Raw genomic sequence first — 70212 nt, 5'->3', positions numbered from 1 at the left:
TTTCAAAACACTTTAACGTCTAACGTTTCATTTTAAGATAAAATATATTCTAACTTAATGTAAACAATTAGTTAACAAACTATCAACATTCTTCGTTGTCATGATCCTCATGAACTACCAAAACACGCGTCGATAAGTTCGCGATATCATTCTTTTTTTTCACAATTAATATGTTCGTTGTGTTTTGCGTCTTTAATTCAGGAAATGAAGCTTTTGGCTGAGGCGGACCAACCAGGCAGCCAGATTGACAGCTATGTTACCAAGCTGAGTTTCGTGCTTTCACGCAAGGCCGCCAGTCTGGTGAGCCTTCAAGCTCGCCTCGCCAGGTTCCAGCATCGACTGAAAGAGGAGGAGATACTGAATCCGAAGAGAGTTCCTCGTTAACGCACTGCCGCTTTCATTGCCGCATCCGCCACTCTAGTAAGCCTTCAAGTGTCTGAGGGACGAACGCATGATTTTATGTAAGATGATACAATTCTAAAATTTTAAGAAATGATGGACTTATAAAATTTCGAGGGCGAAAACAGATTTTCAATATTAAATATATAAAAAATTTAAAATATATGATAATTTTAAATTTTCAGAACTATTCCCACCCGTCCCTCTTCGATCCATCCCTAGTCCCCCAGTCACCATTTACATTAAATATTTGTACAAACAGATAAATTCTCTTACACGAATCTACTCGGTTCTGGCAGTCTGATGCATGGGAGCTGTTTTAGGGGTCTCCAAGACGGAACTCGGCAATTAAAAAAATCTCTGGTCGTTCATGCCGGCGTCGATGTTGCTTGTTCGCATGTTTCCGGCGTATTTAGCGGCAATGAGGCAGATTCAGGTACTACATCTCCGACGAATCAGATAGTGTAATTCTTTTAAACCTTTTCATTCCTTATTTGGATTTATAACCTCAAAAGCACATTCATTGTTCATGCCATGTAATATTCTATATGGTTTTAAGAAATAAATATGTGTATAATTGTATACTTTTACCAATGATCAAAACTTCCCATTTTGAGTAACCTTACAGTCAATGGAAATGGCGCACGTTTGCAATTCTCTCTCGGCGTACATTAGCAGGTCTAATGGAAACTGAAGATCTGCAACTGCGTTCTCAGAGATTCGATTGTTCCTTCAATGTTCTTCGTTCTTCATCATCGTTTCCTTTTCCTTATCAGTTTTCATAGGTTGTCTTGGGTTCCTGATGGACTGGCGAAAACTCTTCTCATGCTCTGCTGGAAATCAACTTCGGTATTTTCCTCCAAATTTGTGCGATGGAACCCCGACTGTTCACCCACCCTCAGAAGTTTTTGAAGATGGAATTGCTGAATGGAGACTCTCACTTGTTGGGCACTTCCTCGGACCATCACCAAAATTTTCAGCGTTGCAACAGATTGTTCAAAATCTGTGGAAAAAAACCCTTACAGGGTGCTTCGGTGCAGACAAGTTACGCAGGTAACAACCTTTACCTTTTCACTTTTAATTCCGAGCAAGCTAGGAATTGGGTTATGGAAAATGGACCTTGGCATATCTTCAACAAACCCTTGATTCTTAGGATTTGGGAGCCAAACATGTCTAAGCTAGATTTTGACCTCTCTAAAATCCCTTTGTGGGTACATTTATATAATGTTCCCCTTGAATTGTTCTCGAACGAGGGTCTGAGCTATATAGCTAGTGCAATTGGCTTTCCTCTTTCTATGGATTCTGTCACAGCATCCAAATCTAGGCTCAAATTCGCTAAAGTATGTATAGAGATTGGGGCAAATGATACCATTCCTAGGTATATTGATGTCATTCTGAATAATGGTCAAACAACTAAAATTGTTGTTGAAGTACCGTGGATTCCTCCTTGTTGTAAGAACTGTAATGTGTTTGGTCACAGTACAAAAGGTTGTAATCAAATTCCTAGTTCTTCTCAAGCTGCCTCACTTGTTTGGAGGAGAAAAGAATATGTTATTTCTGCATCCCTTGATCCTGAAGTTAATACGGTTGATATTCAAAATTTAACTTCCTCTGAACTTGTTCAGCTTGTTGTTATTCCTAGTAAGGATAATGAAGGAGGACTTGTACTAGGCTCTGATTCGCACAATCAAGTTACTGATATGGTTGTTTCTAGTAATCTTAATCTTCCCACAGATTCTTCTCTCGCTGCAATAGACCCAGGAACTGCTCCTGAATTAAGAGAAGAAGTAAATATTAAGCCTTCTAAGTTTCACAAGGAAACCGTTTCTTCTTCTAATTCCCCGAAACAAGCTAAGAGGGGTAGGGGTAGGCCACCTTTAGCAAAAAAAGGTTTTACAGGATCTTCCAATAGATTTGAGTTACTCAGTTCGATTGATGAGGTTCAGCCTTCTTTTGAAAATCAAGTTAAAAAAACTCGAGCTTCTGCATCTGGGGTTGCTGAACTGATTAAAGATCTCAAATTAAAGAAAAAGTCTCACTTGGATAAACGCAAATCATCTACAGTATGTAGTAAGGGAGAAGACATGTGCTCCTCGTCACAGGGGACATGAATTTAGCATTCTGGAATGTAAGAGGGTTAAATAACCCTCTTAAGCAAGGCAGTGTCCTTAAAAGGGCTGTCAAAAATAATATTACAATTCTCTGTTTGATGAAAACTCGCGTGAAACTGGATAAATCTGCAAACATTCTTGCTACTACTTTTGAAAATTGGAATTGCATTACCAACTACGATTTTGCTGTGAATGGAAGATTATGGTTACTGTGGCGAAAAGATATTGATATCTCTTTATACTAATGTTTCGGCTCAAACCATCATTGTTAAAGGAATATTTCAGGATGTTCCTTACATTATTACTGCTATCTATGGTGGAAACAATGGAATTTTTAGAAGACATCTTTGGTATGATCTTAGTCATATTGAATCTAATTTTAGTAACCTCCCCTGGATCTTGGGAGGTGATTTCAATGTGATTCTGCATAATTATGAGAGTTCTGACAATGAACTTACGGGTATGATCACCTCTTCTGAAACGTTAGATTTTCAAGAAACAACTCAAGAACTCCAGTTGCAAGATCATCCTTATTTTGGTCCTACATTTTCATGGAGCAACAAGCAAAGAGATAATTTCTTGGCTCGGAAATTAGACAGAGTTTGAATCAATCCTTTATGGTTTGAATATTTTCCCCTTTCTTATGTGGAGTTCATGGCTCCGGGTACTTCTGATCACTGCATGGCTTTGGTGAATTTAAGTAAAGAGATCCATGTGAATAGACCAAAACCTTTTAAATTTTTTAATTGTTGGACACTCCACCCAAACTTTCTTGATACTGTGAGTCAATCCTGGAATTTGGAGATTGAAGGCAACCCAATGAAGATCTTATTCACAAAGCTTAAACGCCTCAAAACTAGTCTTAAACTTCTTAACAATGACTGTTTTAGCGACATTATTGCTAGAGTCATTCAAAAGAGAGATGAATTTGAATTGCAACAACTCCATACCTTAAACGGTGATAAACCTTTGGAGAAAGAACTTGAACTGCAGAGAGATTTTATCTTGTTAGAAGAAGTTGAATCGATGTTTTTGAAACAAAAAGCTAAGGTTCATTGGATTAAAGAAGGTGACCGTTGTACAAAATTTTTTCATTCCGTCATTGCTTCCAAGAACAAAAGACAGACAATAAGAGTCTTAGTCAATCATCAGGGGGATAGACTTGATTCTTTTGAAGATATGTCAGTGGAACTTATTGATTATTTCACAAAATTATTAGGTACTCAAGATCCTAATACTCGAGTTTGTCCACCTTCTATTCTTAAAGATTTGGTGCACCCAATTTCTTCCTTGGAAGATAAGGAAATGCTTGCTAAAGAAGTTACCAACGAGGAGATTAAAAAAGCTATATTCAGTCAAGGCAATGATAAGGCTCTAGGCCCCGATGGTTATTCCGCCTTGTTCTTCAAAAAAGCTTGGTCGGTGGTTGGAAATGATGTTCTTAAAGCTGTCAAATATTTCTTCCAGGAATCTTTTATTTATCCAGCCTTTAACTCATCCACTATTGCATTAATTCCTAAATGCCAAATCCAAGCAAAGTTTCTTATTTCCATCCTATACCTTGCTGTTCAGTGATTTACAAAACAATTACTAAGATCCTTATTAATAAGATAACTCCTCTACTTCCAGGGATTATAGCTCCAAATCAATCTGCATTTGTCAAGGGAAGAAGTATAGTTTATAATACTCTTCTTGCACAAGAGATTGTCAAAGGGTATGGGAGGAAATCTTTATCTCCACGATGTGCTTTAAAAATTGATCTTCAAAAAGCCTTTGACTCCATAAATTGGGATTTCATTTCAGCCGTTCTAAATTCTATGGAATTTCCATCTAAAGTGATTGACTGGATTATTGCTTGCTATTCGAATGCTAGGTACTCTATTGCATTCAATGGAACTTTGATCGGTTATTTCAATGGTGCTAAGGGAATAAGACAAGGCGGTCCTATTTCCCCCATTTTATTTGTTCTGATTATGAATGTCCTGTCCAATCTTCTCAACACTGCTGCTTCTAAAGGGATGTTTTCTTTTCATCCAAAATGCAAGAATATTGGACTCACTCACTTGTCTTTTGCTGATGACTTACTAATTTTCTGCAAAGGTAAGCTTGAATTTGTTTTGGGTGTCATTACAGTCTTGGACTGCTTCTATGAATTTTCTGTATTGAAGCTTAATGCTGGAAAATATGAACTCTTCACGGCTGGTATGTCTCATCACATCATTGAATCTATCATAAGTTTTACTGGCTTTAAACAAGGAAGACTTCTTGTACGTTACTTGGGTGTTTCTTTGGTCACCAAGAAACTTACTGAAAAGGATTGTCAAGCTCTTATAGATAATATCAAAAACAGAATTCACCAATGGTCTAGCAAAAATATAAGTTATGCAGGAAGGGTGGAGCTCATCAAGACTGTTCTTTATAGCGTTGCAAACTATTGGTGTCGACAACTTGTTTTGTCTCCTTCTATTATCAAGAAAATTGAACAATTGTTCTCAGATTCTTTTGGAAGGGCTCAGATTCAAAAGCTGTAGGAGCAAAGGTGAGCTGGAGGAAAATCTATAACCCAAAGTCTGAAGGCGGTTTAGGACTTAAGGATATTAAAACCTGGAATTGTGCGAGCTTGATTCAACTCACCAGAAAACTTTTTGCTGGTGAAGGTTCTCTTTGGGTAGCATGGACTCACAATAATATCATCAAGAACCAGGATTTCTGGACCATGTCTGAACCGCATAATGCAAGCTGAATTTTTAAGCGTATTTTTAAATTAAGAACCATAACCAGAACGTTAATGATTTCTTCTGCAACTAACACCGTGCAAATCTGGGAAGATATTCGGCCTAAAAATAGCAAAGTCTCTTGGCATAAGCTGATCTGGTTTTCTCTCCATGTCCTGAAACATAGTATTATTTCTTGGATGATCATTTTGGATCGTCTCCCAACCAAGGACAGATTGCAACGATTCAAAATTATTTCTAATGCTGATTGTATATTCTACCATGATGAAATTGAAACTAGAGACCACCTATTTGCTACGTGCAGGTTTTCAGCTTCCATTTGGAGTTCTCTGCTCCAACTGTCCGGGTTAAATTCTGCTTTCTCCTCATGGTCTGATCTGCTGGAATGGGCAGCATCTTCTTGGAAGGGTAAGTCCTTGATTTCGACTATTTTGAGACTCTCTTGGTGCGGTTTTAATTACACCATTTGGGAGGAACGAAATCGAAGGTTTTTACAGGGAAAAGCCGAAGTAATGAGGAAATCGTCAATAACGTTAAGATGATTGTAGGGATTGTTTTAAGTGATAGGTTCATCAATATAAACGATAGCATCAATTTATATCTATGTCGTAATTGGGGTATTGCTTAATTTTGTTTGTAAATAGGTTCCCCATTCTTTTGACATCCTGATGTATTGTTTTGTAGCAGGGATCTGTTATTTTGGGTAATAAAGCTTAATTATCCAAAAACAAAACTTCCTATTTTATCGAATATATGGAAGAGAGGTGCTCATAAATTGGGCTATTTCTTTTTCTTTGTTGAAGTCTGGATTGCTGTTTACCTCGTCTCAAATGTTTATTTTGTTATCTAAAATAATTTCATTAAGTTTGAGTAAGTTTTGTTGAAAATCAATCCTACAAGAAAGATGAGTGAAATGTGAATGTTTTGATATTGATCTTGTCATGAATGATGACGATAATGATCGACGATTCACAACCACTGACGATAAAAAAAGTGTAGTGCCTAAAAGTGAACAGTTTAAAAGTTTAATAGCACAAGTGATGCATCCTAAAATTTAGTACCTTAAACGATATTATTCTAGGCATCAACAACACCATCAAAATAATCGTGGATTGAATTTTAACAACCTATTAGTAGAATTGAAGTCAAAACCAAAGTTACCAACAACTAGTTGGTCTAATAGGATGAGACACTAGATTTTTTAAATAATATTAGGGGTTCGATCCTTGGTATTTGCAAATGGATTTAATTGAATTAGGAGGGTTGTTTCAAAAATGAACATTTGCAAAACACAATCTGAATTAACCGAGCAATATGGTGTTATTTTATTGAGTATCTTGACTATTAAAAGTTACAAAACGATCTATTGATTATAGGACGTTGTTTTATTGAGCCCATCGACTATTAAAAGTTATAAAATGGTCATCTAACTATTCATTGTGTTTCAAACTCGTATTTTTTTGTTAAAAAATTGATGAAAGTTTGATCTAAACATTAACATACTAACTAAAATATAATAATTGTTTGAGATTCTAAGATCAGATTGTATCATATCTCATTTAAACATGTTAACGTCCAGCTCAAACTGTCATCATATTTTTAATGGGAAATGATGAGTTTGGAGCACAGTGAATAGTCAAGTGAATGTTTTGTAACTTTTAATATTAGGAGGACTCAACAAAGCAATGTTCTACAGTTAGATGACCATTTTGTATCTTTGAATAGTGGAGAGACTCAACAAAGTAGCATTCTATAGTTGAGGAATCATTTGTGTACTTTACCCTATTTAATAATATAAACATAAATACATTAATGTTTAAAATGAAAAAAATACTAATTCAATACTATATTGATTGAAAATCCATGCTGATGTAAGAGACAAACGCTTTAATCGACCGTTAGTACATGGAGTCTAACGTCTCCTTTACGTACTTTCTTCAAAATTTGAATTTTCGAAACGCTCTTTAACCCTTTCCGCCCTTTTCCCCGAATCAGAAAGCAAATTCAATTTCTCAAACCCTTTTAAAATTCAAATTCTGCCTCAAAATCCTTTCTCATAGCTTTGAATCAATTTATTTCTAGATCATAGATTTACTCTCGTTTTCTTCTCAAAAGTAATGGCTTTGCGACCCATAGATAACGCACTGCCCATCTCACCGGACAATCCCAGACTCAAGAAACATGCCAAAGTGTCGATTCAAACCCAGAAAAGAGCTCCCGAGGTTGGCCTAAATGACGAGAACAAAGCTCCTTTGTCGCAACCGGTTGATGCTTCTGTCGATTACAGTGCTTCCGAGAATCTCAAACCCTTTGAAGACCCAGAATCAAACATCCAGGTAATCCAATTATACTTGAAAAAGTAAGCCCTTTTCAAGGTTTCATGATTCTGATCGTTTTGTTTGTTTATTTTGAAAATTTTAGAGGTTGGTTGAAGGGTTAGATTCAAAGGATTGGGTAACGGTTTGCGAGTTATTGAATTTTGTTAGGCGTTTCGCTATATATCACTCCGGTTTACTGCTTCCAATCCTGTAAGTTTCCCTTTCTTTTAGTGTATGCCAAACCCATGTATATTAAACCGATAAAGTGTTTGTGAAAATGCCAGAGAGAAGGTGATGTTGGTGATTGTAAAGGCAATGAAGAACCCGAGAAGTGCTCTTTGCAAGACTTCGATTATGGCTGCTTTGGATATCTTCGATGCCTTTGGTGAAAAGCTGCTCGATTCTACTGATTCTAGTGCATTTGATCAGTTGGTGGGTAACCCAAATTGACCCTGATTATCATCTCTCTTTTCAGCTTTTCGAATTTTCGTATTCATGTGTTGGAAATGATTTTAATCTTGCGGTGTGGATTTACAGTTACTGCAGTTGTTATTGAAAGCTTCTCAAGACAAGAAGTTCGTGTGCGAAGAAGCCGATAAATCGCTGACGGTGCTGGTTAACTCCATTGCTCCTTTACCTCTTCTTCACCGGCTTCACGGATTTGTTAACCATGGCAACCTCAGAGTCCGAGCCAAAGCTGCAGTTTCCATTTCCAATTCCGTTTCAAAGATGGTAAAGCTAATGTTTTGCATTTGTAAAATGTTTGAACATCATCTAACGCATCGGATATTGCAGGGATCCGAAGAAATCGGAGAGTTCGGGTTGGTTTTGTTGCTGCAAATGGCTTCCGACCTGTTGAATGACAGATTACCAGAGGCCAGAGAAGCAGCGAGAAGCATTGTGTTTTCTGTATACAAAGCATTTACGGAGAACGAAAAATCGAATCCTGGGGAGGCTTGGCAAAGCTTTTGCGAGAAGAATTTGTCAACCATTCAAGCTCAGTCCATGATCAAAGTTGTTTCTTCTTCTTCTTCACGATAGAATAATGCTATGAGCATTGAAATTGTCATGTAAATGATGTTTTTTTTACATGATTTCTGAGTAGGAATGTCGACTCTTGTTTCCTCCACTTCGTTTTTTAGTGATGGAATAATACATTTTCAGCTAATTATATATGTGCAAGAAGAAGCATGCGATCATTTTGGACGCATGACGTACATTAGGAGCGTATAAATGTTAGGTCAATATGTGTTCACCGCTAATTCAGTTCGAATACATTACAAGAACATCGATGGATTATTTTGATGAATTTGGAGTAACCGAGAAAGACCCCGAAAATTACCTCGGATTACCGGGGAGAAACAAGATGAATGCTTTTGGGTTTGTCAAGGACAAAACGATCAAGAGAATCCAAAGATGGACAAAAAATCTCCTCTCGTTCCGAGGCCGAGAAGTGTTCCTCAAGTCAGTCGCTCAAGCCCTCCCAACTTATGCGATGTCATGTTATTTGTTGTCAGATAGAGTGGTGGATGTGATTACTCAGCATATCCGGGCGTACTGATGGTCCGGTAAACATGACAAAAAAGATTGGGCTTTTGTTTCATGGGATATAATCTGTAGAGCAAAAAGGGGTGGCGGAATGGGTTTTAGGGATCTCAAATCCTTTAATTTTACTTTTCTGGAAAATCAAGTATGGAAGTTTGTCCAAGACCCAAACTCACTGTCATTTCATGTCTTCAAAGCAAAGTACTTTCCTATCTCGTGTTTTTTGGAAGCGAAGCTGGGAGAATGAGCCTCTTACGCATGGACAAGCCTTTATAAGGCGAAAGAAGTGTTGAAAGAAGGTCTGCTTTGGAGGGTTGGCTTCAAAGGAAAAGCCCGAATTTTTCTCGATCGTTGGGGAGGTGCCGGTTCAACTCTCCACTGGATATTCAGAGAATGTGGAGAACCCCATTAGTTGCATCAAGTTCATGAAGATTGATCAGCCCCGATGGGAGGAGTCAAAAGTTAGGGTTGTCCTTCCTCAAGAGGGTGCTGACAAAGTTCTCAACACCATGATTTCCCCAACACCAGAAGACATGCTCATTGGGAACATCATAATACATAGTGTTATTCAACTAAGTCGGGGTGCAACTAGATCCTGATGAAAAAAGACACCGTTCGGAAGCTGTTTCCAAAATTAGAATTTTTGGCTGGAGATGTTGCCACGATGCTCTACCCACTGGCGAGAAGCTCCTTGAAGCAACTTTGTCTAATGGTGTTTGTCCCCTCTATAATTCGGAATCGGAAACCTCCTTGCACGCACTTAAAAATTGCCCCCCAAGTCACGTTCCGTTCTATTGTTGTCTGGTCTTCAAGGATCAGTCATTGATTGGCAAGGTTCTTCATGTCTTGACTGGTTTGAGATGGTTGCTTCTGCTCTGGACCGAGAGAGCTTCATAAGATTGCTGATTCTTGTGTGGAATATCCGGAATCGTCGGAACAGATGGGAGCATGATGAGGACTGGGAAAAGGACAAACAAGTTGTTAACGCTGCTTGGATTATTACTGCTGAATTTGGAGAAATAAATTCCAAAATGAGAGATTTGGTGAGCACTTCCCAAAGAACACAGGTTCTAGGTTAGACTCGTCCACACTGATTTCATCAAAATCAACTGGATGGAGCGTTCCTAGCAAGCTCTAATGAGGCAGTCATGGGAGTCGTTGCTTGAGACCTACATGGTACGGATGTTTGTGGAGTAGCTCGTAAACTCGATCCCCCAAATACTCCAGAATCAACTGAAGCGGTGGCTTTTATCCACAGATTTAGATTAGCCATCGAAAATGGATGGCAGCAAGTAATCATCGAAGGAGATGTCATTTCCATTGTTAATCGCCTTGCCATCAGAAGAGAGGACATTTTTGTCATCGGCTTGTTAGTCAATGAGGCTCACACGGTCTTGGCCAACGACCCGAGCTTCAAGGTCTTGTATGTCAACTGCGGTGCCGACAGAGTAGCCCACTCTCCGGTGAATTGGACCTTGTCAAGGAGCAATCCTTTCTGGCCATTTGTTGTCTGAAATCTCTTTAGAAAAAGAAATTCAGTGCCACAAAAATCAATATGAAAAAATAAATACTAACAAGATTGATTCAAGTAGTAAACAGTTTGATATCATTTAAGTAAAATTTTAGGTTCGAATCTTTCGGTATGCATAAAATCTCCACTGAGAGATTCACTCACCATAACAAAATGTGCGACTAAATCAATCCAGATTAATCACAACAAATTTTAAAGCTGGAGTATAGCCAAAAAAAATATTAAATAATATAAATTACTGGTGCAATACAAATAATTAAAAGACTCGAAACAATCGGCTTAAGACGAGAAATAAAATTATCATTTAATTTAGTAAGAAACTGACATTTAATTTTGAATATATTTTTATTACAATTTTCATATTTCATAAGATTTTATAAATATATTTGATTTATTTTTATATAAAACAACATATTACAACTTTTATATATATGAGAACGCAGTTAACAAAATTTTAGGAAATATTTGAAAAAAAAATACACATAATTATTAATCAAATATAAGATACACTTAAACCCAATAAATCTTTTAATTAAAAGGATAACAATAAATCTAACGCCGACAGTGTGTAATTCTACTACAGCCGCGTGAGTAAGGATTAGCCTGAGCTCCCAGTCGGCAGTTGTAATATGACGCGCCACGTCGTTAGCAGAGCATCGTGTTCCTCCTCAGCGCACCATAGCTGATGTAACGAGTCGCCGCTAAAATGCGCCTGTTGATCTCGGAGTCCACGGCGAATTCGGCGTCAAATCCCGAAGATTCCTCCCCGGTTAGCATTAGGCACTCGGAGATGGATCCGCGGCACTCCGGTTTAACCGGAAGAAAATAGTTGCCTAGGAGATAGAGGGTGGGAGACGAGGAAGAAACCGCCACGTGTAAGGCCAGGATTGTGCAAATGGCGAGGAAGCGGGAGAAGAATCTAGAGCTTCCCATTTTTGAGGTCTTCTAGTTTTCAAATTTCGCCGAAGCAGCGAGGGGAAAGAAGGGCAAGATTTGGGATTATAACGGATTGTTAGTAAGAGAAAGACACTGATATTCATATATATTTGCGATTATGCCACTTCTCTTCACACTCTCATAGAGGAAACACTTTCACACCGAGTAGTTTATCAATTTTTTAAATCTACATTCGTCCACAAGAATACATTATCAAATATATCCTCACACACATTACTCAACTAAATATCCATCACCTATCTCATACCCGTTCATACCCACATGATAACAACCTTATAACTTACATAAGTAATAAAACATAAAAACAAACATGTTCAGCAAAACATACATAAAAATAGACGAAAAAAACTTACAAAAGAAGACTACGGCTAAAAGAAAAGCACGAACGAAGGCGACGCTCACTGGTCTAACAAAGAAAAATTGATTCTATAAATTGAAAATTGACTTTAAATTTTTTTTTTGGTTAAATTATAACTCATCCTATAAAATTTTAAGATTTATAAATTAGTCTCTCAATGTTAGATTTACTGTAAAACTTTTCTGTTAATCAATACAAATATTCTGTATTTTTCATTTCACAAGCATGTATTTATCATTTTTACAACCTCCATACTAGAAGAATCTATTTGTTATGCCAGCTCACCTATGCAGTTATAACCATTTTAACAACTTGGCTAATATTTGTTTTATTGGTTAACATTCTCCCTACTTTCTACGGCTTCAACATCACCTCCATAGACATGCATCCTTTCGCGAAACATAGAAAAATAAGCTCTTGACAAGGGTTTGGTTAAACCATCTGCACATTGATGTGAGGCAGGAACATAATTAACTGCAACATCACCAGCAGCAACCTTTTCCCGAATGAAATGTAAATCCAACTCAACATGTTTCGAACGTGAATGAAACACTGGGTTTGCGCTCATGGCAATAGCACTAGTATTGTCGCTCCAAATGACAGGCTGACTAGAGCACACTATACCCATATCTTTGAGCAAAGCTGTAAGCCACACAACATCAGTAACAGCTTCTGCAATCCCACGATACTCTGCTTCAGTGCTGGACCTTGAGACTGAGTGTTGTCGTTTAGACGACCAAGATACCAGATTTCCGCCAAAGAACACACAAAATCCAGAAATGGAACGACGATCATCAATGTTGCCTGCCCAGTCAGCATCGGCAAATGCTTCAAGTTGAATTCCAGTGTTATTTTTTATGGAATATTAATCCATAATCCAAAGTGCCACTGAGATAACGAAGGATACGCTTCACGGCTATCCAATGTTGTTCACACGGGGCATGCATATATTGAGCCACGCGATTTACACTAAAAACAATGTCCGGACGTGTATGATTGAGATATAATAGAGCCCCCACGACACTTCTATACATTTGAGCATCTGGTAATAGACTTCCACCATTCTTACTTAATTTTGGTGATAAAACCATTGGTGTTGGCACCGAATGAGCACCACGCATTCCAGCTTTGTCAAGCAACTCAAGAATGAACTTATTTTGTAGTAGAACTAACTTCTGATCATTTCGTGTAACTTCCAATCCCAAAAAGAAATTCAATTCCCCTAAATCTTTTAGAGAGAATTCATTACCTAATAGCATCACCACTTGTGCAACATCCTCATCATCATGACCCGTGATGATAATGTCATCAACGTATATAAGAACATATACCATCTTGTCACCAAGTCGACGAATAAACAATGAGGCATCAGCCTGAGTACCATTGAAACCAATTCGAATTAAGAAGGTTCGTAACTTTGCATACCAGCTGCGAGGAGCCTGTTTGAGACCATACAACGCTTTCTCCAACTTGCATACCAATTGAGAGCCATCGACTGTAGATTTTTCAAATCCCGGTGGTTGCATCATGTACACTTCTTCATTGAGTTCCCCATTGAGAAAAGCATTGTTGATGTTGACTTGTCGCAACTTCCACCCATGCATCACGGCTAATGATAAAACTACCTTAACTGTGGACGGTTTGATGACAGGACTAAAGGTGTCGTGGAAGTCCTGACCAGGAACTTGAGCAAAGCCTTTTGCTACAAGTCTGGCTTTATGTCGTGCAACTGACCCATCAACATTATTTTTAATTCAGAACAACCATTTACATCCGATAGCCGTCCGACCATGAGGTAACGAAACTAATCGCCAAGTGCCATTTTGAACCAGCGCATTGTATTCAGTCATAACAGCCTCCTTCCATATGGGTGAGAGCAAAGCTTGTTGAATTGACACTGATTCATCGCCATCGATCATAGAATTTACAGAGAAAGCTTTCGGTTTAAAAGTGCCAACTTTACTCCTGGTAACCATAGGATGGATATTGGACATGGAAGGAAGAGGTCCATATACTGTACCCGTAGCAGCAGCTTCAGGTGGAACAAAAGTTGATGACCCTTGAAGTGAATTACTAGAACTAGCTTCTGAATTTTCAGTCGCATGTATTGTTTGTAAGTCATCAGACGAGTGAGTTTGAACAACTGAATTTGTGGGCATCATATTCGCTTGTCCCATGTTATCATATGCATTTGCAACCGGGAGAGAAAATACCGAAGTTCCACTTGAACCATAACCAGGATTGTCGTGCAACGTAGCTGGAGCAAGAACACGATTTAGTTGTTGAGTGCCTGGAACCTGAACAATCTTGGTGTATGGCATCAAGGACATCGTAGTGGAAGCAGGAATCGACTCTATAACCTGTCCTGCAAAAGGAAAAGTGCCCTCGTCAAACTTAACGTGTCGAGAAATAAATATTCGTCCATGCATAAGTGCAAGCTTATGACCGAAAAGCAAGCTTGTGTGACTGAAACGACCTAAGATATGGGAAACAACGACATCCAAAGACACGTAGGTGTTCATAACTCGGATTTTTACCAAATAACTTGCTGAACGGAGTCGAGCCGTGTAGAACTTTTGTAGGCAATCTGTTGATCAAATAAACTGCCGTAACAATAGCATATGACCAATACTTTAGTGGTAATGAGGCCTGAGCAAGAAGCGTAAGAGCCATTTCAACAATGTGACGATGTTTACACTCAACAATTCCATTTTGTTGAGACGTGTGAGGGCAAGTGAGTCGATGACGTATCCCGAGTTCTTGAAGAGCTTTAGTGAAAGGACGAAACTCTCCACCCCAATCACTCTGAACTTCCTTTATTTCCTTATTAAACTGTACACGAATTAATCGTTGGAACAATTTGAAGGCATACAAAGCTTGAGACTTCTCTTTTAACAGATAAACCCAATTATACCTGGTACATGCATCAACACACGACATATAGTATCGATATCCATTGGACACAACGTGAGGAGGCCCCCATAGATCCACAAATATTAAGTGAAATGGCTTGGTATAAGTATTAACAGATGGAGAAAAAGGTAGAGAATGGCTTTTGCCAGAGTGACAAGCAACGCAAACAAATTCATCATTAACCAAAGTTGTATCAACATTACATTCTCTACACACTTTGAGTAATGTATCCCGAGAAGGATGTCCTAATCGGTTGTGCCATAAGTGAAAATCAACAACCCCACGAGCTACATTACACTCGGCATGATCATTATTCCTTAGCAAGATAGATTCAAACTCATAGAGACCATCTTTCTCACATCCTTCAAGTAGCACCGCTCTTGTAGCTTCATCCCGAACTACACATCTATGAGCATGAAATTCAAGAAATATGCGGTTATCTTTGGCAAGCTTAGAAACTGATACTAAGTTCTTCGATATATGAGGAACATGAAGTAAATTATTTAACGTTAAAGAACGATCACGGCCATATAAACAAGAATGACCAATGCTGGAAATAGATAAGTCGTTACCATTACCAACCACAAGCTTACCATGTCCGTTATACTCCTCTCGACCAACAACATTATCTACATCCGACGTCACATGATGGGTGGCACCTGAATCGACAATCCATTTCCCAGATGATCGAGCAACACCACAACTACCCATATTGGACTTATGAGCACATTCAGTCGCAACTACTGTAGCATTGGAATCCCACACTCCTTGACAGCCACACGCAGGTGATGAGGAAAAAACACAAGAATGAGCAGCTGGATTGACAGTCGAAGAAGAGCGCCCCGCAGAGACCCCTTGAAAATTTTGGTCGAACCTATACCAGCAACGGTTCACTAAGTGACCAATTTCCCCACAAAGTTGACATTGAATCCGAGGCTTACCACGACCTCGACCACCCTGGCGATAAGCATAAAAACTAGGAGATGATCCAGTTGAATGAACAACCCCATTCACCGGCACGTCAGAAACCTGAAGGTTCGCAAGATTTGCGCTGATCGTCAAGCTATCAGCCTCCTCAAAACCCTTTTGTTGTAATTCTGCATCAAGCAACACAGACATAACACCATCCAACGTGAAAGGTTCTCTGCTAGCAGTGATAACAGCAATAAACGGTCGGTACTTCGATAGAAGACCGTTCAAAATGGTCATCACTTGCTCATACTCGGTCACCGGAGAACCACACGCGGCAAGAGCATCACAAAGCTCCTTGACCTGAGATATGAACGTTCGCATGCTCATTTAACCTTTACGAACTGCTTTCAAACGATAATGAAGATTCATTATCGTCGTTGTTGACTTGCTGGAAAAATACTTAGTGACCGTAGCCCATACCTGTGTAATCGTATCAGCTCCAACCAAGTGGGGAAGGATCGACGGGCTTATAGTGTACATAAGCCATGAAGCAAGTGCACTGTCTTGTGCAACAAATATTTCATATTCTTCATTTTCACCAACCGTACCATTTCCCAGAACCACTGTTGCCGGAGGAGGAGTGACAGCACCAGTGAGAAGTTTTTCCAGGCGATGACTACGAACCGCCAGAAGCACTTGTTGTTTCCATAAGAGAAAGTTGTGTTCATCCAAGACGACACTGAGTCGTTTGTTGGTGAAGATCTTTTGCAGCGTCGCCGATGATACGTCTGTATCACCTATCTCACCACCAGCCTGATACCATGTTAGATTTACTGTAAAACTTTTCTGTTAATCAATACAAATGTTCTGTATTTTTCATTTCACAAGCCTATATTTATCATTTTTACAACCTCCATACTAGAAGAATCTATTTGTTATGCCAGCTCACCTATGCAGTTATAACCATTTTAACAACTTGGCTAATATTTGTTTTATTGGTTAACACTCAAATTATATTTAAATTCATAATGATCTAAAATTTATATAGTAGATAATTAGTTGCGGGCGGATGTGGAACGGGCGGATAAGGTCTCAAATCTATCACCTATCTACTACCTATTACCTATGACGGATATAACTTTTTTATATTCACACACGCTTACTACTTACTAAAATTATACTCATCTCTGTCCCAATTAAAACGAATACAATACAAAATCTATGAAATTATACCCATTTATCATCCTACTTCAAACGATAAGATATAATTTATCGATTTGATTTAGATAAAGGTATAAATTTACTGTTTTTGTTGAACCAATGGATGAGAATTGGTTTACAATAATTAATCAATAGATTTCAATAATAAAGTTCTTTTTTTGTTAACCAATAAAACAAATATTAGTCAAATTGTTAAAATGGTTATAACTACATAGGTGAGCTGGCATAACAAATAGATTCTTCTAGTATAGAGGTTGTAAAAATGATAAATACAAGCTTGTAAAATGAAAAATACAGAACATTTGTATTGATTAACAGAAAAGTTTTACAGTAAATTTAACATTTTTTAATTTAAAGTTAAAAAAAGGTTCTTTTTTAAATTTTTTTTAATTTGAATATATATATATAACCGAAAATTCTCTCAAGCTTGAGTGTCTGTAATTCTTACAGTGTTCCTTATGTGTTCTCAGTTTTCGCATGGACTAGCCGCTCCCACAATTCAGTAAGGCGGCAAAAAGAGAAAACTCATTCCTTTATCTGTTTTCTTCTCTTTAATTTTCCTTCGAAAAGTAGTTTTAATACGACGGTAACCTTTCACGCGCTCCGCCCATTCCCAATTTCCAGCTACCTTTACGTTTCTTCTTCTTCTTCTTCTTCACCTGCATTCTCTCATTCCAATTCTTTTCTCCCTTCTTAAAATTGGGTTTTCAATTCGGAAGACTAATTCCAGAAAGCGAGTGCCTAAAAAGAAAGGGTTTTCCTTTTTTTTCCTTTTCTAATAAAGAAGGCAAAGCTCTGGCAATGGAAGAACCAGGGCAGTTAAATAGGGCATTACTCGATGCCACTGCAGGTTCCGTTTCTGGTGCCATTTCCCGGACAGTTACTTCTCCTCTTGATGTTATTAAGATAAGATTCCAGGTGAACAAGGGGTTTTATTTATTGTTATTATTTTCATTGTTGTTGTTTGTTTTAATATGATGAAGCATTGGGATTACTGTATATGTTGTTATATTTATGATATTCTTTCTGGGTTTTTGATTTTCTATGAATTAAACTGTGTTTAGGCTTTGCTTGCTGGGATTTTGATAGAAAGAGGTAAAAGATCAATAACTCGTTAATCTAATGGTTCGGATTCATATTATATGTTTACTTTGTAGCTTTACTAGTTTTCGCCATCCTTGCTACCTAGCAAAATCTTAGAGAACAAGTTGTTAGGTCTCGTAGGGTGTTTGGTGAACGGTGAACCCATTGATTGCCTCAGTGTAATTGGGAATGTTGTTCTCTATCCGAGTTCAAGCAGGTGTGAGTTCGACTGTAGCAAATGTACGTTGTCAATGGCTAATAAAGATTCTAAATAAATACTTCATCGTAATCATTCCTAGACTATTCAATATATATATATATATAGGCTTTGAAATTTCTCATTGGACGAATATGCTTAGTGTAAAATCACCCTTGAAATACTGACTGCATAATCTTCATATGTGACATATCTTCTAACGAAGTGACGGCCCCCCTTAGAGATGGTAGGGGTGGCTCTCTTTTTGTAGTAATTGTGGGCATCTCTCCTTTTCCTCTTAGCTTGCACAGTTTGCTTGTGTGCTGCCTTAGGCACATCTTTCTTTCTTAGTTTCACGCTGGCCTAATGAACAAATGAAAGTGAGTCTTTTAGTAAGCGTATATAAACATTCAGGACATTGGGTATCAGATAAGACAGCTAAAATCAATTAAAGTTTGCTATTCATTCTTGTTTTCTCACCATAGCAAATTGTCTCCTTTTTCCATGTTTGATTATCATAAATATGTAGAATAAAAAAAGGATTATCTTAAACATGTTTTCATAATTTTATCCTCATTTTATGATGATGATGACACGCAACCTCGATGTTATCTCATATACCATTCATGAGAATTTTCATTTCAGCTTAGGGCATGTGTCAGGATATATTAATGCTTTGTTGCAAGCATTAAGAAGTTTATTCCTATGCTGATAGGTTCAATTGGAGCCTACATCATCATGGTCTTTGATCCAGAAAGATCTTTCTGGATCATCAAAATATACTGGAATGTTTCAAGCAACAAAGGAGATATTCAGAGAAGAGGGTTTACCGGTATGAAGGCCATTTTCTTGTAGACTTGTATGTTTATTTCCTCTTTTATTTACCTACCTGGTTATGTTTGTGAATGGTTTATATAGAGACCTTATTAAATTCCGTAGTTAACCACATTGTTAGTTAGCCTTTTCTTTTTCTGTTTTCTGATTTTCCTGAATTCTGGTAGATTTGTTTCTTTGTTCTCTAATTCACTATGCTTGTTTATGGCAGGGCTTTTGGCGAGGTAATGTCCCAGCCTTACTTATGGTTATGCCATATACTGCTATACAATTTGCGGTGTTACACAAAGTGAAAACTTTTGCTTCTGGTTCTTCCAATTCAGGTACTTTACATTGCCCAATGTCTTTTCTTATGCTCTGATCAAAAGTAATAAGTTTCGGGTTTGCTGTGTATTGACATCAGCTAGTTAATATAGAAGCATACGATATCCACTATTGTATGTGGTATTTTAATATCTAACTTTTATAGTTTCAGATGATAGCTTTATGTTGTTTCTTACGTCTTGATTTTGTGACGGTGCAGCGGATCACCTTAATATAAGCCCCTACCTGTCTTATGTCAGTGGAGGATTAGCAGGCTGTGCAGCTACTGTTGGATCTTATCCTTTTGATCTTCTACGGACTTTATTAGCTTCACAAGGTGAACCTAAGGTATTAAATTGTATAATTCTGTGATGTCATTTTCTGCTTTGATAACATTTCATTCTTTTGTGGGAGATATATTTTTGAATCCCTATAATTACTTGTTCATAAGGTCTTTGGAAAATTTTATAATTGTATCCTTGAACTCATAAAGTGTGATGTGCGAAAACTTCTTATGCATGCAAGCCCCCGTTGTATCCTCATACTTCTTACCTGCAAAGGCTTTAATTTCTTCAATGTAGCTCATTTATTCGACTTTTCCAAATTACACGTAGGTATATCCTAATATGAGATCGGCACTATTTGATATACTTGAAACTCGTGGCTTCAGTGGATTGTATGCTGGGTTGTCACCGACACTGGTTGAGATCATTCCTTATGCTGGCTTGCAATTTGGCAGCTACGATACATTTAAGCGTTGGATCATGGTCAGGTTTTTGTTATTTTACTCAAGACAGAATAAAATGAAATTTCTTGAATATATTTGAAAATTTGATTTGCTCTTGAGACGTGCTTAGTTGTGGTTCAAAATATTGAATATATATTTTCTTCTGACATATGGTTTTGGTGTTTATGTCATCATCTTAGGCTTGGAACCGGTTAAGATCGTCAAATACAAGGTCGACTACGGATGACAGCCTTTCAAGTTTCCAACTTCTCATTTGTGGACTAGCATCTAGTACTTGTGCGAAACTCGTCTGTCATCCGCTTGATGTAGTCAAGAAAAGGTTCCAGGTACATCTCGGAGCTTCTTGAAACTCACATTGCACCATCACTCGGTCTCTGAATATTCAATAAATTTTTTAGTTTCTGTTAGATCTTGTGCTGTGGTGTTAGATCTCTTTCCTTGTATCTTTTTAAATAATAGTGTGATGAATCATGTAACTGTAGTGTTAGTCTGGTTGCAGATTGAAGGATTGCAGCGGCACCCCAAGTACGGTGCCCGAGTAGAACATCGTGCTTACGGGAACATGTTTGATGCCTTACATCGGATTCTGAAGTCAGAGGGTTGGCATGGTCTATATAAGGGGATTGTTCCATCAACAATCAAAGCTGCGCCGGCCGGTGCTGTAACATTTGTGGCTTACGAGTTTACATCAGATTGGTTAGAGTCCATTTTGACTTGAGGCTGACCCGGATTTTCATTTTTGTTTTCCTTCTCATCTATTACATCATTCATTCATTTTCCCTGGATTTTGTAGAGGCCCTCGTAAGAAAATGGGGGGAAGGGTTTATCATAGTACATTCAATTGTCATTTCTTACAGCAACTTGATATTGTTTATAGAAATCAGTTGTCAGATAAAGATGCAGAGCAACTTCTTATGCCCCTGAAACACAAGGAAATGCTATTTCTTTTTCCTAGATAGTTGCATGATCTATGAAAAGCTTTGAATGTTGAATCAACGCGAACTTGTTCATATCGAGCTAGATCGATAGCAGAACCAAAATGATTCTTGAAGCTATCATTTAAAGTGTTATTATCCAATTTCAAGGCTTTGTGAGAATCAGATGAGCATCGTTGTAAAACTGCCATCTTTCTGTTGTATTTTTCATAAATTCATAATAGAGTGTATCCATCAGAGAGAGAGCATCAAAAACATTCTAAACTGTTCCTCTACATGCAGAGGAATATAAACTAATGTCAACTGATAAACTTCAAAATTTCTTCTAAAATGAACCAGCACCGCACCCTTATTCAAACACAAAATCCAACTTGTGAATAAGAGAAAAATGGAAGTCGGCGTTCTTTGTTTAGTGTTTTTTTGGGGTTAGTGTTGTCCTCTGGAGGCAGGGATATGAATTGCAAGATCGTTCGGACCTTTGCGACATCCAGTCTGAACTTCTCTGCAATCTGGTTAACATCCATGGGACCATCGTGATCATCGGCCTTGCCCTGATGTAAAAAGCATGATGTGGTGTAGCTGTTTCACATTCAAGGTTCCTGGAGGCGCGGTCCTTTCCTCATACCTTGTGGACTCGGGCGCTGTATTCCGCAATTTTGGCAAGGGTCTGCTAGGATTTTCGGCTACAAATGCCTGGAGTAGGAGGAAGTTAATTATTAACCAACATTAAAAGAACACTATCTCGTGTCACAAACATTCCCCTCCACTGTATCATTTTTTTTATTTTTTAAAAATAAAATATTATTTAAAACGTTTTTTTAAATATACGAACACAACATGTCATTATTTTTAACGGTTTTTTAATAATAAACACCTAAAAGTGTAACCGGAAAAACGTTCTATACCTATCTTTGGAGTTGTGTGTGGAAGGGACGCTCGCAAACTGACTGAATCCTCCAAGGCTACAGCTTTCATTAAAGGAATTCACTTTGAAATCGAAAACAGAAGGAACAATGTTACCATTGAAGGAGATGTTATTTCCATAGTGAACCAGCTTGTTAATCTACAACCAAACATATCGGTGCTTAAATTGATGCTCAACGCTGCCTGATCAACTCTTAGTAGCTCCCCAAATAAGGGTAAGCAACTAAGCATTCGATCGAGTCAAGTAAAAAATAGTAGGGTTATTCGAGTTGACAAGTCCTATTTATAACTCAAACTTTATTTAAAACTTTTGTACTCAAATCGAAACGAGTCGGAATTTTGAGTTTCTATTTAAATTTAATTGTAAATATTTATAATCTTATGATATTATTTGATTCTGATTTAAATGATTTTTTTATAACTATATACAATACATATATCTTTTTGTTCATATGTGATATACATATATCTTTTTGTTCATATGTGATATATATATATCATACAGAGTCGATGGACTTGACTCAAAATTGAAAATCAACCCACTAATTACTAAAATTTTCAAGTTATTCAAGTTACTATTTGGGTTCTATTTTATAACTCAATTTCAACTTAACTTTTTCAAGTCTAGTCGAGTTTATGAAATTACAACTCAAAGTTAATTTGGAGTTTTTTTCAAGTCAAATCGAGTTGAAAAAAATGTTTTTTTGAGTAGAATCGAGTTTTACTCACACCTATCCTCAAACCTCAAGGTGCATTTTATTACCCGTAAAGGGCCAAATTACTGGGATGATGTGTCCCAAAATTTTTATTTCCTAAATAATGCACCCTTCAAATTATTTCCTAGAATATGTCATTTTCTACTGTGGAGTGTGAAGACGTCGTGTAATTCATGCGTCTTGTTGAAGACGCCCAGATTTTCATGCGTCTTTAAGCTAGATTCACTACACCAACCATTTTTTTGCTCTATAAAGTTATGAAAAAATAAAGTCGCATAGTAATTCATGCGTCTTTCTCTTGAGACTATAAATAACACTCTAATTTAAAAAATAATTTGGTAATAACCCTATACAAGGAGTTTTTTTTTCAACACCCTATATGAGCGAGGAAGCCCCTAAAGCCAATCAAACTGCTCATGATCCAGCAAATTGTACCTTATCATGAACCAATCCTTTTTAGATTATTTTAAAGAGAAAATCGCCTCAGTGACCAAAAATGCCTTATAATATACGATTTTAACCAACTTTTTCCGGATTTGCCAAAATGACCAACAAAATCGCAATGCGATCGCTAATTCGCAACGCGATCTCCATTATCGCAAATTCGCGTTGCATTTCGTGTTGCGATAGTTGGAAATCGCGTTGCGATGGTCTACAGTGTCGTTGCGATTTTCCCAATTCGCAATGCGAATAAGTAAATCGCAACGTGAATTGGGAAAATCGCAATGCGATACTGACTATCGCAATGCGATACTTACTATCGCAATGCGATAATACAAATTCGCAACGAGATACTGACTTTCGTAACGCGATTTACATAGCGCCATTCGTATTAACGCGTATTTTTTTTTCAAATTCCAAACACGAATTTTTTCTTAATAAATCGAAAACTGAACCGTCCACAGTAATCGTAACTCATAACCTCAAACCCAAAATCACAACACTCAGTCTCATCTCCATCTCTCACTCTCTACGGCAAAATCCGTCCCCATCTCCGAAGATTTCCGTCCCCATCGCCGGCGAAATCCCTCACAACCATTCACAGTCAAAAAATCCCTCACAATCATTCAGAAATGGAAAATCAACCTCCGAGGGTTAGTTTTTTTTATTTTTATTTTGAAATTTTTGCATTATTTTAGGTTTTTCATATTGAGATTGATGATAAGTTTACTGGTAATTTCAATAATAGATTAACCATTTCACTTAGATTTCTTATTAAATTCATTCGATTGCTGCCAATACTGCTAAACTGTTTAGCCTGTGAAGTTAGTATTTGTCTTTGTTTTGTCTTTTGGTTGAAGTAATGCAGAAGAAGAATAGTTTCGAGAATGAAAATCGCAACGCGGAAATAAATATCGCAACGAGAGAATCGCAACGCGAAACCAAAATCGCATTGCGATTTTCATTTCGCGTTGCGATTCTCTCGTTGCGATTTTCATTTCGCGTTGCGATTTTCATTTCGCGTTGCGATTCTCTCGTTGCGATAGTCATTTCGCGTTGCGATTCTCATTATCATTTCAACCAAAAGACAAAATAGTGTTGCAAATTTTAGTTTCAAGAATAAACTACTATTTATGTTTATTGTTTTTGGTATATCTTGACAGTGTAGTTTTTGGTATATCTAACTTGGTATGTTTATTGTTTTTGTAGAAATTTGTTTCGGCTTCATTGACATTAAGGAATAAAGTTAGCCTAGCCACTACAATTGCTTCGAAGCTTTCACCTGCACAAAGAAAATTATTTGAGGAAACCTGCTTCGGGCCATGGCTGAGAGTACAGCATCCGGGTGGAGATGCTAATTTGACCCATTTGTGGCTTTAGACCATGACTAGAGATCTACCCGACAGTATACAACGTGGTGAGGAAGAGATATGGTTTCATTTTCCACCGGCGTATACTTGTTTTGGGCGGAAGGAGTTCTGCTTAATCACTGGTCTACGATTCGGACACGATGATGTAGGCCGGTACACTCGTCATATCACCCGCCCATCATGGTTATCCAGGGTTTTTCCTGATGAGTCAATAGAGAAGCCGAACTTACACGTCGACGACATGAAGAAATTGTTTAATAAGAAAGATGGTTTTACTCGGATGAATGACGTCGATGTTGTCCGAGTATGCCTTCTACTACTTTTGTATGCCAGCTTTTTAGGCAGAGAGGCCAGACAACCTATTCCTCAGGAGCTAATATTATTGGTAGAGGACCTAAATGCATGGAATCTGTTTCCGTGGGGTTCGTATATATGGAAAGCTACCTGGACTAAGTTGTCGTCTGCCTTTGATGACCGTAAAAGTTTGCGGGGCGATGGGTCGAAATACACTTTGTCAGGCTTTGTTTGGGCCTTTAAGGTAAGAATTTCTATATAATGTTTTCAAAATTATAATTAATTATTTAACAATTACTAATGTTTGTTATTATATTGTTTGTAGATTTGGATATTCGAGGCCTTTCCTGCCATGAAGACATATGCAATAAAAACTTCAAATGATATTCCCAGGGCTATTTCCTGGAAGAGGAAACGTCTGTTGGATTGGGAAGACTTAATACCATATGCGACAATAAATAATGTAAGTTAACACAAATACTATCATATATAAACAAGTTATTAATAGTAGACGTTTAACTTTATTTGAGTTTTTATATTTTTAGGAGGCCAACATTCCATTAATGAGACTGACACCCACGGAGGCTGAGCTTGCCACTGATTGGTGGCAAGCTAGTCAGCGTTTTCTTGATGGCACGAATGATGAGCAGCATCCACTTCCTCCACTTCGAGAGCCATCACCTCACCCAGAGCCATCACCTGATCGACCCGACTATACACCTCTACAACGAGAGCCATCACCTATCCCGTCACATCATCGAGCCTCTTCTCCACCATCACCTCATGATAGGCGACCGGCAAAGATGCCACGACTTCTATCTCCCTGTTCTCCACCTCCACGGGATGAGTCAAGGGAGTTACGTGATGAGGTCAATGCCTTGCGTGAGGAGATCGGTACTCTACGCGATAACGATGGTGCATGGCGTGTGGAGGTCAATGCCTTGCGTGAGGAGATCGGTACTCTACGCGATAACGATAGTGCATGGCGTGTGGAGGTCAATGCCTTGCGTGAAGAGATCGGTACTCTACGCGATAACGATGGTGCATGGCGTGTGGAGGTGTCTACTTTACGTGGTGAGGTTGCCGCTCTAAGTGAGATGGTAGTATCGTTGCAGAATGAGGTTCATACTCTACGCAACGAGGTAAGTTTAAGATTTTCCATATTTAACTTGATGATAAATTTACTCGTAATTTCACTTAAATTAACCATTTCACTTAGATTGCTTAGTAAATTTATTCGGTTGCTGCCAATACTGCTAAACTGTTTATTAACACTGTGAAGTTAGTATTTGTCTTTTGTTTTGTCTTTTGGTTGAAGTAAATTTATTCGGTTGCTGCCAATTCTGCTAAACTGTGTATTCTTTAACACTGTGAAGTTAGTATTTGTCTTTGTTTTGTCTTTTGGTTGAAGTTTTGAAATATATTTGTCTTTGTTTTCACTGTTTAAATATCATGTCCGTTTATTTACTGATATTTGTATTTAATTATTTAGCGGACCGATAAGGTGGATGCTTTACGTCGGGTTTTTCTTGCACGACAGAGTTCACGCATCAGACGGCGTGCATGTGCTATTAAGTCTCCGTATACCCCAATAGTGCGAAGACACCGCAAGAAGAAGCCCGACTCGCCTGTCATCCCTCAAGAGTCCACTCCTATCGTTGAAGAGGCCCCTATCATTCCTCGAGAGTCCCCTCCCACCGTTCAAGAGGCCACTGTCATCCCTCAAGAGTCCACTCCTATCATTGAAGAGGCCCCTATCATTCCTCGAGAGTCCCCTCCCATCGTTCAAGAGGCCACTGTCATCATTGAAGAGGTCCCTCCCACCATTCAAGAGCTCGATTCACATGGCATCATATGTAGGATTCTTGAGAAACCCTCTGACGTGCTGGACATGATGGATTCAAGTTGGCTCTCGTATGAGTTACCGGCCAGTACCATACCGGTATCTGAAGTGGAGAGGGAACAACTACCAGACACAATTCTGGATAACACCCTTTGGGCTAAGACCGCAGTTGATTTTTATCTACATGAGCGAAGCCAGAGGTGTTTCACTGACATATGCAAGCTCAATGATGATATCTATTTGTTGCTTGATCGGTCTTGGTGGGGCGTATTATTAGGGGTCGAAGACAATGGCTATTTCGATGGAGGGGTAAGTCTTATATTTTTCTTATATTTTAATTTGATTATTTTTTTGTAAATTTATGTAAGTTACTAATATATATCTTTTTTTGTAAAACAGCATATCGATGCGTGGGTGTCACGTCTTCTAATAATTAGGAAACTTAAGGAAAATAAAAGAAATACACGATATACAATTATGCCGACGTCTTTTAATGCCGTTCACTTGAAGAATCAACGAGATGAATCATTTGCGTTGGGCAATGGACAAGCTAAACTTTATCCTGCATGGTGGGAGGTCGATAAGGTTAGTGTTTATTTTAGATTGAGTTTAAAGGTATTCATAAATAAGTGCGCAAATGAATGAATTATTACTTATGATTGCAGGTGTTTATCCATGTTTTGGAACGTAACCATTGGCTTCTCGTCGAGCTTCAGATCCCATCCCTTAAGGCAATAGTATATGACAGCATGATAAATTACATATCATTGGCTGATTTAAGAGATATTATTAAGGGATGGAGCTCTTATTTGGCTAAATTCTTGGATGCGATAAATTATTGGACTCGTTCTGGAAACAAGAAGCCAAAGAAGCTCAATATTACAGTTAGCAGAGACGAGACCGCACCACAATAAACGAAAGGACCCAGAGGGGATTGTGGTCCTCTCGTATGCTTGGCGTTGGACCGTTTGATCACAGGAAGTATAAAGTATCTACCTCCCACCGATATAGATAGAGCTACAGTAGGCTTGTGGTTTCGACATTATATGGCTAGATCGATATATATGAGACGCTGCCTACCTGCATCCGTGTTATAAAAATGTCCATAAACAATTGGTATGTTTATAGGCTTGTGGTTTGAAAATGTTTGGTTAAGTACCTAGAATTCAATAATTTGATGTTTGTAGGTTTTAGATGTGTAGAAAGTGTTGTTTGAGCAAATGTTTGGTTTATGCAGGTTAATCTCAGAAGTGAGCTGCGTGAAAATGATGTATGGCTGCAAAAGTTGATTCAATAGTAGAAGTGTTATTTTCTCTAATAATTATTGCTTTTTTTGATTGTTTAATTGATTTGTAAAAGGTGATTTGTAAAAGTTGATTTGTTTAATTGATGTTAACATAATTCTTATTTGTGCTTGTTTAATTGATTGAAATGTAATGGTTGATTTTGTTGATTTCAATCTGCATTATGTTGAAGGCAAAAAGTACTATCGCAATGCGAAATGAAAATCGCAACGAGAGAATCGCAACGCAAAATGAAAATCGCAACGAGAGAATCGCAACGCGAAATTAAATTCGCGTTGCGATTTTCATTTCGCATTGCGATTCCCTCGTTGCGATTTTCATTTCGCATTGCGAAATTAGCGTTGCGATTTTCATTTCGCATTGCGATTCTCTCGTTGCGATTTTCATTTCGCATTGCGATAGTAATTTCCGCGTTGCGATAGACATTAAGATGATTGCCTATTAAGTGATAACAACTGAACAGGTCATAGCAATTTTCAAACTCAAGTTACTAATACATGCCTAACTGAAAATGTTAAAAGTTCACACATAAAATCTACATAATACAACGTTTGCATTTAAAAATCACCTAAGTTAACAGTCCCAAAAGGTGAAGCCAGTTGTGATTGGGATTTTAAAGGTGATTGCGATTTTGATTGCCTTTTTCTTAACACCATATGAGCTTTGGATTTTGATGATGATCCATATTTTGGTAGAGGAAAAGATGATTGTGATGGCACTGGTGATCCACATGTCAACCTTGTATGACCACTTTTCTTGCACCGACTACATGTCGATCTCTTCTTCTCTTCACCCTTAGACGGTATACGATCGTGACTTTTTGGTCGGCCAGGTAGCATTCTGTCCATGGCTGGTGGCAAATCTGTTTGTAAGTCATCTGGTATGTCCCACTCAGAAGGATGTGGAATAGGGTAGATAATCTCGGCATAAGTCTGTCGATATACTTCTGTAGTGTAGCAATCCATAGCGTATGTGCTTGAATCATCTTGGTTTAGATGAAGAGCAACTTTTATAACATGGCCACACGGATAACCAGATGTTTGCCATTTCATACAACTACACGTCCTTGCATTTAGATCGACAAGCCCATTTAAGTTATTATACAGTACTTCAAACAAAGTGTTTGAACATGGTTCAACTCTCCATGACGTTGACTTCACAACACGTTTCGTTATCTTTTTTTTCAGTCCATGGTGTAACACGATGTTCCAATGTTCCTGTAAATTTAAATAAATAATACTTAGTAAAATATATGATAAGTTACGAATTCAAAGAAATAATACCTGCATGGTTTCTTTTCTTGTAGTACCACTGTTGAATAGAGGCTCGAAAAAACTCCATTAACATAGTAATGGGTAATTTTCGGGAATGACGACTTAGAGCGTTGATTGATTCTGTACTATTAGACGTCATGAAACCATATCTTGCTCCAAGTTGATGTACTCTTGACCATCTTTCAAACCCGACATCTTCTAGTGTTTGAGCACACTGAGGCAAAACACGTCTTAAACAGTTTATATGCTTATTGAAATCCACTTCCCGATAAGCCTTTACAGCCTTCCAGTATGTCCATTTGTGCTTTTTTATACCAACAGACCGTGATTTTAGATTTCTATACAAATGAACACCACAAAGTCCATGAAAAGCATCTGGGAAACACCTTCTAACAACGTTGTCAATTGAGTTTGCCCTATCGGATATGATTGCCAGATTGCTAATAGGACCTATACAATCCCTAAGATGCCCCATAAACCATGTCCATGAATCAGAGGTTTCAGATTTGCCAACCCCGTAAGCTATTGGCAATATCCCATTTGTTAGCATCCATGGCTACTGCTAATAAGTTTACTCCAAGGTATCGACCTTTCAAATGTGCTCCGTCAACTATAATAACTGGGCGCATGCAAGTAATAAACGAACGAATCTACAAAATAATATACACAAGAAATATAATCATTTAAATGTGAAATGCATGTAACTAACAGAAATGAGTCAACAGAATTATATTGATTTACTAACCGCAGCACCAATGGCGATAAACAGCAACTCAAAGCGTCCATCTCTATCTGTTTTGATATGAGTTACCGACCCAGGATTTTTCAGCTTTAAATTGTGACAATAAGCCGGCAGTTGGGCAAACGATGCTTCTGGCGACCCCCTCAACAATTCCAAGGCATAACATTTGGCTCTCCAAGCTTGAGAATATGATATACTAATCTTGAACCGAGCATTCATGTCAGTCATAATTTCATGTCCTCGATATACCCTGCCATTCAAAAACATTAACTCAGCCAGAAAACCACCCAAAACCTTTTTGTTTGCCTGTCTTGAACATGTATGTTTATCAATAAAAGTCCTAACTTGAAACATTTCGCAATCTTTTATCCTCTTTTGCAATCATACGCCACGTACAGTTTTTGTCAATCATACACCTTGTTTCGAAACGATCTTTGCTTGATTTGTTAACTTTTAGTTGATAGCCATCTTCCACACATTTCGTATACAAAGCTATCTTCAAGTCTTCCTTTGTATCAAAACAATCATCTTTCTTGATACGAATAACTTTTGTGTAACAATCAACTGCTTTCTTTGCCAACTCTTCTTCCGGTAGCTGAAGTAATTCTGGCATATTCCAATTATACTCCCGTGGCATTTTCTTTTCTTCGGGGACTTTTTTTCTTCTTCTTTTTCTTCTTCAGGATTATATGAATTACAGAATGGATGTTCAACATGTTCATTCATAGTCGTAACTTCCTCCTCATTATCATCAACAACATCTTCCTCGGTAACGGGTGTTTCATCATCAAAATTTGGGTATTGACCAATATCAAAATCATTACACGCAGGGTCTGTTTCTTCTTCTGAAACATCATCAAAATCCGAGTATTGACCAATATCAAAGTCCGGGTATTGACCAAGATCAAATTTCGAATACTGACTAGTACTCACAATTTTTTCTCTTGGCTCATCATCGTCTAATTGGTCAATACGAAAACCGGAATTTGGTGCTAAAAGTTGATTTGGATTTGGATTAGAGAAAGGTTGTGGGTTTTGAGACCCACTTAGTTGATTACTACCCGCTACTGACCCAACAATACTACTTCTAGGTTCAACAACATACAATGTAACATCATCACTTGAAACATTAATGTAAGCAATGAATCGTTCAACATCTTCATTGTCGGTTAACAAATAAACTTTACCATTTCTCTGATAAGATAGCCTAAATCCACTTAGGGGCTCTAAATTCAATTTCTTTGAAACACGTAACATTAGAGTTTCATAAGTTAACTTCTTTAATGACAATTTAGTTGAAGATTCATGGGTAAAGGCATATATTGTAAAACACCATGAACATTCTCCCATGACCCTCCAAAACACAAATCTATCCAAACATGATCAACATTAGATGATTTCATGGTTGTAAATTAATTTACTAAACAAACGAGATGCAAAACTAAGACCTGTTGCCGGATGGGGAAGGATGTCGTTGGATATAGGAACGGATGTCGCCGGAGAGAGTGATAGATGGAGATGGAATAAGTTGCGATTTAGGGATTTAGGTTATGAGTTGTTGCTGCTGCGTAGATATATACACAAAAATATTTGGCTTGCGAAACTAAAACCTGTTGCGAACTTTGAAACTCGCATTGCGATTATGTATTATCTCGTTGCGAAAGTCAGAATCGCGTTGCGAAAGTCAGAATCGCGTTGCGAAAGGCAATCATTTGACCATCGCAATGCGAAATGCAAATCGCAACGACAGAATCGCAATGCGAAATGAAAAAGGAGTATATATGTTAACAAAACTTGCATTATGTGTATTTTATGTGTGCACTTTTAACATTTTCAGTTAGGCATGTATTAGTAACTTGAGTTTGAACATTGCTATGATCTGTTCAGTTGTTATCACTTATTAGACATTCATTTGACTATCGCAACGCGAAAATGGCTATCGCAACGCGAAATGGCTATCGCAACGACAAAATCGCAATACGAAATGAAAATCGCATTGCGATTTTCTCGTTGCGATTTTCATTTCGCATTGCGATTTTCATTTCGCATTGCGATTCTCTCGTTGCGATAGTCAGTTTTGTGTTGCGATAGTCTGTTTTGCCTTCAACATAATACAGATTGAAAATCAACAAATCAACTATTACATTTCAACACAAATAAGAATTATGTACACATCAATTAAACAAATCAACATTTACAAATCATCTTTTACAAATCAATTAAACAATCAAAAAATAATAATAATTCTTATTTCTTCATCAATTAATGAATCAATGAATCAATGAATCAACAACTTTGTGACCCCGTACATCCATTTCACGCACCTCACTTAAGGATTAACCTGCAGAAACCAAACATTTGCTCAAACAAGACTTCCTACACATCTAAAACCTACAAACAGCAAATTATTGAATTCTAGGTACTTAACCAAACATTTTAAAACCAAAAGGAGTATATATGTTAACAAAACTTGCATTTGACTTACCAATTAACAATGGACACTTTCATAACGCGGATGCAGGTAGGCAGCGTCTCGAATATATTGCTCTAGCCATATAATGCCGAAACCACAAGCCTACTGCAGCTCTATCTCTATCGGTGGGAGGTAAAAACTATGTGCTTCCCGTCGTCAAACGCGCCAAGCAAAGGCATACGAGAGGACCACAATCCCCTCTGGCTTCCGGCGATTGCTGTGGCGCGGTCTCGTCTCTGACAACTGTGACATTGAACTTCTTTAGCTTCTTGTGTCCAGAATGAGTCCAATAATTAATCCCATCCAAGAATTTAGCCAAATGAGAGCTCCATCCCTTGAAAATATCTCTCAAATCAGACAGTGATATGTAATTGATCATGCTGTCATACACTATTATCTTCAGGGATGGGAGCTGAAGTTGGACGAGAAGCCAGTGACGACGTTCCAAAACAGGGATAAACACCTGCAATCATAAGTAATAATTCATTTATTTGCGCACTTATTTATGAACACCTTTAAAAAATTTAAAAAATAAACACTAACCTTATCGACCTCCCACCATGCAGGATAAAGTTTAGCTTGTCCATTGCCCAACGAAAATGATTCATCTCGTTGATTCTTCAAGTGAACTGCGTGAAAAGCCGCCGGCATTATTGTATATAGCGAATTTTTTTTATTTTTCCTAAGCTTCCTTATTATTAGTAGACGTGACACCCACGCATCGATATGCTGTTTTACAAAAAAATACATATATTAGTGAATTACATTAATTTTTAAACAAATTAATCAAAATCATATATAAGACAAATATAAGACTTACCTCCCCATCCAAATAGCCACTGTCTTCAACCCCTAATAGCACACCCCACCAAGACCGATCAAGCAACAAAAACATTTCATCGTTGAGTTTGCTGATGTCAGTGTAACACCCTTGGCTCTACTCATGTAGATAAAAATCAACTGCGGTCTTAGCCCAAAGGGTATTATCCACAATTGTTTCCGGTAGTTGTCTCCTCTCCACTTCAGATACCGGAAGGGTACTAGCCGGTAACTCATACGAGAGCCAACTCTCATCCATCATGTCCGGAACCGGTGGGGGTTTCTCAATACTTCGATATATTACCCCATGTGAATCGGGCTCTGGAATGGTGGGAGGAACCTCTTCAACGATGACAGTGGCCTCTTGAACGGTGGGGGGAGAATCTTGAGGGAGGATAGGGGCCTCTTGAACGATTGGAGGGGACTCTTGAGGGATGACCGGTGAGTCGGGCTTCTTCTTGCGGAGTCTTCGCACCATTGGGGTGAACGGAGACGTAATAGCACGTCCACGCCGTCTGATGCGTGAACTCCGTCGTGCAAGGAAAACCCGACGTAAAGCATCCACCTTATCGGGCCGCTAAAAAAAATTAATACATAAATCAGTAAATAAACAGACATGATATTAAACAAAGACAAATATGTTTCAAACTAGCATTGTATTCACCCAAGTCATTATTCTATCATAGTTCACAAAATGCTCAGATAACATTCCAGAAGTAAGCACTTATATAAACATTTAAAAGGACAACATATATAAACATTCCAGAAGAAGAATAGTTTACTTTCGCAACACGAAAATGACTATCGCAACGCGGAAATGGCTATCGCAATGCGAAATGAAAATCGCAACGACAAAATCGCAACGCGAAATGAAAATCGCAATGCGATTTCTGTTTCGCGTTGCGATTTTGTCGTTGCGATTTCATTTCGCATTGCGATTTTGTCGTTGCGATTTTCATTTCGCATTGCGATAGCCATTTCCGCGTTGCGATAGTCATTTTCGTGTTGCGAAAGTAAACTATTCTTCTTATGCAAATTGAAACTTGAATGGATTGCATTACTTCAACCAAAAGACAAAAACAAAACTTTAAAACAAATACTAACAAAAACAGTTTAGCAGTATTAGCAGCAACCGAATGAATTACGAGTATGAAAAATCTTAAACTTACCTCGTTGCGTAGAGTATGAACCTCATTCTGCAACGATGCTACCATCTCACGTAGAGCGGCTACCTCACCGCGTAATGTAGACACCTCAACACGCCATGCACCATCGTCTTTGCGTAAAGTACCGACCTCCTCACGCAAGGCATTGACCTCATCACGTAACTCCCCTAACTCATCCCGTTGAGGTGGAGGTGGAGAACAGGGAGATAAACGTCGTGGCATCTTGCGGTGATGGTGGAGAAGAGGCTCGATGATGTGACAGAATAGGTGATGGCTGTCGTTGTGGAGGTGTATAGCCGGGTCGATCAGATGGTGGCTCTGGGTGAGGTGATAGCTCTGGGCGAGGTGATGGCTCCCGAAGTGGATGCTGCTCATCAACCGTTCCATCAAAAAAACGCTTACTAGCTTGCCACCAATCAGTGGCAAGCTCAGCTTCCGTAGGTGTCAGCCTCTGTAGAGGAGTGTTGGCCTCCTAACAATATAAAAGCTCAAACAAAGTTAAACGTGTACTAGTAATAACTTGTCTATAAACATATGGTAGTATTTATGTTAACTTACATTATTTATTGTCGTATACCGTAGTAAATCTTCCCATTGCAAGGTCCGTTTCCTCTTCCAGGAAATAGCCCTGGGAATATTATTTGAAGTTTTTATTGCATATGTCTTCATGGCGGGAAAGGCCTCAAATATCCAAATCTACAAACAATATAATAACAAACATTAGTAATTGTTAAATAATTACTTATAATTTTGGAAACATTATATAAAAATTCTTACCTTAAAGGCCCAAATAAAGCCTGTCAAAGTGTATTTGGAACCATCGCCATGCAAACTTTTTCTATCATCCAAGGCAGACGATAACTTATTCCATGTAGCTTTCCATAAATATGAGCCCCACGGAAACAGGTTCCACGCATTTAGGTCTTCTACCAATTTGATTAGATCATTTGGAATAGGTTGTCTGGCCTCTATGCCTAAAAAGCCGGCATGCAAAAGAATTAGAAGGCATACTCGGACAACGTCGACGTCATCCATCCGAGTAAAACCATCTTTCTTATTCAATAATATCGTCAGGTCTTCCACGTGTAGATTCGGCCTCTCCAGCTCAGGAAAAACCCGGGATAACCATGATGGGCGGGTAATATGTCTAGTGTACCGATCTACATCATCGTGTCCGAAGCGTAGACCGGTGATTAAGCAAAACTCCTCCCGCCCAAAACACGTATACGCCGGTGGAAAATCAAACCATATCTCTTCATCACGACGTTGTATAGTATCTGGTAGATCCCTAGTCATGGTTTGAAGAAATAGGTGTGTCAACATCGCATCTCCACCGGGATGTTGTACTTTCAGCCATGGCCCGAAGCAAGTATCCTCAAACATTTTTTTTTGTGCAGGTGAAAGCTTCGACGCAATTGTTTTGGCCAGGCTGACTTTATTTCTTAAGGTTAATTGAGCCGAATAAAAGTTCTACAAAAACAATAAACATACTAAGTTAGATATACCAAAAACTACACTGTGAAGATATACCAAAAACAATAATAAACATAAAGAGTAGTAGTTTATTCTTCAAACTTAAATTTGCAACACTGTGAATTTCTTATTTGTCTTTGTTTTTTGGCTGAAGTAATGCAATTCATTCAAGTTTCAATTTGCAGAAGAAGAATAGTTTCTGAAAATGAAAATCGCAACACGAAAATGACTATCGCAACGAGAGAATCGCAACGCGAAACTAAAATCGCGTTGCAATTTTCATTTCGCGTTGCGATTCTCGGTTAATAATAAGCAATATAAGTGAAATGGTTAATCTATTATTGAAATTACCAGTAAACTTATCATCAATTTCAATATGAAAAACCTAATAATAATGCAAAAATTTCAAAAAGAAAATAATTAAAAAAACTAACCCTCGTTGGTTGATTTGGTTGATTTTCCATTTCTGATTGTGAGGGTGGCTCTGAGAGATTGAGATAGACGGATTTCGCCGGAGATGGGGACGGATTTCGTCGGAGATGGGTGAGAGAGTGAGAGAGTGAGAGATGGAGATGGGACTGAGTTGTGATTTTAGGTTTTAGGTTATGAGTTGCGATTACGGGATATACTGTGGACGGTTCAGTGTTCCAATATATTAATATTCGTGTTTGGAATTTAAAAATAAAATACTTGGCCAGGATACTAATGGCGCTTTGAAAATCGCATTGCGATTATGTATTATCGCGTTGCGAAAGTCAGAATCGCGTTGCGAAAGTCAGTATCTCGTTGCGATTTTCTATTATCGCATTGCGATAGTAAGTATCGCATTGCGATAGTCAGTATCGCATTGCGATTTTCCCAATTCGCGTTGCGATTTACTTATTCGCATTGCGAATTGGGAAAATCGCAACGACACTGTAGACCATCGCAACGCGATTTCCAACTATCGCAACGCGAAATGCAACGCGAATTTGCGATAATGGAGATCGCGTTGCGAATTAGCGATCGCATTGTGATTTTGTTGGTCATTTTGACAAATCCGGAAAAAATTGGTTAAAATCGTATATTATAAGGCATTTTTGGTCACTGAGGCGATTTTCTCTATTTTAAATGAATCAAACTGTATATGTTTTTCTTGACGCCATTAAAATTTAAATGAATTTATTCATTTAAAAAAATATAAAAAAATAATCTTGTATATGGATAGGTCTTGGATCATCTTTCCCTGAACTCTTACTTAAATACAATATTTTATAATTATGTTCTCGATACATGTAATAAAAATGAAAATTGATAGTGATAGATGATAATGATGAATGGTGACAGAAATTTTGATTGGATTTAGGGTCAAATTGATATTTACTTAAAATTTAAGGATTAAATTAATAATTTATCTAAAATTCGAGGTCCTGTTAATATCATATCTAAAATACAAGAGTTAAGTTAAAAATTAATCATCGTTACTAACCTATCGCATCAATAAATTAACGATAATTAATTTTTTAGTGATTTAATAAAATAGACTAAAAATAAAAATAATCAAAATGTAACTTTTTCAAAATCGATGATAAAATTAAGACAAATTAAAAATGAAAAAAATCATTTTGATCAATATTTTTAAAATTTTATCAATCAAGTCACTCAATTATTTAAATGCATCCAATTAAGCCACTTATCATTTATATTTAATGAAGAAGTTGATTTGGCAGTTAAAGTATTTGGTATAATTACATAGTCACTATTACTTATATTCTATTAATTTGGTCCTAATTTTAATAAATTAAAATAAACTTAACCCTCAAATCTTTAATAATTTTTAAAATCTTTTAAGATTAAAGATTTGAGGGTTAATTTTATTCTAATTTATTAAAATTAAATTATGATCAAATTTATTAAAATTAGGACCAAATTTCAGAATATATAAGTAACAGTGACCAAATATGTAATTATAACAAATACTTTAACTGTCACATCAGTTTCTGCGTTAAATTTAAATATTAACGACAAGTTGCTTAATTAAATACATTTAAATAGTTGAGTGGTCTGAATGACAAAATTTTAAAAATATTAGTCAAAATGAAAAGAGACAATAATTAGATGGTCAATTGTATAATTTACCCTTTATTTTAAATAATTTATTCACTAATTTTTTAATTAATTTAAAATTATACGTCGAATCTTTTAAAATTTAAATTTTTATAAATTAAATCAATATTAATCGTCGAATATAAGAATCACCTATATATTTATATATATATATATACATAAAAACCCGAGAAAATAACCTCAGTGACCGAAAATGCCTTATAATATACGATTTTAACCAACTTTTTTTTGAATTTGCCAAAATGACCAATAAAATCGCAACGCGAATTTTAATTTTTCAACTCAGTTTCCAAATTCGCAACGTAAATATCCAGATTCGCAACGCGATTTTGAAAAATGTGTTGCGGTAGTTAAAATGTGTTGCGAGAGTTTGAAAAACGTGTTGTTGCGATAGTGAAAAAGTGTTGCGATAGTGAAAAATCCAAAATAAATTTACATTTTAACTATTCTAAATTCACGTGGAGTTTGAAACAATAAAGAATGTGTTGCGATAGTGTAAAAGATTCTCAAGCCATTTGTAAGATCTTAGTTTGAAACAATAAAAAATGTGTTGCGATAGTGTAAAAGATTTTCAAGTGTTTGCAATGCTCAATCCCACATAGTATTGGAAACACTATTGGAAATGGGTATTTAAGGCTTGGATTTTCTACTTCCTTGTTGAGTGGAAGAGAACAAGGGGGACTCTCGCATACCGCCGCCGTTCCGTCTCGTGGTTGTGATCGTGGTCGTGGTATGTCTTCGACACGTCCGCACGGATACTATCTTTTTTGAGAAAATTGTTAAGAAATCGTATTAGATTATTATTGATAATAAAAGAAGATTATTTTTATTAAGAAAAGCAGATTCCATATCACAAAAACCCCAATCTCGATCTTTTCACCCACATTCAATAAATTCGGGAAAAAATCGAACTTTTTTTTTTCTTTGGCAATCCCTTTCCAGATTTGGATTTTCATTTATCTCTGTCTCAATTTAACAGTTTCCCCCCCCCCCCAAAACACACCACCACAACACAGAATTCGACCCTTTGCCTCCATTGTTTGTTGAGTCCCAATTTTCACTTTATGTCCGTGCAATCAAGTTAAAGGTAAGTCTTTGGTTTTATTATTGTTGCTTTATTGAGCTATTTTATTAATTTTCTTTATTTGCTGTGATTGAAAAAGAGAATTTTTTTTTTAAAAAGGGAGTTGATTTTTAAGAAAGTTTTATTTTCCCCCTTGTGGTTGTTAAAAGGATTGATTAGATTAAAAAAGGCGGCTGCCAAATGTTTGCTTCAGATATGAATCCGGCGAGGGATGCCGGAAGAGTTTCCAAGGCCGGCATGGTGTTGTTTCCAATTCAATTTACATGGCCATATGGTGGAAGAAGTGTCTCCGTATCCGGCTCTTTCAATGGGTGCTACTATGAATCATCTATTTCTATTTCTTTTCTTAACATGCTATTGATATGATATTTAGGCGTATGATTAGTAATGGGATTAATGGATTATCGTTTGAAATTGAAGGTGGACTGAGCTCGTGCAAATGTCACAGGTTGAAGGTTGCCCCAATATATTTAAAGCCGTTTGTGCCGTGCCGCACGGTTCTCATGAGGTTGGTGGTTAGTTTGCTCTATAGGAATTGGAAATTCAAACTTTTAGAAACATTGGTAATTTCTAACATTGTTGCCGTCACTGTCATTTTTCTTGATTTATCCGTATCCGACACCTATATTTGACGCATTTTCCTATATACTCATGGAGATATTAATCTCCAGGTTTGCTGCATCGAAATTGAACTTACACATTTTGGAAATGTACCCGTGTTGATGCTTACACTTGAATCTGAGTAACTTCGATTTTTAATATGTTCAGTGCTCTTACATAATTGCTGTGTCGATTTTATATGTTGAAATGAGTGGATATTAGGTTTGGGTGACTTTATTGTCAAACAACTTCTAGAGCATGTGAATTCAAATTTCTTAGCCGTGACCTTCTTTGTATTTTATTTGATTGTTTGTGTTGGTTCTTACATGTAGTACAAGTTTCTTGTCGATGGTGAATGGCGACGTGATGAACAACAACCTTATAGGACCAGCGAATATGGAGTGGTCAACACTTTCGACACTCGACCTGTACCTGCAGAGGTCGTCCCTCAGGTACAACCTCATTCGAAGATTCTTAATAACATGCAAGTGGGTAACAGTGTCATGGTATAGATTTATACATAACATTTTCCTGAAGTATTTTTCCTTCTTTAGCCTAGTTTTGAGATGGATGTCGAAAATTTGACCTAGCTTGGCATAAGTTTGCAGTGTAGTCAAATGCAATTCCAGTCGCAATGTCAAATGGACACTAATGATTTGGTATTTTTTTGTATATCGATTTAACTCTTCAGAGATTAGATGGGCATTGCAAACACCGTAATATTTTCTGTTTTAGTGTTTTCATTTTAGTTCTTAATGCATGCTCAGTACATACTTAATCTATTTATTTATTCAGTTATTATTTCCTTTTACTTTCTCATGTAAGTGGATTTTGATACCTTTTTGCAATGCCAGCAGCAACTTTCTGCAGATATATTAAATCCAGTAATGCCTAGGATTTCAGAAGAGGATGTACAGGCCGCCCGCAGTCAAATCTCTGCATTCTTGGCAGCACATACGGCTTATGAGTTACTTCCTGAGTCAGGCAAGGTTTGGATGCATTCCCATTGACCCTCCTCCATGATATACATGTTTCTCTGCATGTTACTTCCAGTTTGCTAATTTAGACAGATCTGCCCTGCAGGTTGTTGCTTTGGCTGTTGATTTGCCCGTAAAACAAGCATTTCATATTCTGGCTGAGCAGGTATCTGTTTAGTTCACCCAGAGGCTAGAGTTTAGTTATTATTTTCGGGATATCTGTGCGTTCCTGATCTTTTTGTTGGTTAAGATATATGTTCCAAAAGATATAGAGGAAATGTATGTACTTCTCCTTTGCTAATCATTGTTTCTTAGAGCCTTTTCTAGATGTAGATGTATCTAGATTTCTCCATGGACATTACTTGCATTCTTGGTAATATTCGTGCCTATTTGATTGATGCTGATAAAGAGCTTGTATACATATCTTTTTCTGAGTCAAGCTGTTTTCAGGGCATCCCTGTGGCTCCGCTTTGGGACTTCAGCAAGGGGAAGTTTGTTGGAGTTATTAGTGCTTCGGATTTTATTTTGATTCTGAGAGAGGTATGTTTATAATGCTTAATCAAGTGTTTCTCGGGCTAGGAAAGTTTCTTAATATTAAACTAAATAATAGTCTGATAAATTGATATATATTTTTTGGTGTATTTCTCTGAATGCATACTCATTTTTGTTATGAAGCTTGGAAATCATGGATCAAATTTGACAGAGGAAGAGCTTGAAACACACACTATTTCTGCCTGGAAAGAAGGAAAGGCATACTTGAATGGGCAAGTTGATGGGCACGGAAGACCAATTCCAAGACAAATTATCTTTGTTAGTGTTTTAATGCTTTGCCATGGATAATAACTTAAGAAAGATGTTATTTTGCACCTGCATGCGTTTTATCTGTTTGTTTGTTCGAATGAAGCGAGTTGTTTCTCCATTCATGTTTTTCTGTTTGTGTCATGGACATAGTATAGACGTGCATACATTATCCAGGTTTAGTGAGTCAAGGTCTGGATGGTGACCACTATAACTCGATATTTGTTTTGTTATGATGTCTTGCCGGAACCTTATTTCAGCTCAACTTCCAATGTGGCTGTAGTGCATTTTTACGAATCTTATCCAGCAAGAAAACAACTTCGTGCCTTTCTGCCTCATCTTTTATTTCTGTTGTGCCATGCCATTTGCGAGTGGTATATTCAAGTGGTGTCATTGACCCTCTTGTTGGTCATGCAGGCTGGGCCAAGTGATAATCTGAAGGATTTAGTATTGAAATTTATGCAAAATGGATTTGCCACGATTCCTGTCATCCATTCATCCTCAGAAGATGGTTCATTGCCCCAATTATTACATCTTGCGTCGCTTTCTGGAATACTAAAATGTGCGTCTTTTAATAGTGTTGTCAATTAACAATTTGTTTTTCTCTTTATTTGTTGAGAAGTAAGTGGTTTCTTTCTCCCTAACCAATGGGGTTTGATTTCTAGGTGTATGCAGGTATTTTAGACATGGTTATGGCTCCTTTCCCATGCTACAATTACCAATTTGTGCTATCCCTTTGGGTACATGGGTTCCGAGAATTGGAGAATCCAACTGCCGTCCATTTGCGATGCTGAGACCTAATGGTTCTCTTAGTTCAGCCTTAAATATGCTAGTTCAAGGTAAGGTTCCTGTTTTGCCAACATTTTATGGATGTATAAGAGTGGATAAGGAGCACTAGGTTAGGTTTAATTCCTCTAGGGGACACCTCAAATTGATAAGACATATTCTTCTATTTTTGTGTTATATATTATATTGTTATGATAAGATTTAACTGTTTTTCTTCTCAGCTGGAGTAAGTTCAATACCTATAGTTGATGATAACGACTCATTAGTGGACATATATTCCCGGAGGTAAGATATCGTTCTCGATTGGTCATCTTTCTAGAATGCAAAACTTACAACCAGCTTGGATTGAAGGTGATTGCCGTTCATAATATTTTTTTTCAGTGACATAACAGCTTTGACAAAAGGCAGAGCTTATACACATAATCTAAATGACATGACTGTTTATCAGGTAACTCTTGTAACTTCGGCTTTTCCTTTTCTCTCGTTTATGCCTTTGGATGCGTTGATGAAATTTTAGAGCCAGAGAGGATACAATGTGGGGCAAGCAAGGGGTTTGACCCCCTTGCTCCTTCAAACATTAAGAAAGGATTACCCCCAAATTTCTAATTTGATCTTCTTTTGTCTCGGCCAGCTATGTTGTTTTGATTCTTCATTTTCCTTGAAGTATCCATGACTCCATTGTCTGACATTAATTTCTAACATATATTGGGGCATGGATACGAGGGTATTATTCTCTAAACATACGAGAAAATTAGAAAAAGTTGAGCGTATCCCTGTCTTGATACATACCCATATCCGCATTCACCTCAGAGCCTGAATAACATGGATGATCCTACTAGTTGGATTCTGCTGACCCTAACTAGATGGAAACTGATAATTTTTGTATATTGCTGAAAACTTGTTCTGTAATCCTTTTCTCTATTTATTCATTAGGCGTTGCAACTGGGACAAGATTCCAGCGCTCCTTTTGAGATGAGAAGTCAAAGATGTCAGATGTGTTTGCGTACCGATACATTGCTTAAAGTGATGGAACAATTGGCAAACCCGGGTGACTCTCTTTCTTAAACTCCATTACATTTGCGTTTTTCATTTTGATGAATGCTAGCGTTTAGATCCATGAAGTAGCATTGCAATCTATTCTGCGATAAATCGTGTGGTTCATTTGTGAAAAATGTATTGGCATATGATGTTTCTTTCCCATATCCTGATTTTCAGGTGTCAGGCGGATTGTCATCGTGGAAGCTGGAAGTAACCGTGTAGAAGGCATTATCTCACTGACCGATGTTTTCAGGTTCTTGCTTGGTTAATCTGAATTATACAGATGAAATATGTAGGAGGGGTCAGGTCTTGCAGTGGCATTTGGACCCCTATCCATGTTTTGCAGGTGCAATTCCAAGCCCCCATTGTCCAAAGTGACTGCAATACCTCACACCGGCGAATCGAGTCTTAGTCGAACCAAAATCTTATTCAACCATTGGAATGACACCTATTGCTTTTTTGCCTGCACAATTATTATTATTTTTAGAATTGTAGGGGCATCATTTGTAAATTTTAAGATGATTTTCATATTTTTTCTGCAAAATTTGTTCATCTATCATTCCCTTGCCAAACCAATTGTTTCTCCATGGTAGTTAGATGGCCATAATCTGCTGTGAGAGATACATCACTTGTAATTGTTTTTAGTTTATTGTTGTCTTCAAAGTTACAAATAAATATATCGAGAGGAGGTATAACTTTACTTGGTTATTTATCGGATGCTTTGCTACTTGTGTTTGATACGAATGTTCGACACCACCTCAAGTTCGAGGACTGCTTTGTTACTCATGTTTGATATGTGTGTCCGACACCACGCCGAGTTTGAGGAATGCTTTGTTACTCGTGTTTGATACGTGTGTCCGACACCACTAGAGATGAACATTTGTCGGATTTCAATCCGATCCGGATCGGTTTTTATCCGATCCGGTTTTTTCTCATAGAAAAAAAACCGGTTTATAAAATAATCGGTTCGGTTTTTAACTGGTTTGGAGGGTCGGATATCCTAACCGGTGTAACCGGTTTCGGTTTAAAAAAAACCGGTTTTTTAAAAAAACCGGTTATAAAAAAACCGATTTTAATATTCCAGATTGCTCATAGGGAACCGATTCCCCCCAATGGGGTACCGATTCCTCACTGAATGGTTTGGTTCCGAGATTTCCAGAATGCTCGGAGGGAATCGATTCCCCCATAGGGGGTACCGATTTCCCCCTATTCAACGGTCGAAATATTTGAATTTTACACTTAGGAAACCGATTCCCTATGAGAGGGTACCGATTCCCCCACGCTCCAAGCATTTTTATTAAATGTTTTCACACTTAAACGACTATATTATCTTCATTAATTATCACTAACGTTCAGAAGTGATTCAAGGTGTATTTAAGCAAGCTTAGAAGCCATTGATCAAAGACAAGAAACATCAAGCAACTAGAATCAAGAGAGAATTAAAGAGAAAGCATCAAACCTCAAGTTCGATAAATTCAAATACTTAATTGAAATACTTAATTAACTCAACATAATTGAAATACTTAAATACTTCCAAGTTTGATAAATTCAAATACTTAAAAACTTCCAAGTTCGATAAATTCAAATACTTAAAAACTTCAAGTTCGATAATTGAAACAAAGTTTACGATAATTGAAATAAAGTTATAAAATAAACTACATTGCCATCTCTTCTTCATCATCTTCGCCTTCTTCGTTTGGAGGGGATATTCCAAGTTCGACTTCTTCAATGTGTAAGTTTGCTTCCAAATCGGCATCAATTGCATCTTCTAGGGTGGTGATATGTTGCTTACGAGCCGCTCCATCCAAATAATCCTTTAAACAAATGCATACTTCCACCGACTCGGGACTTAGTCTTGATCTCCGTTGCGATATAACCCTGCCACTAACAGAAAAAGCGGATTCCGAAGCTACCGTAGAAGCTTGGACGGTTAGTAAATCACGGGCCATGGCGGCTAGAATCGGAAATTGTGCTTCCTTTTCTTTCCACCAAGCCAAAATATCCAAACTTTCAAACTCTTCAAATGTCATTTTTGATAGAAAATCGCATGACATATAATTTCCCAACTCGCTACTTGGGGTGGTAGTACGTGATCGTTTGGATTGGGAATTTACAAGAGTGTTAAAAAGATTCAAATTTATGTTACTTGGACGTCTACTAGATGATTCCGCATTCATTCTCATTTGATCGTGTATTACACTACTTGATCCGTATTTAGTTAAATAAATTGCAAACATGTCTCGAAAACATTTGTTAAAATAATTTATTTGGTTTTGGACAAAGTTGGGTTCATCATCGGTTAGATTAAAAGCAAACGCAATTTGTTCAATTAGTGTTTCAACCCCACCAACATTTAACGTTGGGTTTAAAGCGGCGGCACAAGTAAAAATGGGGGGAATCTCCTTAAAATATTTTAAAAGTTTTTCCTTCATTGCAAAGCCAATTTCTTGAAAAACTTCGGTTTCAAATTCAAAGTCATTTAGTCGGGTAGCCAACAAAAATATTTGATTAAGAACCAACGGGCTAGTAGGGTAATAAACACCGGATAAAAAAGTTGTTGCATTTTTAAAAACCTCAAGCAAATCGGTTATTTTGGCTATAGTTTCCCAACTCGAATCCGGATAAATGTTTGGGACATGACCCCTCTCGAAAAGCCGATCGTGAAATGTTTGCAATGTTTCCCTTTGCCTTAAGGCAGTATGCATCATCATCCAAGTTGAGTTCCAACGAGTTGGACAATCCAAATTAGGACCCAAAGCTTTTTTATTAACGGACTTACAAAATCGTTTATAATCATTTAGTCTTTTGTTGTTGTTACAAAGAACCGATTTTATCATTGTTTTGAATTCTAATCTAATCGGCTCAATAACCTCCAAACCGGCTTGCACGGATAAATTAATTATGTGTGCAACGCAACGGGTATGAAAAAACGCACCGTCTAAAATCGGTGAAAGTAATATTTTCAATCTTGGAAACACGTTTGTATTATTCGATGCATTATCAAGTGTAAATAAATTAGCACCGGTATGCGGCTCACCGAATAATTCAAACGCGATTGTTCTTTTCATCATTTGCCAATTATCTTGATCTAACCAATGTGACGTAACGGCTAAAAAAGAATTTCCGGTATTATGAGGGGAACTCCAAACATCACATGTAAGCGACACACCATAACGGTGTTCTTGGAATCCTAAAATCATTTTTTCCCTCGCCGTACGCCACATTTTTATAGCATCTCTTCTAAGGGTAGTACGACTTACTTGAGTATAACGTGGTTGCATTAGTTGTTGAATTGTTGTCGTGAAATCTTCATCATCAAAGTGGTCGAATGGCAATGCTTTTGTAATCACGAACTTTGTAAACCCTTCTCGTAATTTTTCGTTGCCGTAAACAAAAACACCACCTTGCGGTGTAAGATTCGATTGACTAGGATCCGATCTTGAGCGAAGTGCCTTGCATGATTTTGTCAAATGGTTCAACGTTGTGTTTCCTTCCGATGCAAGAAACTTTAGACAAAGTTTACAACGCGCCCTCCTCGAGCCATTTGACATCTCACATAAATCGTAGTGATCCCAAATGTCTTTGTTTCGAGTGTGTTCGATCACTCTCACGACTTCAAGGTTTCCCCCGACGGAAGATTCAGCCGTGTTACTCATGATGAACAAAAAATTACAAAAATAAGATTTGAGAGATGTTTAAGTGTTGTGTAATAAGATTTGAGGAATTTGTAATCAACCAAATACATCCCCAACCTATTTATACATGTTTAGGGTGGTAAAATGGTAATTTTTTAAAGAAAAAAACGGTCAAAAACGGTCACAAAACCCCCCCAACGGCTATATTAATGGCTAGTTTTTTAAACCCAGACCGGTTTTTTTTCCGGATAAAAACCGGTTTTTTAACCGGTTTTTTTCAAACCGGTTTTTTATCCGGTAAAAAACCGGTCTAGGTTTTTTTCTCCAAACCGGTTAAAATAACCGGTTTAAAAAAATCCGATCCGGTTAAAAAAAACCGGTTTTTCCCAAAACCGGTTTCGGATATATTTTTCGCAAAATCGAATATTCGGATTTTTTGTGCACCCCTAGACACCACCCGAGTTCGAGTACCGTGAGTATTGGGCTTAGATTCTGTGTTCTGATTCTCTCAATGTGCATTGCTGCTACAAACTACAATGTCGCATTACTTACCTATGTTTAAGCCGAAACACGCGTGGTACGAGTATGCGTATATAATCTATATTTAGTCTTAACACCTACTATAGCACTTTTACTTCAATGATATTATCACTTGGACCTTTAATTGTTTTTTCAGTCAATTTGGTCCAACTTTTTCATTGTTAATTTTAAGGCTAGATAGTTTTCCGTAAAAGTGATGATGTGACAATTAATTTCTATCATGTAAGAAAAGTTATAGGCAAAAAGGTATCTAAGGTCGCTATACTTTTGGGGGGAAAATCAATATAGCTCTTGTATTATGTTCTTTCAATGAGGCCTTCCAATTTAAAAAACAATCCTATTATGGTCCTTTGACCAACGTTTTTCGTTGTTGATCGTTATAATATTAGCATGCCAGTTCACGGTGCAGACGTGGCAATCCATCTGTCATGTTTGAGTTACCTATTTAGCTAATCTGTCATATCATATGCCATATCAATTTGTTACCTTGGACTGTCATGTCAGCACCGTAATGGTCAACGACGAAAAAATGTTAGTCTAAAGGTCACATTGAGAGAAAAAATAGAGAAAAAATATAGTCACATTAGGTTACTTTGCATTTTTTTATTGAGAAATGTCAAAGGGTAAAATATTGAAAATTAAGAGGCCAGATTGACAAAATGATAATAAATAAAATAAAATAAAAATTTTCACAAGTAGTACTATTTTAGATATTAAGTGTAACACCCCAAATTTCAGGCTAGTAGTTTCGGGTCTACCCGTGAGGTTAGTAGACTCCGTATAATTTATAATTCAAGTTGTTGGACTTAATTGGGTTGGTTTTGGACTTAATTAGCCATAAAGATGGGATTTTTACAAAGTAAAGAATTGAGGAGGAACCAATAGAATAATTAACCCGTTTTTAAAAGATGAAGATGTTTATTCTCTTCATCTTCTCATTCTTTTCATTTTCTTCCTCATTTCTCATTCTATCTCCTTCCTCATCCTCTCCAAAGTCCATAGCATAAAGGTAAGATTTTGAACCCATTTTCATGCTTCAAATTCGTTCTTAATTCCTTCAATAACATCATAGTAATATATCAAGCACTGGGCTCTGTGTTTGCAAGAGAAAAAATGGGGTTTACATCCAAGCAATAGAGAAAAGTGATTTATGGCTAAATGAGCTCAATTTTGAGATTTAATCAACAAGGTAGGGTATTTCTAATCCTTTGGAGTATTAAATTTTCATAAATTTCAAGAAATTGCTAGGATTTGTAAACTTGAGCATGTTTAGGGTTTATCTTTGATTTCATGAATCAACCACGTTTTAAGTATTAAAAATGTGTTTTTAAGACACCTTGAGACCCTAAACAACTTACTAAAACTTCATAACAAGATTAGAAACCAACTCAAGTCATTTAGGATGATTTTGGGTGTTTTTTCGAGCTTAAAATATCAGTTTTAGGGTTCAAGTATTGATATTAGGATGAACAATATCAATACTGGTTAAATTGGGGATAAAATTAGGGTTTTCAGATGGGAATACCGATACTATCAGGCTGAGTATCGATAATGTCCCTGTAGTATTGATACTCAGGGTAGCGGTATCGATACTGAGGCCCCATTTTTGTAGCAGAATGCATTTTTTTTGTATTGGTATTCATAGGAGTATTGATACTTGACCATAGGGTATTGATACTACAACTAGAGTATCGATACTACCATCTTTCTATGACCAGTTTCGACTCAATTAAGGTTTTAGAGTTTGGGATGGTTCGTAAGGATAAAGCTTAGTCCGAGATAGACGTAAATGGCCAAGGAGGCCTAGAGACACTCGTAGAAGTAGGTTACAACCAGTTTAACCATAGCAGGCATAATGTGTCCAAGTATCTTGAGTAAGCACGTAACATATAATTATGGATGGAGGATCAGTGCACAGGGTGTACCAACGAGAGGTGTGATCAAGTAATCAGATTATATGACAATAGTGTCGTATACCGCAAGATCAACCGATAGTGTTGGACGCAAAGTTATTCCTTTAATTCGAGGGCGAATTGGGGGAAAGCGTAGGATTTGCAAATAGAGCATCACTACCCAGAAATGAACCCGAGTCAGATACCGAGCCAATCAGAACCCTAACGAGTAAACAGTAAAAACAATAATCGTCGTGAAGTCTCGAAACGCGTAGAGACTTCTCCAGAGTCATAGAATGACTAAAATATCATTGAGTATCATATAACCAGACTAGTACAAATTATAAAAAACAACAAACTAGTAACTCTTCGCATAACGTTCTAGATTAGAGAACGAGTGAGTTAACAGCTAGGGTAAATAGTAAACGAGATTTTTAATAACTCATAATAGCTAGAAACAGAAACAGTAACAATAATAATAGTCCAAACAATAACAATAACAACTAGAAACAATAATAGTTGGGATGTCATAAAACTAGCCTTTGTATGACACTCGGAAAACAGCTAGGACACCCAAGTTACTTTAGCAGTAAAGCTATTATCTTGTTTGTTAGTATGTCCAGGTATATACCAATCAGTGCCAAGGCACTTCATTTGGCAGATGGACATAGATGCCCCCAAGACCCTATACAGATTTCGGATCTCACCGTGGTGTACCCGAGGGTATACCAACAGATTAAAGTGGTGCTTGAGCTTCGAGATACAGATCCCTCAACTGCACTATGATACTTGTTATAACTTTATGTTTGTTGTTGTGTATCATATATTAGTATTTGGTAGGATAAAGGGGTGCGTGAGCTCCGAGATGCGACCCCTAAGCCGCATCATGATGCGACCCCTAAGCCGCATCATGATGCCTACCTTAGCTAGTGTATGAGTCACAACTGAGTTAGTTTTGTATTCAGATAATGCACAATAAAATCAATATTGCATTCAGATAATCCAAAACAGAGTTAGTATAACATTCAGATAATGCACAGTAGAACCAGTATCGCATTTAAATAATGTGTAGCATATTCAAATGTTAGGGTTACAGACCCCTACTTCAAAGATAGAACAACCAAGCCTTAAGTAGATAACACTTGATCTATATCATGCATGTACCTACTGATTAGTACCACGTCTTCAGCATGCTTGTGTTTATGAATTCTTATGTTGCTTTAGATTAGTGATTATACTGTTGGGCTTTGTAAGCTCAGCTTTCAGATGTTTTTTGTTGACAGGTTAGTAGCATGAACAGTTCATGGAACACCGTCACAATAGGATTTTCTAGTTTCTCTTTCAGAGTACTATATCATAGCTTAGCAGGCATATGTATTCATAGAACCTTACTTATGTATTTAGTTTATTAAAATTAGATTCTATTATTTTGATTTTAAATTTATGTGTCACAGGGCTCTGGTTTTGTAAACTAATTTTTATAACATTATGAACGTTTTATTTATGATACCATTCAGTATGTTGAAAAAGAAAACGAAAATGTTTTGAAAATCAGAGGTTATCTCGATAGCCCAATATGATACTTTAAGTCTAATCGGGTCTAGGGTGTTACATTAAGCGTGGTAAATAAAAATCAAATCATATATTTTGGACATAAGCAAATATACAATGGAGAATGATAATATATATTGAGAAGTATTTATATTATTTTAACTAGAATCTTTTGGAGAAGCCTATCAAGCCTCTTTGAATTTTATATTTTATGATTTATACGTGAAATATTATTTTTAAAATTATTTTAATTTAAAACTAAACATATTTTGATTATTTAATCCGATATTTGATTATAACAGTAATTATTCGAATTACACAGTTTATAAACACAAAATTGAAGAATAAAAAAGTCAGCCGCCAAGTCAAAGAAAGAAATCAATAAAGGTTTGAAAGCTTTATGGTGGCGTTTGATTAAGAAAGAGAAGGGAATCGGATAGAAAAGAAAATGGTGGGAAGAGAAATTGAACAACTTAGCGAAGAAGAAAGGAAAGCACTTCGAGGCAGCAAATTTGCTCCTCTTCCCCCTCCTTCCCTTTCTAAACCCAGGTTAGGGTTAGGTTTTTTTCTTTCTAATTTTGAATTTGGTTCGAAATTCTTCTTTCTTTCTTTCTTTCTGAGTTGTAATTAGAATTGCAGATTGGCTCATCCAGGAGGACCTTTAACGACTAACAAAGCTGCTGCTTTGGCTAAATTCCTCGAAAGGAAACTCCAAGATCCCAACGGCTTGAATTCAATCAATCCCCAACTTCTCGAATCGGCTGTCAATAACGCTAAAGCTACCGTCGTTCAAAGTGCCTTTTCTTCTGGCTTTTACCTTTCTACTTTTTATATTAACTTGGGCTTTTTTTGCATGATTTTATTTTGAATATTTGCATGAAAGATTTGACCTTGGTTCTTTGAAAATTATTTATGTGCTGAAATTTGACCCTGGTTTTGGCTTATTTTAAGTGTTAAGTGGACTTGGATTTGGTTTTAATTATGTTTCTTTAGATAGTTGAATGGGAAGGTGTTGGATTGGTTGATTTGAGAAAAAAAATGGAAGAGAGTACAAATTGGGTATGCTTTTGAGCTCATAGGTCATATAATCACAATTTGTTAACTTTTATATGGGAATTCGGATGTTGCTTAGACATATGAAGTGGCAATCTATATTACCCGGACTTATGATGAGTATCGGATACGTGTATATGTTCAATATGAGTATACTCAAAGATTTCCCGAGTTCTGTTACATATCTAGAGGATCATATATGAATATGTGTTAGACACAAATGCCGGTACAAGATTTCCCGAGATCTGTTACATATTTTGAGGATTATATACGAATAGGTGTTAGACATAAATGCGGGTACATTAGAAGAAGAAAAATAGAAGTCCAGTCACATAGATGACAATTTAGCAGGTTACCTCACAAGTTCATCTTTAGGATTTGCAGCTTTTCTAAGTTCTTTCAAGTTTGAACATTTAGAGGATCATATCCCTATACTTGTGCCCGTTGTTTGTTGGGCAAATGCATCGAACATGAGTATTATAGTGAAAATAAAGAACCCAGAAACATAGATTCGTTCATCATTAGGTTGTTCTAGTTGTTTGTATATCGGTTATAAGATCTGCTTTAGAATGTTCACCTCACCTTCAGTTAGTAGTTCCTTTTTCTTCCTTCTGATATCCATATTTCTGTTTATGTGCAGGCGGGGCTTCAAGTTCAAGGACTAGGGTTCGACATGTAGATTCCTTCGGTGACTCTGAGGTACTTCGATTCTGCCTTCTTCTAATCGTTACATGCAAAACTCTCGAGTTGTTTCTTACTTCTCACTTTATTATCGGTCTATTGATTTCACAGGACTCTTCGGAAGAAGCTAAGTCAGAAATTCCAAAACCGAAACAGGATAAGAACAAAAAGAAGAAGAAAAAGAAGAAAGAGAAGAAGAAGAAGAACAAAATGAAGAAGGTTGCCTTTGCTTTTTGCTTCTCAGTTCGTTTATTGGTCTATAGGTTTCACAGGACTCTCAACTGATCAAACGATATGCTTTCACTGTTTCAGGTGGCAGAGGAGATTGAATCTACATTGAAAAGACCTAAAAAGGTTGTCAAACTATGATCAAAGTAATAATGCTTTAATTTCATCTTTAATCTTTTTTAAAAAAAAAGTTATAGGATTTAAAAACTGGTGGATCATCAAAGATGCACAACAAAGGATCATTGAAGAAGCTGACAAAGGTCTGCTGGGAAGGGTTTGGTTTCTTTAGACAGTAAGTCTCCAAACAAAATCCTTTGAAAATTAGAGGATTATGCTTTTTAGGATAATTTCTTGTGTTCTTAGTTCTTCCAAATTAGCTCATTGAATAATAAATTGCATGTGTATGTTTAATTAGTTTAATCTAGTTATGAAATAACTCACCCAAATTATTGAGTTAAATGCATGTAGTTTTATAATTTTTTTTGAAAGGAAATAGTTTTATAATTTTATAATGATAATATGACATGTATTGTCATCTTATTGGTGAAAAATTAAAGAAGAATATGGAGGCTTGAGGTCATCAATTTTTCACCTTTCAATTTTAGAAATTTAGTTATTTTAATCCTTAAATTGTTGTGTTTTTATCATCGGATATTATTTTTGGGTAAATTACACGTTTAGTATCTAAATTATTAGTTTTGGCCCGTTCTAATGTATAAACTTTCAAGTTTTTCAAAACCATACCTATAGTTTAGTTTTTATTTCATTTTAGTATCTTACAGTTAAAAATTTTAGTTTTTGTTTTATTTTAGTATCATGCTCAAAATTTAACTTTAAGTTTTAAAAATATTGAAAGTTTAGCTATTAAAATGGACTAAAACTAATAGTTTAAACGCGTTAAGCTTTTAATGATGAGATATTAAAATGAAAGTTTTTAATGACAGGATACTAAAATGAAATGAAAACTAAACATTAAGTATGATTTTGAAGAAAAAAATGAAAGTTTAGGTATTAAAATTAATAGTTTAGAAACTACATGTGTAATTTACCCTTTATTTTTTTTTTGTCAAATTAATCCAAAAAGTTATTAAACTGGTGTTAACTAATTTTCTTATTAAAATGTTCACATTATATATTTCTCTCTCTCCTATGACATCAAAAAACATTAAAAACTACAAGAGAGTTTATGCAAATATTTCAATAAAGATTATTCTTCCAACTTCTTTTATTTGAAAGAAGAAAATAGCTAACGTCATTAAAATTTCTACACATTTGATTCGAATAAATCCCAGCATGAAAAGTGACGTAATAAAAATGGGAAAACTACATATTTAATACATAAAATATTATTTTGATCCGTTTTAATATCTAAACTCTCAATTTTTTTTTTTAAATCATACTTAACGTTTAGTCTTTTTTTCATCTTATTTTAATATTCCACAGTCAAGAATTTAACACGTTTAGTACCTAAACTTTTAAAAAAAATTAAAACTTAACGTTAAATTTTAAACGAGATATTAAAATGAAACAAAAACTAATCTTTAGGTATATTCTTGAAAGAATTGAAAGTTTAGGTGCTAAAATGAATCAAAACCAATAATTTAGGTACTAAAGGCATAATTTACCCAAACATTGGGGACTAAAACGATTAAACTGATGAAAATGGGAGCCAAAATGTTCATTCTGCCAATAGGTTTTAATTCCCGGGGCGACAAGGATAGAGAGATCCGAAAACTTTTCGGGTCGATCGGGGGAGCTCCTCTCCATAATAAAACAGAAAGTTCAAATTTGGAGCCTCTGAGTTTACTCTACGGACTGAGCCGTTGAATCTGAAGAGCGGCCCGTCTCGCCGGCGTTTCAAGATTCGAAGTCGAAAGCTTTTCTGGGTAAGTTCTTCTCCTTCTTTTTATCGTGTTCGAAAATGATTAATCCTCGCAGTAGCAAAAACATCACCAATTTCCTCAATCTCTCACGCATTATCACAATCAATCGTTTCTCCAACGACCCATCACTGTTCTTCACAGTTCGATTCTTCTCGAAACCCCATTCCGATCAATCCATATCTTTCACCATCTCTTACCTCAAAAACAAACTCGGATTCTCGCCGGAATCCGCCCTGAAACTCTCCAAGCGCGTCAATTTCAAAACCCCAGAAAACCCAAATTCCGTCCTTACGTTCCTCGACCAATTCGGGTTCTCCGAGACCCAAGTCCGAAAAATCATCAAAGCCCGACCGATGTTGCTCTGTTCCCGTGTCCAGAAAACCCTTTTGCCCAAAATTCAGTTCTTCCAATCCAAAGGCATCCCAGACCCCGAAATCTCCAGGCTTTTCTTTTGCGACCCCAGTATTTTTGTTCGTAGCATGGAGAAACGTGTAATCCCTTGTTTCAATCAACTCAGTGGTCTCCTAATATCAAGACTTTGATAGACAATGGTGTGCCTGAATCGAATATGGTATCTACGCTTATTTACCATCCAAGGTCTATGACTTTGCTTCCGGATCGGTTTAAGGAGATTGTTAAAGAAGTTAAGGAAATGGGGTTTGATCCTTTGTTGCTTAAGTTCGTTCATGCTCTTATCATGTTTAGAAAAATGAGTAAGCCTGCAATGGAGAGTAAGTTTGATGTTTTCAAGAAATGGGGTTTATCCGAAGAAGAGGTTTGGGAAGCTTTCCGGAAATATCCCGGAGTTTTGGGTCGGTCGAAAGAGAAGATCGCCATGATGATGGATTTCCTAGTGAACGAAATGGGGTTCCCAGCTTCAACCATCGCTTTTCATCCGTCAATTTTCACCCGGAGCTTGGAGAAACGGGTCGCCCCGAGGTGTTTGTTTGCTCGAGATTTGTTGTCGAAAGGTTTGATCATGGACTTTAGTTTGTCGACCTTGTATTCGATTTCGGAAGAGGCATTTATCAAGAAGTTTGTTAACCAATTCGAAGACAAAGCTCCCGGGCTGTTGAAGCTGTACGAAGAAAAGCTCGAATTCACAGTAAGAGGCAGATTCAAGATCGAATCGAGGTAGTTGAACGCAACCATATTAGATCAAGTAGGATTTTTTTGTTATCGGATCGAATTCTTTCTTGTATGATCATATACTTGCGGTTCCTGTTTGATGTTCCTTCTTAATATGCATAAATTAGGTTGCAGGAGTATGTTTATTAAGTTGTTTTGTTCATTTGTTTAAACTTCTATATTTTTTTTCGAGTTTTTTTTAATTTCTTTTAATCTTTTGTATTCTTAGGAAAATGATGAAATTAAACTATGAATAATTGTTGAGGGTTAAAAAAAGTTAAAATTAAAATCAAATTAACACAATATAAACTTTGAGGATTAAATATATTATTTTACCATTGAGAAATGCCCATGTTACCTCTAGACCAAAATGTAGAAGGTGAATTACCTTCTTTTTTAAAAACAATTTAAAGATGAGGATTAAATTGATTTTTATTTAATGATACTGATGAAATAACAAAGTAGAATAACAATTTTTGTCTCTAAAGTTAATAAATTAAATCAAATTAATCTTATTTTTAAGATCTTAAAACATGATTATTTAAAAGAAACAAAAATATACGAAATTGGAAAGTTTATATAAGTTATTAGCCTATCAAAAATTTATGTAAATATAAAATAGGTAAAATACACATTAAATCAAATTCTTATAAAATGAGTACAATATAACCATTAAATATATCAAATAATTACAAAATAATCCTTAAAATTATCAAAATTTATCATTGGTTTGTAAGGTGCAATGTCAATTTTATAATGGTTCCATAAAATAACTATTTTATTAACTTCCGAAAGTTTAGTGGACAAAAAAGATCATTTCAACATAGTTAAGTGACTATTTGTGTATTTTACCCTTATCAAATAGCATAAAACGTGATTATAATACGAGGAAATACACAAATTGCCGGGCTCTAGTAATTCAGCTAATAGAAACTGAAAATATCAAAAAGAATGGGCAAAGGCTGAGTTTTTACTGGGTTAATTTGAAAATAATTGATACATTTATCATTTTTTTATTCATATTAAAAGGGTCAAAAAAGGACTAAATATAAAAAAAAAGGATAAGAGTGCAGAGAATTTTTACAACAACAATGGAGGAATTACGACATACCTGGTGGTTTTCATGTAGGGACCAATGCCAAGATTTGATTCCTAATGATTCCCATACACTTCTGTAGCTCTGTGTAAATTGGTAGATTCTGTGAACAAAATGGCTTCAGACTTGTAACAGCTGAATCTAGAACTTCTGCAACATCTCCTGGTGGGAACTGCCTTTCTGTACATTTCTGCATTTTTTTTTTCGGTGGGGAGTGAGATGATCGGAATCGGACTTTATATCGACAAAAATGTAATTTAGTTGCGTATTAAAGAATGCTTTGTTGGATTTTACTGCAATATGGTTGATTGAAAACCTACCATTTTAGCGGAAGAGAAAAGGTTCTGCTAAGAACCACCGACAAGGAGCCGTTTGGGTAATTACCTGTATCATGAGCAAGGTGGCTACGCAATGTGAAATAAGGTCTGAAGGGATTATTAATTCGTCTTGGTCAGACAAACTTTGCAGCTTCATCTCGGGTATATGACCAGTTGCGGAAGGATATGACAGATGATCGTGTCTGCGGATCAAGTCTGTTGGGGCAGCAGACCTCGGCGCAGGCACGCTAAACTCGTCCAGTGAAAGCTGGTTATTTACAAAATCTATCGCCTCCTCAATCACCTCGATGCTTTTCCCCCCTTTTCGCAAAGATGACATAGCCTGAGATAGTAATCAATGTTCGATTAGAACTTGTCCATCCTACAAATGCAATGAAAACATTCTACTAAAATACAGGTAAGCTCTACCACCAAAATTATGTACACATGGTAAGGATTGATTTGGCCTTGTATTTACTTCGGGGGTTTTAACCTATGGCTCAAGGTTCCAATGATATGGACAATATTCAAAATGCTTTGAAGCTAAGGGGCAAAAAGTTTAGACTCAAACAAAGTGGATATATAACAGTTCAATGCCGTTTTTTACCTGCATAGCTGCATCAACCATTGACCGAGCTTCCCTTTTCGAAGTTTCAACAATTTCAGCCACATGGAATACTGATTCTTGGACATGATGCATAGCATGACCGAAAGAGCTCAACTGAGAGCCCTGCTCACCGATTTTAGCCAAGTGCTTCAGCAACTTACCCGAGGAGGCCCCTTGATATGTATTACGTTGCCTCAAGCAAAACAAAGCAGAAGAAACCTGCACGTAGAAGTTAGGATGAAATGGTAAATGACACTAGTGTAGAGATTTAAAGGAAAAAGACTTTATTGGCGTCTCATGCCTGTTCATTGACTTCATTTAACTGTAAAAGAACAGCAGCATATTGCTTCTTGAAAGAATCTGAATCCTTTAGGCAAGTGTCTCCACCTTTCTGGTTTTCCAACACCTCATCGTTCATTCGTCGCAGTTCAGACACCACGGCTTCCTGCAAATGCTAACACCTCATCATTCATACGTTGCAGTTCACTTCTCTCACATTACTGAACAAAATGATTTGAACAAGATTCTACATCCGCCTCAGATTAATAATACACAACAGACATGGAACTGAAATTACACAACACGACACAACAATAAAAATCACAACATTGATGCCTCAACATCGCAGAAAAGCATCAATTTTGGAGGTAAAAGAGGTTAAAGTACACCATTTTATTAAAAGGGTCGAAACAAGAAGGAAAAAAGAATATGCCCACATATTAAAAGTATGTAACATACACTGCACAAGACAATAAGTAAAAAATAAAAAGGGAGATAGAGAGATTCGGCCATGGATTAAGTTTAATGCATAACAGGCAATAGGAACCTTTTTGTCAAGAGCACGAGTCAACTGAGAAAGAGCTTCGACATCAGCCTCCCTAGCCTGCGCCAGCGACAGGGCAGAATGCTGAGAATTCATTGCTTGTTGACTATAAACAGTTTCAGTAGGCCCAATTTTAAGCTGTAAATTAGGACTCGATGAATCAACCTGGCCAAAGCAATTTATCATTACATTAGATAGCAGTTTTTCTGATTCTATATTGTTTTGTATATCAAAACTTTTAGCTATAATCAATCTAGAACTGATGTACCAAAAAATTCTAGAATTGATTTTATTGATACCGGCAAAGTGAGATCTATTTTGCAGTCATAACTTACCTTAACTGGCTGTGACAAATTGCCAACACCGAAAGTTGATGGGGAAGTACGAGAGGGACTATTAGCATTCTCCAGGTTATCACATTGCGTAAATTTGATGTTCTCTTCCATCTTGCTTTCTTTTGACAGCCCAATCATTTTGAGCTCATTGTAGTTCTCAACAAATTTACGGATGGCAGCATTTTGTCTCAAAAGGGAAGCAGGTAAATTTTCCAAAGCATTTAAAGGCATACAATCAATATCCTGCAACAGAAAACATTATACTCATAAAAGTTGAAAGTGAAGAAGGAAAAAGTACAATGGGAACAAGCTCAGTAAATTTAGAAAAAGGTAAAGAATTATATAGTAAACACAAATAACCAAACGGGCTTTAGTACATCAACTTGTGTATTTAGACAAAAGATCTAAGGAACCTGCCAAAGCCTCAGCCTGTCATTAATCCATCAGGCTGAGGGCGTAATGATGATAGTCTACATCAGCGATTCAGTGAAATATACATGCAGCTATCATATATGAAGCAACCCTATAAAATAAAAAGTTACCATGACAAATTCCACTCCTAGCTCAGGGTTGTCAAACTGAATTCGGTATCTACCATAATCAACATCTAACACACTTCCATCATGAATCTCCCAAGTTTTTGGATGAATGGCAATGACACGTTGTCCAACCGATAGAGGTCGAGCTAAATCAGTTGGAAGTCCTTCACCAATTCCGGCATGGAGTTCAGCATAATGCCTTCTAACCGATTCCCGGTATTGATTAAGCTTCTCCCTTTCTTCTTTTAAAAATTGCTTGGAAAATCTCCGTGGTTTGCCAAGGGAACTGCATGAGGGTGATATTATATAAGTAGAGCACCACAATGAAAAGCCTTACAAAGATTCCAAAGAAGAAAGTTATACCTTTGTATTACACCCCATTCAACACGAGTTAATCTAGGAATATGTCCTAATCCTACATGATCCAAATACTCCACAAACTCACGTTTAGCAAACCATGGGTAATCAATTGTACTATAGAACAATTCAAAGATACACCATCTCCGCGCTAGGTATGAATTTAGGAAGTTACAAAGCTTTTCCTGTCATACAGAATACACATACATGAAGAAAAAAACCCAATATATAGAAACTCAAGTTCACAGTAGTTGAAGTAAATAGTGTTACCTTCAGATTGAGTGCTCTGTCATGGAATAAAGTGACTTGCACACTAGTTTTTCCCTTCACAATATTATCAGAGGACTGTATATCCTTCCTAATTGCTGGTTTCTGTGCATCCATCTTTCGCTTACTCCTGACTTTTGTCGGTAGATTGACCTGGTTAACAGATGAAACCTGTATAGTAGATGGCGCTGAATTGTTCAAGTCCCTTCCTTTATTCGTACTAGAGGATGCATGCTCTGGAGGTCTCAAAGATTTCCCTTGCTTAGGATGCCCAATATTATTAGACCGTTTACCTTTGCTAAGAAGATTCTTTACCCCGTCGGAAACCAAAAAATGCAGATAAAAATAGCAATATCAACAAACTGAAATATGCGATGAATGAAAGAACATGAAGCTATAGAATAAAAATTTATGTTTTTTTCTACGCGAACAAATTGGTAGATATTTAACTTAAAAAGAAGACCTCAAATGCAAAGGTTGTAAGAGGGACGGAAAAAACAATTGCTAAACAGGCTAGAACATAGAGTGCCCTTGGCAGACCCACAGCTCAGTTGAAATTAAATTAGGTCTAAAATAGGCATTCTTCCTAAAATGTCTCAATCATCAACTCAAAACTTTACCAATTTATTCACTTCCTCCAGGCTCCATGTTGAAAGGACTATTTGTTTCCAATTTATCACCCCATCATCTTCACTGACTTATTTAATACTTCCATGGCATTCTCTTGTAACATTTATTACTATATTGCTTATTCTGTTTTCCATTCTAACTCAAGCTGTAGGCGCCACATATACTCACACCAAAAAGGCGAGAGGTTTAAGCATGCACCAACTTCATACAGTTCAATACACATACTCTCAGAATAAGAAGGCTAAATTAGTAAAGTGTCCATCAAACATTCTGTAGAAGAAAGTATCTTACGATTCATAATATCAAAAAGGGAACTGAAATGAAAACATTTAGAACTTGTTTGTGAGCCATCTTAACTCTTTGAAGCTGAACAAGTGAAAAATACAGACCTCGATGTTTGGAGATTCACCCAACTGAGAATCATCATCATTTTCATCTTTTGGAATCTGCGACTAGAGTGCAAATTGCATATGGTCATTGTTTCATGTTATAAACCCAATGGAATTTTGTTTTCCAAACAATTCCAATAAAAAGAAAAGAATTTGCCTACAAAAATAAAAACAACCAAAAAGATAGCATCAACTCTTACTTTATAAGTTGAGGATCTTTCTTCTTTTCTGCATTCCAACAATACCCGGTTGTGTTTCCTCCTTTGCTTCTGGAGTAGCACAAACATCATGACCAGATTTTTTTCCATGTCTAGATGTTCTGGAGGCATTGCCTTTTGCCCCAGGAACAGGATGATTTCCTTTCAGTTTAGTCTTCTCAACTTCATTTTTGTCTTCCTTAAACTGCACAGATGATTCTGACACACACACACACAAAAAAAAGAGGTGGGATAGGACACATTACATAAACACATCCAAACAGAGATATAGTAACAGATCCACAATTATTTTTCAGGGTGGACATATATGTATAAATAATATAATAATTCCGTATGGGGCAGACATTAAATTCAGGGTGGGCACCTTCAGTAAACTGAACAACTAATATAAAAAAATTCGAATTCCAGGGGTGGGGGCAAAAAATTTAAGGGTGGGCACCTTCAGTAAAATAAACAACTGGCATAAAGAAATTCGGATTGAGATGTAAATGCATCCGCCAGTGCAGAGAGATATTCAAAGTTTGAGTCAACAAGAAGGGACATATGGTGTAGTTCAAGCTAGAGAACAGATGAAAATCTTATGTTCAAATTAGAATAGATTTTTATATTTCTCCAAGTCACAAACTTGCACTTAATTGAAAGTATTATCTGAGAATGAAAAATGCCATTCGAAAATCTTTTGAGTCCCACCTATAATTCCAGAAGAAAAAAATACTTTGGGCACAAAGATACTGCTTATAAATGACCCAAGTTGACCACTCAAATCTTCTAAGTTCTAATTTCTCTGCAGGTATTGTTTAATTACATTACTCACTTCAACTCAGATCTATAAAGTATGTCCCAAGCTGAATCTGGCAAAAAACAAGGTAGCACACTCAGGATTAGGTGGGATAGGAAATACATAAACACATCCAAACAGAGATTGTAACAGATCCACAATTACTTTTTTATTATGGACAATATGTAAAATAATAATAATAATTCTGTGGGGCAGACATTAAATTTCAGGTGGGCACCTTCAGTAAACTGACAACTAATATAAAAAATTCGAATTCCGGGTGGGGCAATAAAATTTAGGGTGGGCACCTTCAGTAAAATAAACAACTGGCATAAAGAAATTCGGATTGAGATGTAAATGCATCCGCCAGTGCAGAGAGATATTCAAAAGTTTGAGTCAACAAGAAGGGACATATGGTGTAGTTCAAGCTAGAGAGAACAGATGAAAATCTTATGTTCAAATTAGAATAGATTTTTATATTTCTCCAAGTCACAAACTTGCACTTAATTGAAAGTATTATCTGGAGAATGAAATGCCATTCGAAAAATCTATTTGAGTCCCACCTATAATTCCAGAAGAAAAAATACGTTTGGGCACAAGATACTGCTTATAAATGACCCAAGTTGACCACTCAATCTTCTAAGTTCTAATTTCTCTTGCAGGTATTGTTTAATTACATTACTCACTTCAACTCAGATCTATAAAGTATGTCCAAGCTGAATCTGGCAAAAACAAGGTAGCAACTCAGGATTACTAAATAGACAGAACTTGCAAACTTGGTATTATCTAGCTGTTAGCTATAGAGGTTATCAAATGCATAGAAATAATGAAACAAGGCAACACATTGTAAAATCAATCTAATAGCTTGGTGTTTCATTAGATGCATTAATTGTCAGTTGTTTGGCTAAACTGCAAGATAGACAATTCTTTAACAAGCCATCTATGCACCTAACAAGGCCCATTATTTAAAGTTTCTGTTTATTGATCTGTTCTTACCGGTGTCAGAGCAGTCTCTGGCATCAAGGACAGATCTGCTAGAGTTTGCAGTGCATCAAAGGAAGTGTTTCAACTACAATATAAAATAAATAAGAGTCGAACACAATTCATTAAACAAGACATAGTGTTCCAAAGATTAAAATAAACAGTAAGTTAAAGCCAAAGCACACTTAAATAAATTCACAATGTGAATCCGGGGAAAATGATCAAGTACGATTAATAGTATAACAGGTTTTGACAAAATTCTTGAATGTGCAAGGAATTCATGTGGATCTGGGTGTAGAAAATTGTTTTTCTAAGAAACAAGACTGAGAAATATATTTTCTGAGAGAAACAAACCAACATTCAATCTCCCAGATAACTAGGAACAAGAAGCATAACCATACATAAACTAATAAGCATAAAAAAGATATTGTATCCAACATCATTGGATTACCAATAACCTTGGTGAAGTAGCCTTATCAGATAAAGTCGTAACAGAAAACAGGGGAAGATACTTTCTTGAAGGCAAAAACTATCATACCTTCAAACAACACTTTTTTACTTCTTTTCCTTGGACCCTTAATCAAGGCTCTAGAAGTTTGGCATCCGCAACCTCAGCATCGAACTTTCCCTTGAAATCACATAACTGTTGTCCTTCTTCAGTCCCACTACAGGCTTCTTTTGTGTCTTCCAAATGGTTGTTTACACTTACCTCAACCTCCGCTTCCTTCTAAGGTATCTTTACCCTTCTGTTGAACTTCAATAGTATCAGTGCCTTCTATAATCCTGGAATAGTTTTGTCTCTAGCATAATCTGCATTATCTGCTTCAGTGCTTCCTAAGCTTAATTCACAAGCATCCTCATCCACTTCACTACCGTGAATCTTGGCACAAGTAGTTTCTGAGTCAGCATTCTGAAGAAAGACATCAATTAACCTCAATATGTAAGAAAGTAGTGAGGAAGCATTGGAAACATCAAATAAAAATATATTACCATCCTTTCACTGTTGATAACAGGTGATGGTGTCTCTGCTTTTCTATTTGGTGTCCGAGAAACTTGGGGAGAGCCACCCCTTTGTGATGCTTCTGTCAATGCTAGTGCTACCTCATGAGCAACATCATCAACAGAATCCGCCTTTAGTTTCATTCCTTGCTGAATAGGAGAAAAATACCTTTCCCCTTTGCTTTTGTCATGAGAAAAGAAATAGGAACACGGGAGTCCTTTTCCAACAGCACGGGCCTACTTTCTGAATAGTTGAGCAAACAATAAAAACTACTTGTAAGAAACAGTACAGCAGTCTAATATTAAGATTAAAGCTTTAGTACACTAGCCTAATTTCTTCTTCTAAGTCCAAAATGCAAATACCACCTCAACAATGACAAAGGAAGACTAGGAAGAGAGTGAGATAGAGATCTTACCAGAACGTCTCCTCTTTAAAAGTGACATGCAACTTGATGCAGATGAATGAAATTTCAATAGATCTGGAAGCGGCTTATCTAAACTTTTAGAAGGCTGGTCTCGAAGTTTTCCCCTGCTACGCTTCTGAGGTTTCCGAGAAACTCCCATGCCCTCATTGCTTTCTTGTTCACTATCACTTCCTCCCTGCCATCTCACAATCCAAAAACTTCAGTTTCATAAAAGCCATACCGAAAATATTATACCTTTAAAATATTATATTCCTAACTTCAGTTCCATAATAGGTTGCATTCTCTAGATGCATCCCTGCTCCATTGATAGAATCCAAAACATCAGACCATAAAGTACAATCCAGTCAACTAAAGAGCTGGACAAGTATACCTTTGGGAAATAAGAAACTATACAATGTCACAAAGGTGACAGACGAGGACTAAATAGTCAAAGTTGCAGAGCATAAGTCCAAATCTATTCAAAAAACCTCAGATCCATGCAAATTATCAATAACCCGCCAGGTTAAATTAGATACTCACCAAAACAGAATAATGATCAGTCATCATTGCTATCAGTCCAACCATCGAAGCAGTGCCCTCAGGAAGAGATAAGTAGGCCTGAAAATATGGTGAAATTTCTTTTTCTTGAGTTTAACTTAAAAACATCCAAGCACCTTCATGATTTTGTCAGTCACACAAGATTAAGATGAAAATAGCATCCATTCATTAGTAGATAATAATGCTATTTAAGGCAAAATGTGTCAAATGTGATGTGTAACTTCAGTATTTGTGTCAGAAGTGAAAGCTTATTGATGATGGTTAGATGGCAACATGGAAAAGCTAATGCAACTCAAATGTCTTGTACTTGAGAGCTAAAAAGGGAATATAAAAAAATATTGTTGAAAAGAGTACAGGCATAAGGCAAAGAAGTACCAAGAAATAAAGAAAAATATACATATATGAGTGTTATGATACTAAAACGATGCTTACCCTGTTCATAGTGTAAAGTGCCTCAACCATTTCCACGGATCGATTGCGTATCATAGTAGCAACCTATAAAACCAAAAGAAGCAAAAGCAGAAATGGTAAAACCACAACAATCAAAAGTCAGATGTCCCAACTAGATGACCATAAAAGCAACTATATTGAAGTAGATTTTTTAAATATATATATATATATATATAAAATTAGAGTAGCAATACCTAAAACATGTGCCATCTAAACAAAGTCTAATCACAAGTCAACAAACAATAAAGAAACCCAGTGAATTAATCACAACTAACCTTCTTCCAATCTTTTCCATACTTACGATATGCTTCATAGAAACGCTCAAGCTCTTCCTTGGTCCATTGAGGCCCTAACATGTCAGATAACTTCCTTTTCTGCACATAAGACATTAACATTATAAAAATAATTTATACCAGATTAAAATTTTTCACAAGTCATTTTTGATGACCTGTATAAAGATCTCAACAAAATATTAAAGAAATATACTGACATGCAAAGGAAACTTCTTCCTTTATTATCTGATTGGCACTTGGTTAGAGTGTTATGGTTATTCTCTGGTTTTCTATCTCCCATCTAGAAATGGTACCAGATCTATAGACACTAGACAAAAAGGAAATTTTGAATTGCACAAACCTCACAGTGGCAACTCTTAAATTTTCGGTAAGTGGTTGATTCTTTTACGAACAATACTTCATAGTTCACAGTTGATTACATCTTAACACAACAACTTAGTCAAACCCTTTTTGTACTCGACACTAATTTAAAGTTTGCTACCAAATGAGCTTAAATCTAAACACATAAAAGGTGGAAACTCATCAAGGTTGACCGGGAATAAATAAACTAAATCCAAAACTGATTACAAAAAGTCTCAAAGAAAACAACTCCAAGAACAGTATATGATAAAAAATGTAATCAAACAAGAAGAAGAACGAGAACAAAAATTCTTAATCCATTTAACCTAACGAAATGAAAGAACAGAAAATAAAGAGATAAATGCATCAAAACAAAAGTATTTCAAAAACTAATCAAGAACTCACTCGTTTACCACTTCTCTTAGAACTACTATCTCCATCTTTACTAGTAGCAACTTCATTAACATAAGAAAACTTCTTATTTACACTTTTAGATTTCCTAGACGGAGCCATGCGGGACTTCCTCAACTACCTGAAACATAGTAAAATGTCGAAACAACAAATTACTGAATCAATTACCAGAATCGCAATAGAAGTTTATCTCAACCCTTTTTCTGCATAAAAATAAAGAATAAAAAGGAAAGATCTTAAATAAAATATCCAATATGAATTTCAAATTTGACCTCACAAAAAATTCATCTCTAGCTATAAAAAGAAAAGCGCAGGAAAAAAAACTCAAGCTTTGTCAAAAGAGAAGAATCCATAATTTACGAAAGTAAAAATTAATAAACAACAAAATTACAGAAGAAGCCAGTTCTAGAGATCAGGTCAGCTATGCTTGTTTAATCAAAGCACCACCGCGATTAAGTGATGTTTGGTTCAGAGGTCACCGAGACAGCGGAAGAAAAAACACTGCATAGGGGGGGGGGGATTAGCAGTTCAAAAACAAAAAGTTATCACCAGTCGCACAAAAAAAAAGCTCACTCAATTCACTGTCCAATTACTTCAATTAAAACTAAAAAATTGAAAAAAAATATTTCTTTACAAAACTGAATCGAGAAGAAGAAATCGAAGTAAATAAAAATAATTTCAAAACGGAAACGAAAAAGCTTACGATCGAGAACATTGAAGAACAACATATATGAAGAAGCGATCAAGTAAAACGCGAGCTTCTTCTCCGATGAGCAATTTTTTCTCTCTCTCTTTCCCTTGATTTTTGAGGTTTATGATTGGAATTTGAAGATTGATTAGGGAAGGAGATAAAGAAGAAAAATTGGGAGAATTTGGGGATATAACCGCGAAACTTTAAAAATAAAAAAGAAAAGGCATAATGAAAATTTTAGGACTCAATGTTTTGAACAAATTATTATTTTACCCCCAATTCTTTTTTTTAACATTTAGTCCCAACCGTTAGTTAGTTGAATAATATTCAATACATTTGTTAATATTACATTTTCACATGTGTTAATTGATGGCATCACCACATCACTCAAAGTTATAATTAGCATATGACATGTCACTCAAAGTATAGTTTAGTGTATTTTATCCTTGTTATTATTATTTTAATTTAGTTTTTATGAAATTATGATTTTTTTTTAATCTGGGTCATTTACTAAAATTAAAATATTCATCTGCAAAAATATTTTTTTGTATGAAATTAGTTATGTTTCAACTTGTACTGAATCAAATTTTTACCTCTAATATTTACTTGTTTTTCAACTCGACACCATTTTTTTTGTAAGAAAGACCCCTAGTGTTTAGATTTATTAACTAAAATACCCTAATCATTAAGATTCGTTAAAAAATTGTAGTGGTGTAAATGAACAGAGTATTTGTAAATCATTCGTACAACGTTTGTTTATTAAGATAAACAAGGTGATGTGAACAAAATTTTTATGTTCATTTAATAAATGAACAAACATTAACATATATGTGTTCAGTTCGTTTACGTTCACGAATAAGCTCGCTTATCGACTTATTTATAAAATCATTTACCTTTTTTCTTTTATTTTTTATATTTTTTATATTTTAAATATCGGTGAAGATATAGACTAAATTGAATATATGGTAAATTTTAGAGATTAAACTATAAAGCCTAAAAACTTAAGGACTAATGTAGTAAGTTTGTCATTATGATAAAAGAAGAGTGTTGGTTGCTTAACATTTTTTTTTTGAAAGAATGGTCTCATTAAAACCCCTTTTTAGATCTTATAAGAGAAAAATAGTATCCAACAAATATATAAACGAGGGACAATATCGTCCGGTACATCCGAAACAATAAACTCGAGATAAATCAAGTCAAGGAAAAACGCTCGTTGAATTATCTAACATTAACATTAAATGAACAACTTTGTTCGGTTAAGTTCGATTCATTTAGACCCCTAAGCATCCTTAATAATAAATTACATGTTAAATTTTTTAAATTTTATTTTATTATATTTATTTCTTAAAAAATTTATTTAATTTAGGGTAAAGTACATAAATGTTCTTTCGACTATAAGATATTGTTTTATTAAGTCTATCAACTATTAAAAGTTACAAAATAGTTTTTTAACTATAGAGTGTTGTTTTGTTGAGTCCCTTAACTATTAAAAGTAATAAAATGATCACTTCATTATTCATTATGTTCCAAATTCATCATTTTTCATTAAAAAAATATCAGTCGTTTGAGTTGAACGTTAAATGATGACTGAGATATGATAGTCATTTGAGATTAGGGGATCAAATTTTATCATATTGAAGTCAGCATGTTAACGTTCAGCTCAGAATGTCGTCAAATTTTTAATGAAAAAAGACGAGTTTGGAACATATGAATAGTCGAATGATCATTTTGTAACTTTTAATAGTCTAGAGACTCAACAAAACAATACTCTATAATCGAAAATTCGTTTTATAATTTTTAATAGTTGTGTGACTTAATAAAATAATACTCTATAATTAAGGGACTATTTTTTATACTTTACCCTTTAATTTAATACTCAGTTATAGTTGGTTCGTTGCCATTATAAGCCTCTAAAGCTTTCGGCACCGGGACTTCTTAATTCCTCTATCAAAGTTTCCCTAGCAACGAGTTTAGCTTGCATCAAACAACAACGGTCAAGCACGGTCGTGACAGACTGCAAAAGATTAAATGCTTCTGTTCAAGGTCAACCAGAGAAGAAGTTATGCCTCATCCTTAGGAATGGGCATGGACTCAAACTCGACGAGTTTTGATTCGACCTGATCAAGTTAAATGTTTTGAAAAAAATTAGGTTTGGATCGGATCAGATCGGTTTTTTTAAGGTTATTCATGTTGGGTTCGGGTTTAGTGTGAAAAGTATCCGACCCAACTCAACTCAAAAAATATATATAATTTTACCTTATATATTTATGGACAATTACAATAGTATCCCTCTCTATGTTATTTTCTTTTAATTAAATCTCTTTTTTGTTAAAAAAGTAATATTTTTTAATAAATATATTATTTTGGGTCGGGTCGAATTCAGATTTTATCTCAAAAAATCGGTAGAAGGTGTATATTTTTCGAGTCGGGTGGATCAAAAATCCGACCCAAGCCAACCTATGCCCATCCCTATTAATCCCGAAACCATTGTCCTTTTATTTTTTATTAGTACTATAAAGATATATAAGTAAATTTAAAATTATAACTTTTAATTTTAGTTTATTTTGATTTTATTCTTTTTATTTTTATAATTAATTAAATTTTATTCCTAAAATCAAATACAAATATAATGGTCGGATTCACATGCAGCTCTTGAACAGTTGTAGATTTGGGTTAATTTTCTAGTGGCATATATATCTTGTATGCTTAATCAATTATGTTTAGTCTCAAAATCACCCAAACGTAGCACGAATCTAATTATTTCTATATTTAAAATAATGATTATTATCTCTAGAGATTACGGGTTTAACAC

The 70212-nt window shown here is 36.3% G+C and overlaps 7 protein-coding genes, 1 long non-coding RNA gene and 2 pseudogenes across 9 annotated transcripts in view; 7 read left to right on the top strand and 3 right to left on the bottom strand.

Annotated features, from left to right (window-relative positions):
- The window catches only part of LOC120201184 (kinesin-like protein KIN-13A), a 5372-nt gene extending 4609 nt beyond the window's left edge, over positions 1-763 (top strand). The window contains exons 11-12 of the mRNA XM_039201842.1: positions 82-402; positions 657-763. Of these exons, the coding sequence (XP_039057773.1) occupies positions 82-384 (303 nt within the window). The 3' untranslated portion in view covers positions 385-402; positions 657-763. The remainder of the gene's footprint in view (positions 1-81; positions 403-656) is intronic.
- A 2401-nt stretch (positions 764-3164) lies between these two features.
- On the top strand, positions 3165-5041 carry LOC120201183. Its single transcript, XM_039201841.1, has 2 exons — positions 3165-3897; positions 4140-5041. The coding sequence occupies exons 1-2, from the start codon at positions 3165-3167 to the stop codon at positions 5039-5041; spliced, it is 1635 nt and encodes a 544-aa protein (XP_039057772.1).
- A 2145-nt stretch (positions 5042-7186) lies between these two features.
- On the top strand, positions 7187-8619 carry LOC120201190 (TOG array regulator of axonemal microtubules protein 1-like). The gene is made up of 5 exons (XM_039201847.1): positions 7187-7581; positions 7667-7773; positions 7848-7995; positions 8101-8295; positions 8359-8619. The coding sequence occupies exons 1-5, from the start codon at positions 7363-7365 to the stop codon at positions 8602-8604; spliced, it is 915 nt and encodes a 304-aa protein (XP_039057778.1). The 5' UTR covers positions 7187-7362; the 3' UTR covers positions 8605-8619.
- A 782-nt stretch (positions 8620-9401) lies between these two features.
- Positions 9402-18636, bottom strand: LOC120201227. Its single transcript, XR_005523632.1, has 3 exons — positions 18502-18636; positions 14258-14260; positions 9402-9412 (listed from the first exon to the last, which is right to left on the bottom strand). It is a non-coding gene; the product is annotated as an uncharacterized LOC120201227 (long non-coding RNA).
- Positions 11192-11633, bottom strand: LOC120201226 (annotated as a pseudogene).
- On the top strand, positions 17656-21223 carry LOC120201224 (mitochondrial thiamine diphosphate carrier 2-like). Its single transcript, XM_039201885.1, has 7 exons — positions 17656-17918; positions 18995-19111; positions 19325-19436; positions 19637-19764; positions 20031-20183; positions 20344-20490; positions 20664-21223. Exons 1-7 carry the CDS (start codon positions 17802-17804, stop codon positions 20880-20882), a joined length of 993 nt encoding a protein of 330 aa, XP_039057816.1. The 5' UTR covers positions 17656-17801; the 3' UTR covers positions 20883-21223.
- Positions 21224-39033: 17810 nt separating this feature from the next.
- LOC120201223 (sucrose nonfermenting 4-like protein) lies at positions 39034-43944 on the top strand. 2 transcript variants are annotated; one of them, XM_039201884.1, is made up of 14 exons: positions 39034-39131; positions 39322-39439; positions 39549-39636; positions 40061-40180; positions 40586-40717; positions 40812-40871; positions 41156-41245; positions 41381-41515; positions 41921-42065; positions 42169-42342; positions 42511-42574; positions 42671-42737; positions 43223-43337; positions 43505-43944. In XM_039201884.1, the coding sequence occupies exons 2-14, from the start codon at positions 39324-39326 to the stop codon at positions 43594-43596; spliced, it is 1398 nt and encodes a 465-aa protein (XP_039057815.1). In that variant the 5' UTR covers positions 39034-39131; positions 39322-39323; the 3' UTR covers positions 43597-43944. The 2 variants fall into 2 exon arrangements, with proteins under 2 accessions (XP_039057815.1, XP_039057814.1); XM_039201883.1 differs by having other exon boundaries at positions 39038-39131; positions 39278-39439.
- A 7391-nt stretch (positions 43945-51335) lies between these two features.
- On the top strand, positions 51336-53217 carry LOC120201189 (ADP-ribosylation factor-like protein 6-interacting protein 4). Its single transcript, XM_039201846.1, has 5 exons — positions 51336-51494; positions 51585-51739; positions 52639-52697; positions 52791-52898; positions 52992-53217. Exons 1-5 carry the CDS (start codon positions 51394-51396, stop codon positions 53046-53048), a joined length of 480 nt encoding a protein of 159 aa, XP_039057777.1. The 5' UTR covers positions 51336-51393; the 3' UTR covers positions 53049-53217.
- Positions 53218-54643: 1426 nt separating this feature from the next.
- Positions 54644-56048, top strand: LOC120201222 (annotated as a pseudogene).
- An 878-nt stretch (positions 56049-56926) lies between these two features.
- On the bottom strand, positions 56927-67557 carry LOC120201221 (protein ALWAYS EARLY 3-like). Its single transcript, XM_039201882.1, is given in 27 exon segments — positions 56927-57204; positions 57399-57674; positions 57939-58157; positions 58240-58383; positions 58765-58926; positions 59097-59339; positions 59639-59921; positions 59999-60177; positions 60263-60568; positions 61279-61341; positions 61479-61497; positions 61499-61694; positions 63271-63279; positions 63282-63338; positions 63785-63850; positions 63853-63983; positions 63985-64054; positions 64057-64165; positions 64246-64454; positions 64457-64498; positions 64671-64854; positions 65199-65276; positions 65649-65711; positions 65942-66040; positions 66704-66830; positions 67101-67210; positions 67413-67557. Coding segments are annotated over 25 exon segments (3480 nt in total). The 5' UTR covers positions 66812-66830; positions 67101-67210; positions 67413-67557; the 3' UTR covers positions 56927-57039.
- Between the last annotated feature and the right edge of the window lie 2655 nt (positions 67558-70212).

Source organism: Hibiscus syriacus, unplaced genomic scaffold, assembly GCF_006381635.1.
Source record: "Hibiscus syriacus cultivar Baekdansim isolate YM2019G1 unplaced genomic scaffold, ASM638163v2 tig00007043_pilon, whole genome shotgun sequence".
Lineage (NCBI taxonomy): Eukaryota > Viridiplantae > Streptophyta > Magnoliopsida > Malvales > Malvaceae > Hibiscus > Hibiscus syriacus.
The sequence above is the reverse complement of the archived record's forward strand: the minus strand, read 5'-3'. Positions and strand labels throughout refer to the sequence as shown.

What these genes read in the sequence shown, in the direction of transcription:
- LOC120201183 (XM_039201841.1), top strand. Translation starts at nt 3,165, where the DNA reads ATGGCTCCGGGTACTTCTGATCACTGCATGGCTTTGGTGAATTTAAGT. An exon ending in TAAGGCTCTAGGCCCCGATG is followed by an intron (nt 3,898 to 4,139) that starts GTTATTCCGCCT and finishes CTCTACTTCCAG; the next exon opens with GGATTATAGCTCCAAATCAA.
- LOC120201190 (XM_039201847.1), top strand. Translation starts at nt 7,363, where the DNA reads ATGGCTTTGCGACCCATAGATAACGCACTGCCCATCTCACCGGACAAT. An exon ending in GGTTTACTGCTTCCAATCCT is followed by an intron (nt 7,774 to 7,847) that starts GTAAGTTTCCCT and finishes TGAAAATGCCAG; the next exon opens with AGAGAAGGTGATGTTGGTGA. An exon ending in CCAATTCCGTTTCAAAGATG is followed by an intron (nt 8,296 to 8,358) that starts GTAAAGCTAATG and finishes CGGATATTGCAG; the next exon opens with GGATCCGAAGAAATCGGAGA.
- LOC120201224 (XM_039201885.1), top strand. Translation starts at nt 17,802, where the DNA reads ATGGAAGAACCAGGGCAGTTAAATAGGGCATTACTCGATGCCACTGCA. An exon ending in TTCTGGTTCTTCCAATTCAG is followed by an intron (nt 19,437 to 19,636) that starts GTACTTTACATT and finishes GTGACGGTGCAG; the next exon opens with CGGATCACCTTAATATAAGC. An exon ending in CATTTAAGCGTTGGATCATG is followed by an intron (nt 20,184 to 20,343) that starts GTCAGGTTTTTG and finishes TCATCATCTTAG; the next exon opens with GCTTGGAACCGGTTAAGATC.
- LOC120201223 (XM_039201883.1), top strand. Translation starts at nt 39,309, where the DNA reads ATGTTTGCTTCAGATATGAATCCGGCGAGGGATGCCGGAAGAGTTTCC. An exon ending in TTCATATTCTGGCTGAGCAG is followed by an intron (nt 40,872 to 41,155) that starts GTATCTGTTTAG and finishes AGCTGTTTTCAG; the next exon opens with GGCATCCCTGTGGCTCCGCT. An exon ending in GGAACAATTGGCAAACCCGG is followed by an intron (nt 43,338 to 43,504) that starts GTGACTCTCTTT and finishes CCTGATTTTCAG; the next exon opens with GTGTCAGGCGGATTGTCATC.
- LOC120201189 (XM_039201846.1), top strand. Translation starts at nt 51,394, where the DNA reads ATGGTGGGAAGAGAAATTGAACAACTTAGCGAAGAAGAAAGGAAAGCA. An exon ending in CCTTCCCTTTCTAAACCCAG is followed by an intron (nt 51,495 to 51,584) that starts GTTAGGGTTAGG and finishes TTAGAATTGCAG; the next exon opens with ATTGGCTCATCCAGGAGGAC. An exon ending in AGAAGAACAAAATGAAGAAG is followed by an intron (nt 52,899 to 52,991) that starts GTTGCCTTTGCT and finishes TCACTGTTTCAG; the next exon opens with GTGGCAGAGGAGATTGAATC.